The sequence below is a fragment of the Apis laboriosa genome, unplaced genomic scaffold (assembly GCF_014066325.1).
Source record: "Apis laboriosa isolate Shangri-la unplaced genomic scaffold, ASM1406632v1 scaffold12_cov154, whole genome shotgun sequence".
NCBI classification, from domain to species: domain Eukaryota; kingdom Metazoa; phylum Arthropoda; class Insecta; order Hymenoptera; family Apidae; genus Apis; species Apis laboriosa.
The window spans coordinates 4,180,357-4,250,284 of record NW_025221207.1 but is presented as its reverse complement, the minus strand read 5'-3'; the positions used below and the strand labels follow the sequence as shown (position 1 = coordinate 4,250,284).

Here is a 69,928-nt window from a genome sequence, read left to right as displayed (position 1 = left end):
AAAAAAAAAAAAAAAAAAGAAAAAAGAAAAAAAATAACGATCCACCGTGTCCACTGTATTATCTCATGAAAGGATAATACATAATCGCGACACAGGTGGGTACCACTAAGTACGCCCGTTTTGGGCGAATCCCCTCCTTCCTTCCTCCCCCAATTTTCTTCCCTCTCCCCCATCTTTTACACGCCTTTTTTTTCACTAATTTCTATCCCGATAAACTATTTCTTGTTGTTGTAACATAAACGATTACCCGGTAAAAATTAAGTGACTCCTCCACGTTTCGTAATCCACGATTCATCCCCGATTATCATTGCGCATGTTGGAACGTTTGCCCGGTCGATTTTCGCGTCTTTCGATCGTCACGCTTTATTTCATTTTTTTTTTAATTCTCTACTTAGAGAGTTTCTTCTTCTTCTTTTTTTTTTTACACACGAAGATTGATTTTTCTCTTCTTTTTTTTTTTTAATGGAAAATAATCGTGCGTCAACGTATAGACACCGATTAACCATCACCACCATAAAGTATATTATGGCACGTACTAACACTTAATATTCTACTAACGTAATGATAACGATATGAGTACGATAATGCTGTTAGTATTATTACTATATTTCCCCATGATATCAGTAATATTACTGCAATGTTGTTAACGATCCACTAACCGTAATGTTATAAAACGTTTTAACGTGCTAGTGTCGGTATTAAATCGGTATTATATACCGTTGTACTGTCATCAGCGCGTTATCGATGCACGTAAACGTGTCATTACGTTTACACGCGATGTGTATATATATATATGTATACATTTATATGTATACATATATATATATATATTTTTTGTTTTTTCTCTTTTCGAAGCGACGATCGAAAGATGGAACGATCGACGCGCTCGAGATCTCGTTTGGAGGTACGTCCTGCGAGTTTCGAGCGTGCAAACGTTATGGTACCGACGTTATTGTTGTTCGAGGACGGAATAACAACGAGGAAGAAGCGAGTCAGCGGAGATTTCGTTGGAGAAAAGGGAAGAAACTACTCTTTCCTCTCTATTCTCACGATTGCTTACCAGCGCCGGTCGCCAAAGCCTCGAGCTGCATCCGATCCGCGATAGATGGACGATCCAGCGCGCGGAACTATTCGTTGCTGCTTGACTCGTCCCGCCATTTTCATCTTCTTTTCCCTTTTTTTTTTATTTTTTCCTTTATTTTTCGAAGAAGATCGTGTGGAGAGAATCAGAGAGATCCTTGAATACTTTGGTATATATTTTTATAGAAATCCAAATGGAGGAAATTGTAGAGTATAGATAATATATCGTTTGTGTAAGGTTCTTGAGAATATTTATTTATTTAGTCAGATTATCTTTGTGTGTATTTATAATTTTTCGTGGATTATTCTAAATTAATTTTTATTAATTTAAAATTTTTCTCTTTTTAGAAAAAATATTTATGTCTGGTGCTGTAATATTTATAATATTCATAAAGCAATACTATTTTATATGAAAACAAACTTTACTATTTATACATAAAAAGAGAATGATCGTCTATTTTATATATATTAAATATTTTTAAAATTATATATACATATATATATATACATCAACAGATAGATATTTTTGATACTAAACGTATACAAAATATTCTTCTAAATAACTTTAGGTATTCAAAATCATTTAAAAGTGCCTTCTTTGATATTAGTAAATCCGACAATCGTCCGGTGCTCGATTTAAAAACCCCGCCAATCTGATATGCGCCCTTTTGAGGATGCGTACAACATTGCGCGGCGAGCGGAGCGGAAAATTTTGCTCGCGCGGCGTGAAACGATCGACGCACGATCGATTCGTCCTAGGATAAGCGATCAGGCTCTTCCTTTTCTCGATAGGAAAGGCAATAAAGTCTCTTCGAAAAAGGAAAAGAAAAAAAGAAAGGAAAAGAAAAAGGTAAAAAGTTTAAAAAAAGAAAAAGGAAAAAAAAAGGAACGTAAGATAGAAAAATGGCAATCGTGGATGGCTCGAGGCTGGAACATTTACGTGGCTGGTTCTGGTGATTTTGGTCCCATATATCTATGATATATTAAACGTTGTATGTTCCATGAACGATCTAGCATGTAAGTTTCACTTTAGATGATATAAGTATAATGGCGGCTCACGTGAGCCGTCCATTAAGTTACTCGAAGAGATTCCCCTGTATTTTTTCCTCTCCTCCATTCTCTTCCCCTTTTTTTTTTTTTTTTCTAACCTTTTCTTTCATACGATGATTTAATGAATTTCATTAATCATCGAGCTAATCATTCGTTAACCTTACTTTTTTTTATTAAGATTTATTTAAACATTCTTTGAAATACTTATGGAATTCGTGACGATCATCGAACTTCGATCATATTCATCCGTTCAATAAAATAAAATTCAATAAAATCCGTTCTTCTCTATTTTTCTTATTTTTAGGAAAGAATCGTATCGACGTTCCACTTAAAAGTTGGAATAACAAATATTATACCACGTATAAAAATTATATAAATTTATAATAGCTAAATATCCATTTTATTATTTTTTATAAATAAAATTTTAATTTTAAATAAGTCGATAGAATTTAAATAAGAATTTTAAATAGTACAAAAATCATAGAAGCTAAATAAGTCAATTAAGTATTGCACAATTCTTCTTTGCAGCAATTCTAAAGTTTAAAAAAAAGAAACAATTTATTCGTATTCAATATTTATTACTTTCTTATTATTTAAATCGAAGATCGTGTGAACGAATTCGAATTCCTCTCGATATAACGTTTATTTAATGCCGTTAATTATTCTATAATTATTTAAGAATCCACTAATAGTGGTCTACTAACATCCCAATCCTTTCGATACTCACCGATATCGGTTGTACATAAAAAAAAAAAAAAATACTCTCGACGTGTAATCATTTTGTACGTTCGTTTTATTATTATTATTAATTATTAATTATTAATTATTATTATTATTATTATTATTATTATATTATATTATATTATATTTTTTTTAATAATTATTTATTTAACTGAGTTCTCGTTCGAGTAATCGTATTAATATATTTTATATACGTACGTTACATTGTTAGAAAGTTGTTCTACGTAAGACGTCGAGGTCGTCGTGGCAGTGGCATGCCGTGGGACTGGTTTCAATTTCGCGATTCGGCTCTGTCTCCGTGTAGCATGTTAAATTGAACGATAAAGAAGCAACGAGAGTTAATATTGTTTCGATTTAATACAACGAAAGAAGAAAAAAAAAACATTTTCTTTTTTTTTTTTTGTTTTGCTAAGATCATCGCCTGATCGAAGGAAAAGGGACCATTTTCCTTCTTTATTGGATGTGCAATTATCGCCAAATATCGGAATCTTGAGAGAATATTCTCGAAATATGTAGATCGTTAAGCCAAAGAACATGACGACGAGCTCGATTATGTTCTCGAAATCGGATAGAAAGGGAAAAAGAGAGAGAGAGAGAGAGGGAGAGAATGAGAGAGAGAGAAAGAGTGAGATACGTATCTTCGTTTTAAATTGCGCGCGCTTGCAATTCGAAAATGAAAGCGGGGCTCGTCGAAATGGAGACCCTCGTTCTAGTATAAATAATTACACGGACGGAGCAATTTTTATTCGTACACGAGTATGATATATTATTTATATCGTGAATTTTCCAGAAAGCATAACATTGAGTTTTAATCGGCTCGAATTACGAGAATTGCAAGTACGATTGAAATTGTAATTATATCCGTTCATAAAAGTTAAAATACTCATCGTCCACGTTTCAATCATTTGTTTCAAAATTTCAGTTACCAATAAATTAAAAGCAAAAGCAATATTATAGTTTCTTTTATTTAAGAAATTCTTTTCTTCCGATATCTTTTATCTAAATATTGTCGATACAAGTATATTTATACTTTTTATGTGTACATGTATTTTTCTTCTTTTCAAAATTAATGATAATTGGGCAATCTTAAAAGCTAGAATATTATGCTTCCAATTACATTTTATTCAAACAATATCTGTTTTTTAATAAAAACTTCAAATAATTTATGTACTATTCTTCCCTTTAAATTCGCAGAATGTGCCGACAAAGTTTATCTGGAGAAAACCTGCAAATAAAATAAATTCCATATCAAATATAGTAAATTTCAATAAATGACTAGAATTAACATCAAGAATATTCGGCTCTTAATGAAAACTTATCAACTTTTTCCCCGACCACATTCCTACATTCGATCCCAACAATTTTATAATTTGTCTTAAACGAATTTTTCTGAATTTCTGAATAAAAAAAAACAGGATAAACAGGTAACATTTTAATCACCTCGATATTCCCAATCGTTTCGAGAACACTTATGATCTCTCTTTAAGTAAATAAAGAATGTTTCTCCTCTTTAAACAGAGCTTTGCCCAAATTGAAATATAAGTTCGGCCACGGTTTCGATTTCGAAAAAACAGGGATATAATAACGTCCACTTGTCGTGCTTGCCTTGTAAAAAAAAAAAAAATATCGCGAATGAAACGAACGAAATCGTGCCACCAATCTGCTTTTATTTAATAATAGTTTCCATAAACTCGGTTTTTATTAAAATCTTAAAGGTGACGAGCACAGCAAGAACTTGGTTTCTTATCAGAATTATCTTCTGAAAATACCTGTCCCACATGGTTCGAAGATAATCCCCCCCTCTCTCGAACGAAGACAGAAAAAGAGAGAAAGAGAAAAAGATAAAGTTAAATAAAAATAAATATTCGATTGGTCGAAGAGGGGAAAGGATAATGTTAAGAAAAAAAGAATAAATAAATAAATATTCCTCGGCTCGTGTAAAAATCGATCGTAACCGTAAACCACGCAGGATTATCAGATTCAGTTTGGCAATTTGCGTGATTTCGAACGACTTACGAGATTTATCTCCACCCCCTTTTAGCGAAAGAACAGAATGCAAATTATATTCGAGCCGAGAAATCGAACCGTTCAAATGAAAGATAGTCAGTTTGCGGTTTGCACGCTGGTTTTCAAGGATTTCTGTAGAGAGATGGTCCTTGTAAATGAAAGGTTTATTGGAGTAGTCGGTATGTTTTAAGTTGACGTTTGTTATGATGTAAAAACGATAAAGGCGCGGTGGTAATCGTTCAACCTGAAAGATTTGCATACCGTTTTTTGCTTTTATTCCACCACGATTTTAAAATAAACCCTCGGATCGTGTACGGTGTACTTTGTCTCGTTTAAGAGGATAATCTTGTCCGTTCGAGATTCGATTCAGTTTTTAGTCATCTTTCGCGCGAGATTTTCTTACTTTCGAGATGGCAGAATATTTTTCTTCAAAATTCTCTCACTTCGATATTCTAAATTTGATCCTCTCCTGCAATCGATGTATGTTTACAAATATTTGATCCACATACTTGATCCATCGAATCAATTTTATTATTAAACAAACTTTTCATAGGTAATAATTTCTTTAAATTAATTTATATGTTGAAAATTTCCAATCTTGTACATAAATGTTACTTATCTATAAATTGGAAAAAAAATTATTGGAAAATTGAATTTTGACTATTAAAAATCTTCTGTTCTATAATTACATTAATTAATCCAAATAGTTTTTACAATCTTTCCTCGTGTTCTGGATTTTCTTTCATAGATTTATATATGATCAAGAAATCTTAGATAAAGTACCTCACCGAATCTATCCATACTAAGAACTGCTTTATCCGTTTCTCAGAAAAAAAAAATGTTTTTACACCACTTTTCCATCGAGCCCCATCGAATATCCTCTCTTATTTCATAATCTCCGCCAACACGTTGCCCTGATTAACCATCGAACCCACAACTCACCGAACAACAACAATTCGATGTTTTCGATCTTCATAGTTTCTTAAACACGTCCCATAACACGTCGATCCTCTCGTGACGCTCGCAAATCGATCGTTCCGGGCGAAGAAATCTCATAGAAGGCTTTACAGAAATCGTGCACCGGTTGGCCAACACGGTCGTTCCCTCGCGGAATTTACGATAACCCACTGTGCGGTAAACTTTGTTGCTTTAATGGTAGTCGCCACTTCCGTCAAGCAATAAGATATACCGAGATCCAAAGTACGTACACGCTGTACGTTCGTGGTCCAGACACATTTACACATATTATACGAACGACCATTCGACAAGTTGTTCTTGTACAGGGTGTTAATATATTCAGCGGTTTGGAAGATCCATTCTAGAGAGCAAATTAAAGGATAAAAAAAAATATTGATCGAAGATGATATTTATTAAATTATATTAATTTATGATAGATGTTAAAGTATGTATTAGATAAATTATAATTAAAAAGTAAAATAATAAATATTATGCAATAATATTTATTTCGAAAAATTCGAGATTACTTCGCTGTAGTTTGAAAAGAAATCGATTTTCTATAGAACTTAAATTAACTTCAACCTTAAGTTCTTCTTCAAAAAAATCTTTGTGTTACCGGAACAAAAAAATTATTTTAATATAAGAATGAATATAAGATAAATATGAAAGAAATGTGGAAGAAATACGAACATAATAAGAGTACGATTTATTAAAAAAATTGAAAAGTTCGTAATGATATTCATTAAGAGATAAAAGGTAAAATTGTAGCGGGAAAGAGAATGGAATATCCGAGAATAATAATAGAAAAATGGCGGGCATCATAATGGCCGGTTATTACGTTGCAAATAATCTATTGTCACTGGCGACATAGCAAAGTGGGAAAAAATGGTTGAATTATTTCTTGAGATTAGAGTAAAGAATGCAGGTAGTCGTTTGCGGTCGGGGCGAGAGCAAACCGCTTTTCAGTCGCAGCTGCACAGCATGAGATTTCGTTGAGATCGACGATACCGTGACTAACATTTGAAATGAATATATAGGAAGATAACAATGACGATAATACAATTGCCAGGGCATATTTATCCAATGGTATGGCAATTAAATAATTCTCTTTATCTTAAAATCGAGTCTGAATTCTTTTAATTTGATGATAAGTTGAAAATAATGAGATAGAATTGAGTATTGCAAAGAAAAAGAAAGAGAAAATTAAAATTTTTGATAATTTAAAATGTTTTATCTCTCATGTGTTCATCGTATAAAGGAAAAAATAAAAGTAAAGGAAGACGAGGAAAGAGAATAAATTAAAAATAAATGAATCAACGAATTCAATGAAGCGCATAATTTTAGTCTTTTTTAGCATAACAGTAAAAGGTTTTTTTCAACGCAAATTTAACGATTCTAGTTATTATTAATCTCGAAGATCGTAAAAATATTCTAGTAAGAACGATCGAAATTTCAAGTCCTACTTATTTTCATAGCTAAAAACCAATAAAAGAAGCGAAAGCAATCCACGATTGTGGGCGAGTGAAAGTCTTGAAATTATGCGAGTCTAATGGATGATAAATTCAAATGACTCATCTCGATTAAATTTCCATTGAAAAAGGATATCGGTATTGAAGTCGAGTTTACATCTCGAAAAAATTTTATATCAGCTACAGAAAAAAAGTAAAAGCGTGTATTAAAAATTATTATACACGTATATAATGATTCTTTATAAATGTAACTTCTTGAATATTATTTCTTGAGAAATAAAATAAATCGCTTACCCCAGATTCTTCGAAACTAGAATATTACTAAAACATTACGATCTTTAAATAGAAAATTAATTTTTTGAAATTTTTTTGAAATCATAATATAGTAGAAAATAAAAAAAAAAGATGAAATCTTGGAATATATAAGTTTTCGGAAAAAAAATTAATCGAAGATTAGATAGAAGATAATTTTCGAGTAAATTTATTCAAGAATTTACACTTATTTCGATATATTTACAATGGAAATCGGCATTTGTTCTCGAATCAATTAAACATGAATTCAATGGATTCCCCGTTAAAATAGTATTCTAAAAAGAACGGTAACAAATAAGGGAATAATGTGTCGCTTTAATGGCACCACAGTCTAACAATTTCAGTGTTTTAATTAGCCTTTGCTACATCGGAGCAATTACGCCGATTAACGGGAAGATACACAACTGGAGCGAGAATTTTTATACCAACGATCAGGATTTATGGCCTAATGGAATTTTTTTTTTAAAGTGGAGAAATATAAACAGGTATTTATCATTTGTAATAAAATATATGATAAATATGATTGATATTTTCATGTATTAAAGTAAAATCTGTTTTTATTAAAATAGAAAAAAGAATTACTGATATGTGATTGTAACATGTTAATTAAAAAATATTATCCAAGCATTAGCATATTTTTAAACACCAAATACATAATTCCATTTTTAAAAAACACATTAACGAATGTTTTATTCTATAATATATCGAGTAATTATGATTCTTAAATACATGCTAAGTAAATATAGATGTTTGAAGTCAGACATAGTAACATGATGATTAATAAAATTCTTTTCTATCCTAATAGAATAGAGTTAACACATTCAACAACTAATTCTCTAAATTCACTTCTATATAGTATCTTCTTTACTTTAATTAAAATAATTAGTTAATATTTTGTTATTCTTTTTTTCTAACAACCAAAACGAATCCGAATCCCTCAACGACTCACGATAAAAGTGCATTAATTCATCCAACTTAAATTTCTAGCTTGTATAATTTTCATATTTTCATTCACGTCTCGAGAAACAAAATAAATAAAACTCGTACAACAAATAAGAGCAATCGAATCGGTTTAATCCAAAGGTTGAAAAAAATCGGTGATGATCCACTTCAAAGCCAAGCATTCCAATTTACACGTAGCGTAGAATCGACGCGCGGAACAACGAACTCGGCCGAACAAACGAAGAGGAAGAGGCCGGGCTAAGAAGCGAGCGCTGCAACGGGCGAGCAAGAGCAAAAGGGTTGGAACTCTCGGCTAGTATGGCGAGAATCTCTCCGCCATAAAGATTCGTATCGCTCTGGAAACGTCGAGCTGCTCCTCTTCTCCCTGCATCCCTCCTCTCCCTTTCACCCGTCCATCTTCCTCGTCCCTCTTCCTCGATCATCCCCGCGCGAGGAGCGAAGGGGGCGGGCACGAGGGCAGTGGGCGTCCCTTTTCGAGATTTACGACGATTTAATCGTACAATTAATCTAACACCTTGTTGCAACAACACCTCGTACCGCGTATCTCCGTTACCTCCGCCGACTCTTCACGATTCCAGGGGGAAAAATCGCGGCCGTCTGCTTCAGGAAGGAAGAAAGGCAGGAAGAAAAGGGTAGAGAGAGGAGTGGAACGGATCGAAGAAGAGGAGCTGTGGCTCTTCTTCTTTCCTTTCTTTCTTTCTTTCTTTCTTTCTTTCTTTCTTTATTTATTTCGATCTATCGTGGTCGAATCGCTGGCAGAAAAGGTGTACCGCGGCGTTAAAGGCTGAGTAACTGGCCAAAGCGATCGGAGCAAGGGTGTACGGAGATGAAGAGAGGAAATAGACGTGCGGTGGTCGGGAGGGGGAGGGAGGAAAAGAGATAGAGAAGGATTTTTGCGGCTATGGATGGCGCAGTGGTGCGCAAAATTCATTTTTAATGGCGGTGAAGATGAGATTCAAGTTCAAGTTTTCCCGTTTCTTTTTTTTTTTTTTTTTTTTTTTTTTTGTTATTTAATTTGTTACCATTCTTTGGAAATGAGTGAGTAAAGAATTCTATTTATCCTTGAAATTATATTTAATTAATTTATTTAAATTATATTAAGTATAATTACGATTTCATAGGTTTCGATTATTAAATATTAAGGTAAGGAAATAATATCTAAAGAAAAGGATTGCTCGTTTATTAAAGCGGCAGTTTACAGTTTCAATATATTTTTTGTATATTTGAGAATTATCCAAGGTGATCGAGTTAATTTGAGAGATAACAAACATCGATTAACATTCATCATGAATTCCAGAACCATTGAAATACGAAATTAATAGTTCGATATATCTTTGATATAAAAAATTAATTAAATTAAGATATAATGTGTAACTCATGCTGCGTAAACATTTCCAAATATCTTTATTCTATCACTTCCAATTAAAAAATATTATTAAGTGATTTCATTTAAATAAATGATGAAAGATGTGAAAATCTCAAACCTTAAATCTATTAGAAATTAAACTAAGATTATCATATATTATTAAAAAAAAAATCACCACGAAAATCTACAAATATTGAAAATTATCTTCCAAATTCAAAGAAGTAAATATCGAAAGATTAATACAGATCGCAAATGATTGCGCATCACTGATCCTAATACCAGCTATTTTTTACAAGTGTGTAGGCACGTATAGTTACGTGGAATAAATGAATCTTCCAGTTATTTTATCAGCCCGCCATTGTTTTGCGATCTGAGAGAGGTCCCGTGGCCGACACTCTTAAGCAGATGTAATTTAAACGTGGATGTGTTTCGCTTCGGATCGGGAAAAATCGGTATCGTGCCTGTTTTAACGCTCCCTCGAGATAACGAGTCGATACGAGGAGCGAACACTAAAAATGATTAGGCACAGATATCATTCGAGGTATAATGTGTACTCTCGATACACGTTGATACGCGTCCACGATAAATTAACGTGGTATTTTTTTTTTACTTTATCACAAAAAGAAAACATGAAAATTGAATTTTCTTCCAATGAGAGAATTGTTCATAACAATTCAAACGAATTATAATTATAATTACCAAGAAACAAATTATAAAGTTTATCATACAATTGTACTTCAAGCAAGAAAAAATTAATTCTCATTTATAAAATTTAATTCACCTTGTTACTTACTATTGTAATAAGAAAATTTATCAATACAATTTATAAATACAAATACAAATATCAACGATTTAAACAATAAAACATAAAATTCGACGAAAGGAAACGTTCGTAATCGTAAACAACCCAACCAAGTTATTAACACCCAATAACAATCATCGAATCCTCCTTTAATCCCGATATTAACAAATAAAATACATCCAAATAACTTAATCTCTGTGCAATATCAAATCCTTCCTTCCGGATCGACTACTCCCGCTGCTAGAAGCCGACCGCTGAAGCCGAACGGTTGAAAAGCGAACCGTATACCCGATAATGGGACAGAGCCGTGGACAGAGGCACAAGTAGTGTCGAGTAACGGATACGAATCGGCGAAAATTCCAGCCACGTATAACCGTGGAACCGAGCATAGGTGCACCTGCGGGCCCTCTTTTGCGCCTCCTCGAAGGGGGGCCGCGCGAGTAGGAGCCGTCCACGGCGTTGTTCCCCGCCGATATAGAGACTGCCGGTGTGCACGGAGACACCCCCGCAAACGAGCGGATCGCGCGTGTGTCCGTACGACCAAGGACAACAACATTCTCCGCAAAACTAATTGCCAGGTAAGTATATACGAGCGACGAGCCCGGTCGAGCGCGGCCGAACACGCGCCGATACACCTTCACGGGGCTTGGGAGACTTACTAAACGAGAGGAGCGTGGACGAACAATGAGATGCTCGGCAAGATAGGAGGCGAGAGGGAAAACGAGGAAAAGGTATTCGGTGGATAGTCTTTCGAGAGGAGAATAGTTGGTTTTGAAAAAAAAAATAAAAATAAAAGAATTGATGAGAGCTGAAGGATGGATTTGACGAAGGTGATTGACGAAGATTTTGGAGGGAGGATCGGGAGGGAGGGCGGAAAGGATATTGGGAAGATAGGAAGGGGGAAGGTAAATTTGTTGTTGGCAAAAGGGAATGTGAACCAAGAAAAATGTTGATTGGGAAAAGGTTAGTAGGGAAATATGGAAATAGAAGGAGGTAAAAGGAGGTGTGTCTTATGAGGGTGAATATTTTTGGGAAGTTGAATGATTATAGAGATTATATATATATATGTAAGAAAGGTGGTCGAAAATAAGAAAAGGAGTTTTCGGAAGAGACGAACGAGAGGAGAAATCGAACGTCAAAAGCGAAATATTGATACAAGAGGTAAGAAAAAAATGATAAGAGTGGTAAAAATTAATAAGGAGAAAAAGTGAGAGGTGAATTATGGGACCACCACGAAAGACGAATGAAAGAAAGAGCGGTGTAACGATGTTTAAGGGGCAAAGACAAAATGGAAAAAGATAATTACGAAATTAAATATATCGTAAAAAAGAAAAATGGAACGGATAGAAAAATATGGCGAGAAGTATAAAATAATAATACACAAAATTATAAATGTGCAGCAAAGAAAAGTGATATCGCGAAGAAAAATGAATAAAATTGCGAACAATTATCCAAGTGCAAAATCCAAATAAATAATACAATATGTATTCTTTTTAAAATATTACCAATTTTTGCTCGCGTGTATTACGTATTAAACTTTAAAAAAAAAGAAAAAGAAAAGGATTCAAGAAAGAAAATTAATAATAAAACAACTTGCTCGTTTATATTTTTCGAAGAAACGAGCTACCTATCTGATTAATTAAAGTTAAGAAAGTTTTCAACAACTCGTATCATTAACAAATAAGATAAGATAAAAAGAAGAGGAAGCACGGATCAGGTAAATGTGTACGGAAAAACTGAGAGAGAAAGATAGAAGAAGCGAGCAGAGGGACAGAGACGGAGGGAACAAAGAGCGAACGAAACAAGGTGGGGAGGAAAGAGAGAGGCATAGGAGAAGTATGTATATATCTGTATGGCATAGAATTTATTGCTGAGGACCGGGCTGGACCCCGTTGGGGAGTAACAGAGAGAAAGAGACATACTCGTACGAGAGCGCATAATTTATGCTCTCATTATGCGACAACCAAGATTCATTACGGCCAACAAGCATTGTCGCGCCGATTCGGAGATCGATCATGGCTTGGTAAGTAAATGCACGGACGATCATCGGATATCGCTATTATTTTTTTATTATTATTTATTTTGAAGTAATCTGATCGCATAAATAAACAAAAGTAAGAATATTACAATTTGAAATAGGAAACGTATAAAAAAAAGAAAAATGATTTATTAAAATTTCATCGAAATGATTAAAAATAATTTAAAATATCGATAAGATTAACAAAATTATATCATTTCTAAGGAAAAATTACACTTTGTCACTTTGTGTTGTTGATTATTCTATATCTTTAAGAAAAAATATAGAATAATGGATTTGAAAAATTGTTAAAAGTAAAAGATTTGGTATTAATTGGCTGTTAAATTGATGTGAAGAATGAGTTAATATATTTTGATTGTTTGAATGATGGATAAGTTAAAAAATTGTTGAGTTGCATAACGATACATAACGAAGGAAAAAATTGAAGTTGAATACAATTTGCACGTTTGTACAGCCTTTAAAGTTAACCGGTGAAAGAGAAAGGACCTCCGTGTAACTCCGACCCCACAATTATCGCCTTTCTTTGGATTATCCATCGGCCTTGAGACGTGTTGCGCTCTTTACAAACGCGTACACGCGCAATTTACTTGACTGTTGAAACGGTGGTTAATAAATTATAATCTTACGAGCAACATTGTGAGATGAGTCGAAATATTAATCTTTATAATTATAACATTTGTATATCCATTTTTTTTCGTAGCTTTATTATGTGAAATAAATTTGGCAACTCATAATTTACAGTGTGTAATTTTGAAATACTGGCTTCAAATAAGTTTGAAAATAATTTAAAAAAAAAAAAGTCATCGTGCTGGACCACCTATCGTGACCATTCTAATTATTTTCGTTATTAATGAACCAATTAAAATATTTTTTTGCCGCAGATGATACAATTTTAAAGGAGATCTCTTTTAAACAAGTTTTCAAGGTTTGATTTCAACTTTTTTTCTCCTATCAACTAATTAACAGACTCATAAGGATAAATTCTTAAAAACATTTCTTTTTTTATCTAATAACAACATATCATTCTTCCTGCAGATAAAGACAAAAATTCCATCGAGATAATATCAACGTCTCTCTCATCATTCCTAAAAAAAAAAAAAAAAAGAAAAAAGTTCTCAACGATTGAACGATCTTTCCAATACTTTCATTTTCCATACTACTTTCTCGTAAACATTAACAAAAAAATTCAAAAACTTGGAGCACTCGATCCCATCGCATTACGTCGCGACATAAACTCCATCCTCCCCTTCAGAAGATCCTTGATCAATCCTCAACAACATTTAATCGATCTTCCCAATACTTTTTACCCGCGCACTCTCAACGATACCCGATCCATCGAAACCACGATTTTCACTTATGTCGCTCGCAAATACACGCGTGTGCCTGATTTATCCGCGACAATGTCCCCCACTGGTGAAAAGAAGAGATATATTCGATTTATCCAGGGACAGAGAGGTTCTCCTGCGAGGAACATTCAATTATCGAACTCGAGAACGATCCCTCCGTGTCCCGTGCGTTTTATCTCGATGTACGACCTCGGAAATCCGGCCGCCGCCATTTTAATATCGTTCCTTCTCCCGCTCGTAAATCGATCTCGCGAGAAATACGCGTGTTACTCGCGTTTAATTCGTGCTCGAATCCAAAAGGGGGAGGGGAGAAAAGGGATTCAAGATGGTGCAAAGAAGAAGGGGGGAAAAGAAAAAAAAAAGAACGGTTCAATTTGTGAGTTCGACCTTGCGGTTCGAAACGACGGTGTTCGAGGATCATGTTCAACGATCCTCTGGTCTCGTTTTGTTCGGTTCATCGTGAATAATTGTCCCGCTAGTCGACGGTGCTTATTAATCCACCGACGCTGCCTTTGAACAGGTTTTTGCATTACAACTCTGTAGCCGGCCAGATTGCGGTAACGGGATTAAAAATTATTCACAGAGAGATTGTTCGTTCGGTAGAATGTGTAATTATAATGCGAAATCGTTTTCGAAAGAGAGAGAGAGAGAGAGAGAGGATGGAAATGGTTGGTTCTTGGTTGGTTGGCCGCCCCGTTTTCATGTTTCGAGAGGGGTTTTCCTTTTAAGTTTCGATAAACCGATTTATAAATCTCCCCACGGTAGAGAGAGATTATCTCTCCGGTGCAATGTACATTTTACATGTTACAAGATAAACTAAGAAATAAGGAGCAGCATTTATCTTGTTGAACTTTTCAGAAATGAGTAAATTGGATAAGTGAATTTTCTTTCAGAAATTTTGTACGATTCAAAATTAAAATAGTTATTATATATTTCACTGATATTTTTCAATCCTATTCTAAATATATATTATTTAAAATAAATAACTTTGTAAAAAAAGAAAAATAATTATTTTATTATCAGATTCGTGAAACTTGAAGAATCTGACTGATTATAATAAATATTATTCGAATGTTTGGAAAAAAATTGTTCGAAGCGAGTAATTTCCCACGAAAATGATAAACATGGAAATATCAATGGCGGCCACCAACATTGCTAAAACATTGATTGAGCAATTATTGAAGAATTAACGTGGATTATCGACTACAAGGTATTAAATATTGTTGACTCGTTTCATAATGTAACGAAACGGGTTTTTGCTTTCGAAACGATTATCGATAATCGTAATTATTGGCCAGATGGTTGATAGAACGACAGATAGAAGGGGAGGGAGGGGCGTGTTAAATCGTGCGTTCGTTCATATTTATTCAAGACAGAAGGTAACCTCGCGCGTTTGATAGCTGCCGATTGCAAAGCCATCCGAGACGATTAATCTCCTTCATCTTTATCCGTCTCGCGATCCTCTGTATCTCATCTTTCCATCGAAAGAAGGTTACTCCCCCTTCCACTTATCTTTTTAACCCTTTAACCTTCTGGTTAATTCTCTACTCGCGTATAGATATCGCAACTTTCTTCTCTCTTCCCCCCCCTTATTTTTCGCGATAATAACAACTTCGCTGGATTTTTATGCAAAATTAAAAAAGAACTAAGAAGAAATGAATAAAGTGAAATTTTCTTTATTCCTCCAATATCGTAGATGTATTATTATATTTTGTATTATTATATTTTGAATATTTTGAGCATATCGTTGCGCACACTTTGCAGATATAATCGAAATTGATTCATAAAATTATTTACAAACGCTTATAATTTTTTGTGTAATGAAATTTTGAATTATCTGTTGTAGCGAGTACATACATCATCGAATAACAACAATTCATTACGTATTCAATTGATAATTATCAATTCATAAGGGTACATCGTTTCGATTAATTAAAATTTTAATTAAAAACTCGGAGAAAAGTATTCTCTTGGTTAATAGTAAAACACATTAGCAAGCAATTAATCTTCCCGATTCGAGACACGAGGTCGTTCATCTTAACCTAAGAGCGTCGCAACATTAATTTCAAACGACACTTGTACCATGATAAATTCTAAAAAAAAAAGAAAAATTCGAGGTATTCACAAGTATATTTTCGCGGACAATTCTCAGTCTTCTTCTTCCGCGGCAACTTGTGCGAATAGTTTCATAGTTTATTCAGTGTTTTCGTATTTTTCCTTTTGCACCTTATTACCCGGCCATAGACACGTTCACCGGTCTTTCACGTTGCCTTCTTTCACGTTGCCTTTTCTAACAACCTTGTCCCGCAAGAATGTAATCGGTTCCAAGGATGCGGCGGAACCGAAGAGGAAAGGGGTCGATAGGTTAAAGGGGTTAAGAAAGATAGAGCTAATTGCTCGCGGCGTAATATTTCATAGGTGTGTGCACAAGTGACGTGCGGGATAAATAAAAATGGCCAAGTTTATACTTGGAGCCGTTTAATTAAAGGCTCGATGGGATGTTAATTCAATCTCGTTCCTCTTTGATCGGCGCTTTAATCGTTATCGTATTGGCTTTTCAACGGTTCTAATAAAGTAGAATTATTTATATATATATGTTCGATGATCTATTCATTTATTTCGATATATCGAAAAATTTAAGGAAAAGGATTAAGTTTGATTAAGATATTGTGAATGGAGAATGTTTTTGTGCAAAAATGTGAATAATATAATATAGTTGTGGAGTTAATTTAGGATTAATTTTTAGAGAAAATTTCCTCCGTGAAATTCTCGCGAAAAAAATATAAATTTATTTTAGAACGAAAATAGTTTTATGAATTGTTATGCTTTTATGTTCTGAGTATACTTATATTAGTTAAAAAATTTTGTAGATTAATAACAATTACAGAATCCTAGAGTAACATCTTTAAAATTTGTCAAGTATTTATTTAAGGGAAAAAAAAATTGCATTACAATTTTCGAAAATTAATAAAATCAATTGATCTTTCAAATTTTCAATATTACGTCGATTGATTTAAAGGAAATATACCTGTATGCATATAATAACAAATTAAACACACGCGATGCAAATTGTTTCGAATATTAAAAGAGGGATAAATAGATACATTAAGAAAAAAAATAACACGTTTTTCCATTTGAAGGTCTGAAAAAAATCGTTTCCTTATCGCGAAAACGAGATTTACAACTATAATACCTGGTTTCTCGAGGCACCTTTTACACAAATTAGCAAAAGCATCGAATTAGAAATGCAGATCGACCGGCTACTGTAATCGATACGCCATCTTTAAAAATAATATTAGCATAAAAGTTGACGTTCACAGCATTTCAAATGTAACTCGCATAATTATGAATCGATGCGACTATTGCGTAGAATATAAAAAAGAGGAGAAATGTCGGTAGATTGTTTCATTAGATTAATAATTTATCAATAAGATGTAATTTAATATAATAAAATATTTGTTTTATATTATATGAATTTTTATATCTATATAAATATATATACGTGTGTGTGTGTATGAAATTGTACAAGTTGAAATAATTCGATATATCGAATTTCAATATATATTTCCTGTGAAAAAGTTAGGGAATAACGATCAACTAAAGGAATCTAATTATAATAATTAACCTTATCTTACGATGGAAATAACTCAAGATATTATCGAATCGTTGAATCACTTTGCGATCGAAAGATGCTCAAGAAAGATATAAAGATTGAGAATTTTATTAAAAAAATATTTCATCCACAACGATCGTAATACAATTGTGGAGGATCAATGTTAGATGTTAGTACGATTTCTTATTTTTCATATTTTGAAAATTTTAACAAGTTACTCGATTAGACTCGAATGTGAATATTCTTGCCTTAAATACCGTGTATATTTCTTATCTACTTTTTCATCTTGCGTTTATAAAAATCAAGGTTATGTCCTTATTATACCAATTATTGCAACAGAAAGTATAGGACGAGCAAAAATAAACGCGATACGATTAAAAATCCTTAATGAGGTAATAAATACCGATGAAATGAAAACAGAGAGAAAAAAAAATAAATCTAGATTCGTTAAAATTTCCTTACCTGTTTTCGAGACGAACGATCGTTTACCGATTTTTTTGCTATTTTTTTTTTTTTTTTTTCCATTTCTAAATCGATCCCGTTCCAAATTGAATCTTTTAACGATGAGAAATGAATATAAAATACGAGCCCGTATTCGAAATAAAGAATATATGCTTCCTTCTCGAGGAAAGGAAACGTGCTTTATCTTTTACTTTATTCAAATCGTTGCCTCGAGTAAATTGCGTACCGTGAGGCAATTAGTTCCTACATTTTTATTCGACTTAACCTTCGACCTCCTCCTTTTCCAATTCATGGAATATATATATAGTTAGAGGGAAGAATTGAAACGAAACATATATCGATAGTAAACGAGGATGTTTATTGTTAATTATTCAATAGACTAGTTCTTAATGATTCGTATATTTTTCGGATACAAAATATATTTTTTCGTATATAATAGATCACTGATTTTATGATTCATTTATTAAGAGATTAATCGAATATAGATCCAATTTTACTACACACTTTGTGTATATACTATTTCTTCTTCTAGTTTTAATCTTAATCGAGCATTCAGTCAAAATTAGATATCAATAATTTCGTTCTTAATAATTTCTGCTACCTCTATTTTCATTATCCAATAACTTGCATCATTTTAAAAATCCAAATTCTATTATAATTCTGAATTATATTCATCTATAAAACACACATCTCAAACTTCGTAATCATTTCAAACATAAATTTGCATTTTTATAGAGACTCAAACGAACCTAAAAAATCCATAAAAGATCTCAAGCATAGAGACTCTCCAAATAAAAATCCAAATCGAACGTAACCAATTAGTTTCCATTACCATTTTCAAAAGAAAAAAGAAAAAAAAAAGATCTAAACGCAAAGAAACTTCAATCGAAAGATCCAAAAGAAATCCAAACCGAACGAATCCACCCCAAACTCAACTTCGTATTCACCCCTCCTTCTTCCCCCACCCCCAAGAAACTTCTTAATGAAAATCATCCCGTTAACCCTGGTTGATGGTCGCGATGAACGAGCGGTGAAAAAAAAGGGGCAGAGACCTTGAAGGGTGCAAATCGTGGAGTACATTCGAGAGAAAGAGGGAGGGGAGAAGGGGAGAGAAGCTCTATCGCGGAAACTATCAGGTCGTCGTCCAACGACGCCTGTAATCTAGGGCCGTAACCACTTGCTCTCTTGGATAAGACTGTTGAAGGGAGGTAGGGAGGGGGAGGAGGATAAAAAACCGGCAGAAAATGAAATACGGATTACAGTGGTTGGCCGAGCCACGATAATGACGGGTAATGACGATCCACGGCCTGTACCCTTCGCTACCACGTCCCTGTCCGGATCAGATTTTGCCATTTTTTCGCGCCCGCCCCCGCTCTCCCCTCCCCTCCCCCTCCTCCGTTCTGTCGTCGATGGACGAGCAATTTTCGTTTACGGAGTTACCCACCCCTTTTGTCGTCGTTCGAGCCTCATCGTTCCGATATAAGGTTACCATTTGTCCTCGTCATCGACTTAACGCGCGTTTTCGCGCTGAATCCTACCACCCCCTCGTTTAGCGATACAACTTGTTTCTTAATTTTTTTCTTTTCTTTTCTTTTCTTTTCTTTTCTTTTCTTTTCTTTCAACACGATAGATCTTCGAGAGAGATGCGTGAAATATGAGATATCTACGTAGATGTATTCTTCTTAATTGAGCTTGTTGTGTTCTTCCGTTGAGAAACGTTGAGAATTCAAAGAGAAAATTTGCGATATATTTCATATTCGGGAAAGAAAGTTTTTTCGACTATTTTTGTTTTATGTTCAAATTTGAAAAAAAATAAACACTTATCGATAAATGTAAAATTTTTTTTAAAATTAATTTTCTCTCAATAATTTTATAAGGAAAATGTTTCATCACCTTCCAAAAAAAAAAAAAAATTCCCACCTCGATTCCCCTCCACTCTGTTCGTACAACGAATTCGCAGAATTTTCTGTGAACGAGATAAGGGGAGAAAAAGAGGGGGAAGGGGGGATTCGATCAAAGAGATTCTGTCGGTGGCGGCGCGAGCCATCGGGCGACGTGCGAATGCGAACATAAATCCAAATTAGCGGCAACATAACGCAATCGTGCACCGATAGAGGTACTACGATTCAGAGGGGGGGAGGATCTTCTCTCTATCTAGAGGCCGGTGTTCGCACGCGCGAATGACAGTAAATCGTATGGCCGCCGGTATCGGAGAATTCGATCAAACGCTCGTTTCGCGGATGCCAATGGTTGTTGTTCCAAGTGGCGTGAAAACCGATCTACCGCGATCTTCTCGATAGATCTTCCTCTTCCGCCGATTTCTTCCTGGTTCTGATATTAGGTAGAACGACAGTTATCTGAAATATTAGAAAATCACTATTAGCATTTATTTTGTTGAGATTGACAAATTTTTATGTTATAAGGATATTTATTTATATTGAATACATTATAATCTTTTTTTTTTTAAAGTATTCTGTTTAATATCGAACGCTTTGTGTAGTATAAAATTGTAATATATCATATATTTTACGTAGTTTCGAAAGATGGAATAGAGAAAATTTATATTTATTTATATTATTTAAATTAGTTATAAGAAAATATGAAAATAAGAATTAAATGTCTAGTTGATGGTATATTTTTCTAAATGTTTTATTTAGTAATAGAAAACAGGTTAAAAATATATATATGATATATGTACATAAATATATGAAAATAGATATATATATATAGAATATATTGAATAAATTCTTAAAACTTCCCCAATCAATTCGATTAGAAGTAAAGAAGGCAATAAAGTTAATTCAGATAGTATCGATTCCGTCTCTTGAACGCATGAATTTGTAGAGTGAATGTAGACAAGGAAAGTAAATGATGAGAGAAGGACAGAGATAGTGTAAAAATATTGAAATCAGCGCCATCTTCAGAGTGCCGCAAATGAAACTCACGAAAAAAGGACAGAAGATAGTAAGAAAAGGATAGAGATAGAGTAAAAATCGAACTGCTGGCGCCATCTCTCGAGTATTTCGTAAACTTTTCTTCAAAGTTCTCTTAACACTCAAAAGATGGCGCTAAACTTCGATTCCTACTCTACTTTATCCTTCTTTTACTTCTACTTTATCCTATCTTTCGAAAAAGTGTCTTTGGTGTCCGAGAGATGGCGCTGACGGTCAATTCTTATTCTCTATCCTTTTCTCATTATCTTCTATCCTTTTTATTTGTGTTTAATTTGCGGCACTCTGAAGATGGCGCTGATTTCAACATTTTTACACTATCTCTGTCCTTCTCGCATAGTTTCTCCTTGTCTAGCACATTCTACTTAATTCTAGCGCGCGATATAAATCGAAAAATATTTTTATTATTTTTTTTTTTCGAAAACAATGTATCTTAAAATTTAATAGAGTCAACAAAAACTTAATATCATATAATTTTAATGAAAAATAAACAAAATATTAATTCAAAAATTAATTTTATAATTTATCAATATTTATATAATTATATATATATATTCATAAACGTTTTTAAAAATGTATCAACATTTAAATACATGGGAAATGTTCTCTCACAGATTTCTACAGGTTCCAAGACTTAGATAACTTTGTTATAATACATTAAACTTCGATATCTTCTTCAGGAGCAGGTAAAATCACTGTCGTTACGGTAACTGGTTTCGTTTTCGACTTCTTACAGACCAAAATCTCCATTCTTCCCGATATTCTACCGTTCAAAATCGCGTTAACGATAAATGGAATCGGAACACCGCTCGGTAAAAGAGGTACGTCCATCATACGTGGTTTCACTTCTATGTTCTCACTCCTGCAAACGATGTACAGATCCGTGTCGGAGAATTCGTCGGATATATTCGTCAGCAAAATGCGAATTTGATAATGCGGTCCCAATCCTAAAACTGTAGCTTCCACGGTAAGAGAGTGCGATCCAGCGTCTTGACTGTCGTTCAAAGATTCGACTACCTTCTTGGCTACCATTAATCTCAATCGAAGCAGACCTTGCTGAAAAGTAGTGTGTATCTTCTTCGCTTCTGATCTTTCGCGTATCGTTTGCTCGACAAACAGTCGCGTTTTCTTCGGTATCAGAAATTTAGAACCGTCGTTGATCGATAGATCGGACATTGGATTGTGAATACTGAAATCGGCGGTGCGTTTCAAAATCTTCACGCAGAGGCCACCTCCTACGGTGACCATCGCCATTGTTCGTTCTTCTTGACCCATTTTACCGTACTATTTTAAAGAAAAAGAAAAAAAAAAAAGAAGAATACAATTCATCAATCATTAGTATTTAGCTTAAAAAATAATTTTTCTCCTAGATGTATGAGGTATACCTTCATAGCTGAAACTGGTTCCATAATCTTCAACGTGTCTACGTGATGCTTTCCATCGTATACACGGATACCATATCCAGCTGTACTCACAGCAAGCAAAGAGAGTCCAATTTGAGGAACTGGTAAGCTTATCGAATCCAAAATTGCTCCCGGAACGCGAACGTGCCAAAGTTTAATTCCCTGTTTATGGATTAATTCATCGGCTATGATTTATATTCGAAATAAAAAAAAAATACTTCGTATACCTTTCTGGAGAAACCGATCAAAGTGCCATCCATCGTGGTAACCGCGATGCCCTCGTTATTAAGGGCTGAAATGGCTACAGCAGGTGACGATAATTTTTCCCAAAGTTTGACAGAACTTCCCCTCCTTATCATGCCAATTCTACCATCCCTTCCGATAATTAATACTCTTCCATCACCTGTCCACAAACCTATACACGCAAAAGCAACTGGTGGCCATTGCAATAAATGTTTATCCATAATGGAGAACGTTCTAAAACAAATAGACATTTCGTAATTTACTTAATTATTTTTTAATTATACAAAAAAAAATATATAATTGAATAAAAATGAATGAAATACCGAGGATCCAATATAAGTATTTCTCCAAATTCCGTACCCAGCACGAGACAACTACTTGCCGGATCGTTCCACGAATCTCTTCGAATCACAGAAATCGCAGTTAAGGCGTTACTTTTAACGAGTGGAATCCTTCTGTACTGTTCTGCGAAACTAGCTCTCAAATTCTTATCCATGCATAAGAATTTCAACGTTCTCGGTGAAATAAATCCAGCTCCAAGTTCGTTTAACAAAAGATCCAATTCGTCGGCTAATGTGAGCACGTTCAATTCCTCGTCCAATCCAGCCTTGTGCCAAATCTATCAATAGATTTTTTCCTTCAATTTTGTAAATCGAAAAAGTATTTGTCTTTAAATTTAGAGAAAGAAGAATTTTCTGTACCTCTCGTTCTTTTGGATGTGCCTCGATGTGCGGCAAACAGTATTTAAAATAAGGTCTCATATTTTTAAAGATGTAGACGCTAGGGCCAACACCCACTGCCACTACGGAGGATCGAGGTTCTCCATTTTGCGTGTAAAAACCGACCACCCCACAAGGTAGATCTACCATGTTGTGCTCGGTTATCTGATCGCCTCCTTTGTAAACTCGTATCTGAAAATGATTTGTATAAACGTGTGTAATATTAATTAGAGATTATATTTTGTAGAACGTATATATTTGGGAAAGATGTACGATATCAATGATCTTTTTTAATTATTAAAAATTGTATCTCACTTTAGGCGAATTGACGTCGAGAGCTCCCAAATCAGCACAGACAAGCCTGGCATCTCCATCGCCGCTTACATCGAGCATATCTAATCCATTTGGTAAAGTGTGCAATTTGGCAGCTGGTTCCCAAAGAGCCTCTAACCAGCGACTCGTACCTAAGCTGCTAATATTGTGTTCACCTCTGAAAATTATAGATAATAAAAATTAGATTTATAAAACGTTTCAAAATCTATATATTTTGCATTTTAAAATCGAATGATTAGATTAATTTTAAACAATAAAGAAATTGAAGGAGAAATTAATTTTTTTTCTTACCGTAAGCCATGCATATTCATAGTTTTTCTTTAAGTCGAAATATTATTTTCAATATTAGAATTCATCGTTGAATTCTCTTTTTAAAAGATGTCATCACAAGGATGTTGAGATTTTTAAAATAATTCCTTTTTGAAACAAAAGCAAATGAGTATTGCGATTGTCGAATAGAAGAAAGATTAATCATATTTAACAAATTTACTTAGAGAAAACGATTCAACGATGTGGCCCCTGCTTTGTTGTGAACATTTGTATCCATAGAAATATTCACGTGTACATAATATCAATGATCGCGCGCAACTCGTTATATTTACTACAATGTTACGTTACAATACGTAAAATATAATTATTTTTACATATTAATTTTATAATATTTATAAAATGTCGTACAATTTTAATGAATTATATATAAGAAACGAATAAATCTGAATTCGATATATTTTTTTATTAACATATGATAATTTTTTTACGACTATTTTTTTTTCATAGAACAATATTTATAATCACTATTCATTGTTATTCTCATGTGTTTCGTTTCCTCCAGAAATTAAGTTCAACTTGACCTATTCGTAATAATAAACATACGAATCACAGTTGTAAAGTATTTAGTCAATTTCGAAATAAAGCATTGGATGATTTTTAAGTTATTATTAAAAGTAATGAGAGAGTAAAAATTGTTTTTTTTTTAAATTTTGTGAAAAATATAATCAATTCTATATTTGTTTCATAACAAAATTGATAAGATTCTGGAATCTTAGATAATGCACGCACCCACAAAATTGATGAATATAAAATATGGACAAGCTATAACACCGGTAACATACTCCAAGAATACTATGAAAGTACCACCTCGAAAATTGTGGCAGAAGGAGAATGTCAAACCGGAATGTCAAGATGATGATTGGCACAAGAATAAAAATTCGAAAAAAGATGAGAAATGGGATGCAATCCAATCACCGCAATTTGTCGATTTTTCAAATTTACCCGATATTGGAGATTCGTTTTTTAGTAAGTAATGAACGATATCTTTAAAGAATAGAAGTTTAAAAATTTTCAAAATTTTTCTATTTCGTTTTATTCAATTTTGATTAATAAAATTGATCGATTCTTTGATCATGTATAGATAGAGTAACTGTAGTTGTAAGTACACCAAATCCAAATCTTGCAAACGAAAAACTTCCGAATATAGTTACAGAAGACGATTCATTGATCACGTAAGAATTACAACTGTGAATTTCCAAACATAATATATTTTTTTATCTTCTTTTTCTATCCAATAATAAGAAAAACGATATCATTTAATTCTTTCGTAGATCTTTAAAAAATTTCTCTTTGTCTGAAACACAAAATGAAACAGTATACGAAAACCCATTATATGTTAATCAAAAGGAGAAAGAAAAAGAAGAATACGTAGTACATGATGTTAGCATTAACCAAGTATATGAAAACCCATTATATGTCAATCAACAAGAGAAAGAAAAAGAAGAAAAAGAAGAATACGTAGTACATAATGTTAGCATTAAACAGGTGTGTAATGTTGATAATGTATAAATAATATTATTTAAATTGATTAAATTGAGATTAACATTTTAGGAATCTAACGTTAAAACTGAGATTTGTAATAAAGTACAAAAATCGCAGAATGTTAAGATACATCCATTTTCTTTTGATTTACGATCAAAAAATATGCAGAAACAAAAAGAAGAACAAAAACAAAAACACATTAAAAAGGTATACAAATTTTTGTTATAAATATATTAAGATATTAAAAAATTGTGATTTTTTTCATTACTTTTAGATATCGGAAGAAGAGAAAAAAATAAAAATATTTCATGCAAATCCCATTCCAAAGTTTATAAAAAATCGAATTAAAATTGAACCAATAAGTAACAACAAAAACGAAAAAAATCAAAAAGTTAATGTTCTCAATAAGCAAATTAAAAAGAATACCGAGGTATATAATTAAACAAATTTTATTTGAAATCAATTATATGTATGTTTTAATTAATTATTAATTTTAATACTTATTATATAATATTATTAATTAATTCATATATTATACATTATATAAATAATAAATATATTTTTATTAAATAATTTAATGAAATATTTTTAATTTTATTAAATAATCTAGCTTTGGAAAAAACCGCCGTTTACACCATGTTTATCAAAGAAGAAGTTAGAACCACCAAAAATAGGACCTTTACACTCAGAAATTCGAGCAATAGAAAGAAAACGCTTTGATGAGATTATAAAAGAAAAACAAAGACAAAAAGACTTACAGAAACAAATGGTAAAGTGTTCTATAATATTATTATTCGTTAATAATATATTCTATTTTCAAGATTATAATGCATATAATAATAAAATGGAAATAATAGGAAATTGCTGCTAAAAAGAAACAAGAGGAAGAAGAAATCGCACAGCTACGAAAACAAATTGTTCATAAAGCTCAACCGATTCGAAGATATAAAATAGAATTACCTAAAGTCGAAAAACGACCATTAACTGATCCTATAAGTCCAATATTATTGAAACGTCGTCGTCGTGTATAAATACTTAAAATATAATTAAGAAGCATTATACTTTAGTAATCGAATCTTTTAAATCAATGTTTTTTTTTTCACGCCCTGTTTCGCAGGTAGATACATTTATAAAGTAACTTAAATTAATAAATATATTAAATTAAATTTAAATTTTCAGTTTAATCATATTAATATGTATGTTTTAATATATTTACACATATAGATACACATCCATATACTTTTTGATTCTCTATAAATTTTGTCAATAAAGGCAATTTCATCGAAATATATTTTTAATCTTTGAAAGTAACGTTTTATAAAACAATAATTTTTCAAAATATATTCGTATCTGTAGATACTAAATGATCGTTATTTAAAATAGTTTACTAAATATTTTTATCGAGAATATGTGATTATTGTGAAAGTTAGTCATTTTTTATAGTATTCTCACATATTTAACATAGTTTATGCTGAATAATATTTGTTTTAACAAAGATGCGCATTAACATGAAATATATAACATACATTACTATAATATATTATAACACACATACACACACACACACACACACACACACACACACACACACACACACACACAGATATATTAAAGATTGCCAATGCATTCTAGATTATATTAATATTCTTAATATATGATAGTTATAAATATTTAAATAATTGATAAACACATATTACAGTAATTATAAAAATGGATTTTCTTTAACAGCATAAATATATAACTTTTTCAAAGCATGATATAGTATTACATAAATTGTTGATTTGTACCTTTTTCTTTTTATAACGAAATGTGTGTAAAAAATAAGTTTTTATTTGTTGTATTATGTACAATAATATTTAATATTTCAAACTTGATAAAAATAAAAACTTGATATAATGTTCATACATATAAAAACTATCTTAAATATCAGAAATTAATGAATAATGAACATTTATTTAAATAAAACTAAAACTTTTTAAATAAAATATTTAAAAAACAATTAAAATTTTAAGAAAAAAAAATTATTTTAAACTTTCTTTGCATATTCAATATCATCTATGAAAATTATATAAATTTGTCAGTCTTTTTTTTATAACTAGTTTATAAATATAAATAATTTTGAAATAAAATCATGTATAATAACACATTCCGTTATTTTTTCTTAAATTTAATTGCAAACATACACACATACATCTTTCTATAAAGTTGAAAGCATTATTTAATAAAACAACTAATTCAATATTCTCTTATTTCTAAATATATAACAAATTCATTCACTCTATTAAATTTATTATAATATTTCATTTAGAAATTAAACAGTCTCTGTATGTAATCTTTGAATTATCAATTTGATAAACTTATTCAAATAATATATTTAATTTTTCTTAATAATATATAATAAATATAAAGTTATATAATACAATTATTAATAAAGCATATTAAATTATATATATCAATTTATTTTAAATTAAATTAGAAATAATTAAATTTATTAATATTCGCATATAAAAAAATTTATATTTACATAAAACGAAATTACAAATATATTTTATACAAATTTTAATAAAAAAAAAAAATTAAAATGCATTCATAGATATGTAAATGCAAGTCTATAGTATAACATTTTATCAATATTATCAGTTACCTTAGATATATAAACATAAAATACAGTTTCAATTTATTAAAAATTGAGATTTAAAATAAATCATAAAATATAAAACAGCCTGCGATATATTTGGCATTTAAAGCCTGATTTATATCACAATGGATATAATATAATATATGCATATATTTGCGTAACTGATATAGGAAGCCCAATGAATTAATAATAGATATAAATAATTATCTTAAAACTATTTTGAACACAGCCAATGACACATTAGTGACACATGATCATAGATTATATGTGACATAAGTTACACATGAATAATAAATTCATTGTTAAAAATTTGAAAGAGTTTATGGAATATCATAATTAGAATTTTTTCTTTTTTTTTTAAATATATACCCATCTTATTATTTAACCTTTATCTTATTGAAGTAATGCTGATGATGGAGATGGAGGTAATGATGGTGATGGCGGTGGTCTAGTAAAAGTTTCTATTTCATTACAATGAAATTGACATACTGTACTAGATGTACTTAAAGTAGATTCTGACCACATTCCTCTTCCTTTAATCTTTCTTCTAGCTCTATTATTATCTGTACTTGAATCAGGCACATTTCCAGACTTGTTTTTACGAAGATAATTCCATAATAAATTTAATCTGTAATAATTTCAACATCCAATTAATGAAAAAAAAAAAAATTAAAATACTTACAATAATATATTTACCTAGGATATTGAAATTGAGCAAAATGAGATGATGGACCTATAACTGCTAATATTGGACACAAAAAAAATGTAGCATATATCCAACTTATTCCCATTACAAGTAATAAAAATATACCAATTTGAATATATGCTAATACACATGAAGGTAGCATGAGAGCACCAGCAGCACCAGTTGTAAGACAAGCCATTAAAGTTGGACCACCCATTTGTGTAAGAGCTGTTTTTACTCTATCCTCTCTCTCTTTAGAAGTACATGCTCTATAACTTACTACATAGTGTAAACTAAAATCTACAGTTAAACCTAAAAATAATATATATATTATATATGTATATATTAATAATTAATATTTAATATATAAATAAATAAATAAATAAATAAATATATTAAAATTATTAATTATATCAAAAAATACCTATTGCTGTAGATATTGTAATACTTTCTAAAACATTTAATTTCCACCCAAGAAGAATCAAACCAGCAATTGTTACTATAATTGCTGCACCAATTGTTATAATTGCATATAAACTGATAAGAGGATTAAATGTCACAAAAGCCAATACTATGAGAGCTAGAATCAATGAAACTCCCATTGCCCAAAGAGTACCTTCATACAATGTTCGTTGTAATTCATAAAATTCTAATCTACTAACAAACCAACCACCACGCATTCCTAATGGAGCATTTTTTAATTGATTTTGCATCCATGTTTCAACCTACAAAATATTATTTTAGATTTCATTAATTATATTATAATTATTTACAACACAACAAAAAATACAATGTATTTCATATATATATGCACATATATATACACACATATATACACACATACATACCTGATGAAAAAATTGATCCATATTTGAAAAAGAAAGACTGTAATTATATATGCTATCATATTCAACAATTAAAGCTTTAATTTTAAGTGTTGGCATTATTATTGAATTTGTTTCATTTGATATTTGTAATTGTGTTGAATTCGGTTCTCTTAAAAATTTTAAACCAGCAAAAACACCATTGCGAACCCATAAATATGAAGGAGTACGATATAATCCTGCATTAGCTTCAGCTGCACATCGTTGTAAAGTGGTTGAATTATATGGAAATTTACTTTCTTCACAACATGGCATATAATTAATATGTGGATCAATGGGGTCTTCACAACGTCTTTGCATCCATTTACGTAATGATTCAATAAAACAATTAGGAAGTAAAGGTCCTAATGTATTACGATAAAAAGGTTGTGCTCGTAAATCATGGCAAAATTTTTCAAGCCATAATTGTGATTCTGGATGAGATACATCAAAAGATTCATCCCATTCTGGTGTACCAATTAAACCAGGATCTAAATAATTACCGTTATCGATTGGTTTAACGCCCCATACAAATCTTAGTGGCAACATATCTCCATTATCAATCTGTAATTGTTAATTATTTTAAAATCTTTCAAAAAGACATATCTTAAGAAATATTATATTTTTTTTACATACTGTTTCATGTTTCTCAAACCAAAATTTTCGAGCATATATCAAGTCATATTTTTCAAATGGATGAGAACTATCAAATAATTGGAAATCAGCAGTATCTGGCAATTGTAAACCAGGATATTGAAAAACAATAATACAACATATTATTGCTACAATACCCAAACTGAATAACCAGCACCATCGAAAATTAATAACTATCTTTATAAGAAAAGAATTAAAACCTATCGTTATTTTATCTCCAAATAATCGTAAAGGTCTAACAATTTTTCGTGTTATAAAATTCGCGGGAGATAAAATACCAAGTTTAAATCGTTCTGATACTACGACACATGCTGGTAACCAAGTAATCATTAAAAAAAAGTTTGCAATAACAGTCATTCCTGAAAATAAACTAAAGATTTGTATTAGTAATATTCAAATTTATTTATTTTTCTTTAAATATTTTAATATTAGTCAAATAGTTATTTTTAAATATATATACCTGAAGCAATTTATAGCAGTAACATTACTAACAACTGATGCAAAAAATGCTACTGCAGTAGTTAAAGATGTAACAAACATAGATGGAACAGCATGTTTCATTGTTTCTTGTACCAGTCTGACCAATCCATTATTTGATATTTTTTGTTCTTTACCTCTTTCCCAAATTTTGCAATATATAAATGCATCATCTGCACCTATTCCTTAAAAAAAATAAAATTGCATGTTAAATGATTTGATTTTTTAAAATTGAAAATTTAATTATCATATATACTTTCTTACCTACAGCAACAACAATTGCCAAGAGATTCATAAATGGAAAGAATTTGATATGCAAAAATAAAGTATAAAATGCATATGAAATGCCAAGACTAAAAATTACTGCAATAATGGTTGTGATAGTTAATAAAAAAGAACCAGTATATGCCCATATACAAATTGTTACAAAGGTAAAACCAGTAAGTAATAAAATAGAATCTGACACTAACAGTCGATCAAACAATATACTTTTTAAACCCAAATGCATTCCCTTTACACAAAATTTTCCATAAGATAAATCAACATCATTTAATCCTTTATAAAAATCTAAAGTAGCTGAGCTTGCAGCAATTGGTAAAAATAACATTGCATATTTTAATGTCGAATTTAACTTATTTTGAGGATCTTGCTCCTGAAAAAAATATAAATAATTATTCTTGATATTCATAATAAATTATATTGTACAGAATATACAGAAATATATAGAAATTAATTCTCTTACTCGATCCAAAATAAAATCAGTATCCAATAAGTAATGCAACAAATGATATGCTGCATTATGCATATAGCATTCAATTGGAACATGTTTTTGACAATTTAAATCTTCTGCACAATTTGATGTTAAACGACGATTTTGATAATAATAAATACATCTTTTTAAAAGAGTTTCAACACGACTGAGATCATTTTCTGTTACACCCAAACAAGAACTTCGATTAGATAGAAGTGCAACATAATTTGCTGGAGACCAACTTCTACAACATTTTTGCCTTGAATTGTTATATTCTATTGACATTTGACATAAAGAAGAAAAATGTGAATTTGATCTAAGCTCTGTATCAATATAACATTGTGCTAATACACCTTCCATTGACCATAAATTTGAATCTTTAGAGTTTCTGCCAATAACAACACGTGCATAAGCAGAAGATGGCAAATTACAAAAAAAATTTTCATTATCAATATAATCTTGACTTTTATAATCCTTTGTCATATCTAATTTATTTTTGTTTTTTAACTCTATTAATTCTTCCCATTTATCTTTAATTTCAATTTTATCTATTTCTTCTTTATTAATTTGTTTTTGATATTTCTTTCCTCCTTTTTTCTTATTTTTAGGTTTTTTTTCAATCCAACTATAATTTTGTATAATAGAATTCTGTAAATTCTAAAATATATTAGATTATAATATTAGATTATTAATAATCGATATTGATAATCTGATACTTATAATAAAATTATTATTATAAATTAAGTATATAAATTAATATTATAATATTACAATATTAATAATTTTTAATAAAAATACCTGTTGATTTAATTGTTGCACATAATGATAATATTCTAAAGGATTATCAACTAATTGTCCTCTTGGTTTATTTGATTCTAATAAATTTTGCCAAGCAATAAGTCTTTGTGCTAATATTGTACCTCTTGCTTCAAATCCCTTTAACATTATAAAAAAATATAAATTAGAGAAAATATTATTATTAATATTAATAAATATTATAGAGTAACTATAAAGAAAATATTATTTTATATATATTATTTTTATATTTTAATTATATATACTTACTAACTGAGGATCTGAGAAGTCTGGAAATTTTTTAATAGCTAAGGGAACAATTAAACATGTTGAAGAAAAAATAAGTATTATCATTAGAATGGTATAAGGATGATGAGCTATTACTCGAGAAAACCACCACATTTCCATTTTGAAAATTATATTATAATTTAAGTCATATTTAATATAAAAAACTAAAGCACAATATTATCTTAATTTGTACTTAAATCACACGATATCATAGCTTTATTTTTTTAAACAACTTTTAAATTGGAAAAATCAATCACAATAAACATTAAATTTAGCATAGTAATTAGCAAAAATAAGTTTTTAATGCGTATTTTTAAATACAAATCGCTGAATAAAATAAGTAGTACATATAAATAATTTTTATTAATAAAACTTTATAAATATTTATACACTTTTTTTATTAATATCTTCATTATATTTGTAATATTTTTGCATAATTATTTTATCTATTATATTAAAAGTTATACTACAAATATAAATTTCAAGAGAATAAAATTATAATCACTATTTATATATAAATATTTCAAAATGTATAAGTGAATGTAATTTTATATAAAACATTAAAATATGATAGTTCAATTTAAAAAGCAACATGGACTTCCCACTTAAAAGGATGGCACGTGTTTACATCACAGTAACAAATGGAATGATCCATGAACTTCAGTCTATGAAGAATGTATATATACATATTATATATTTCTATATATAAAATTTTTTAAGAAATAAAAAATAAGAAAGAAAAAAAAAAATTTTTTTTAATATTATATTTAAATAATAAAATTCCAATTTTTTAAGATTAAATTATTTAAGATTGATATAAGATAATAAAAAAACAATAAAATTTTGTATTTCTATATATGATATGTATTTGTATAAATAATATAAAATTTATTTAATTATAAAATATTTAAAAAATTTTATTATATATTTATGAATAATATTAAGTTATTTTTTTAGTTTGATAGTGTTTTTATATTTTTATTTTGGTATTTCTCGAAATTACACGTGATGATAGCTCATTCGTGTTTTGCCGAATTTAATGTTATAGACTACATGCAATGACAGATAATATATACATATATATACTCTTATAAATATCACACACGTGTCTTTTTCAATTATCAAAAAAATTGAATATTTTATTTTATAAATTAATTAAATATCATTTAACATGTTGATTAAATATAATGTAAGTATAAATTAAATTCTCTAATTTTATTTTTTTGGATATTATTTTTAATATAATTATCTATTAATGATATTTTTATTGTAGATGAAAATTTTAACAATATTTTCTCTTTTATTTATACATATTTTTGTCGAAACAAAAGAAATTGATAATAAGCTTTTAAAATGTTTAGGTAAGCAAAATCATAAGTGTTAATTAATTAATTAAATAATTAATATTAAATTATTATAAATTATAATTATTTATTTTAAGTATAACAAACTATTATAATAAATTAATATTTACAATATATAGTTTGTAGATCAACAATGAAAGAAATTGAAGGAGAATTAGCAAAAATTGATCCTGCAAGAGAAATTGAAATAGGTAATTACAGATTAGATGCACAAGGAAATATTATTCATAAAAAGGTAATAAGAGATAATTTTTTTTTTCTTTAATTTTATATTATAATCAAAACATGCTTCAAATAAATATTTAAATAATTTAAAGATTCCTCTTGCACAATCTGAAGTATATGTATCAGATATTTTGGATAATATTTGTGAAAAAATGTCAGACTATGTAAGAGCAACATATAAATCAAATGGTGAATTAACAATCTTAAATTTAATAAGTCCATCTGGTGCTATGAATCCTGAAATGAGTAAAGTTGATATTATTCAAGATGATGATTTAAATAAAAGTTTAAAATATTATGTAAGTATTTTGATTTTATTTAGAAATGTAATAAATGATTTAAAATATTATATAAATTAATATTTTTTATTTTTTATTTTAGTGTGAAGGAATAGTAGAAGAATTTGAAGACTCTATAATTTCATTATTTATTCATAAAAAAAATGATATTAATGAACAGTTATGCACAAATATTGCAAATTTATGCAATTCTACAAATATTAATCAGGATAATATTGAAAAAAATGACATAAATGAAGAAAATGATGAACTATAATAATTGTATAGGAAAAAATGATACATTTGTATCTGCATATATATATATATATATATTTTTGATATTCAAAAGATTAAAAATTAAATATATTATTTTAATCTAATAAAATGGATAATGTAATATGTTTAAGAAAGAAATAAAGTACAAAAAAATATTTAAATAAATATTAATAAATTTGAAATATAAGTTCATTTTTCTAAAAAAATAATTTAATTTTGTTTGATATTAAATTAAAAATAAATATAAACATATACACTGATATATAATAATATAAAATTATAATAAAGAAATATATTCATGTACATAATTAAATTAAATAAATATTACTATAACCTAATTTAATAAAAAAATGAATATAATTCATTAATAAAAAATGTAATATTTATTTAATAATTTCAAAAAATTATTATTATTTTGTTTTGATAACTTATTACTAGAGAGCGCTCTAATCGATAAAGGATACAGTTATAATATATATAGTTGGTGTTTCTAAGGAATCATTCTATGATCTACGGTCTTTATTCCCAGGTTTCTGTGCGCGCTTGTTTCGTCTTCGTTCGCCGCCATCATTACGAAGACGAAAGAGGTTGGTTTTATTCATTTTCGCGTGGCCGTGTCATTACTCGAAAATCAGCACAAATGAAGATGGTTGATAAAATAGACATGAGTCTTGATGATATTATCAAGCAAAATAAAGGAAGTAGACCACGTGGCGGCACTGGCAGACGGGGAAGAGGTGCCGGTAATTCACCTCGTAGAGGAGCACGCAGAACGCAAAGAGTTGGTGGCGTCATGCGGGGACGCAATCGTGGTGGCATTACAAGAAATTCTCTTCCATACACAAGGGTAAGAAATTATTTCTTTTTCTTGTTGCTATTTACATTATATTTACTTTGTCACGTGTATCATATATCAAAAACTATCATATTATTTTTATCTTATGTACGAAATAGTTTAATCTGTAGATAGATTAACGATCATATTTTAAAATCAAACAATATTTTATGAAATAAGAATATGATTGATATAATTTTTGTTCTATTATATTGATACTTTATTTATTGTAAGAGATTATTCAGTTTAAATTCTTGAAAAAATTATTGAACTATGCGTTTTTATAATAGAATCGTTTAATGATTTTAAGGACGTTCATGTGTATTACTTTTTCATACATTTGATTGTTTATCTTTTTGAATATTAATATAAAAACATAGAATATTTTAACTTACTAGATCAAAAATAATGCAAAATTTTTAATAAATAGTATGTAAAATATTTTTTGTTAATTTAAATTTTAGTTTATCAAAATGCACATGAAACTAATATTGTGTATTTGAATATTTATATTATAAGAAATATATCTTTTTATATAATCTCATTTATAGGGTGATGTAAACAGTGCATGGAAACACGACATGTTTGATGGAGTAAAAAAGGTTGGCCGAAGTGCAATAGGTAGCGCAGGAACAACCAAGCTTCTTGTATCAAATCTTGACTTTGGAGTATCAGATTCAGATATTCAGGTATCTTATATAAAATTGTTAAATTTTTTTTATTAATATATTATCTCAATATTAATTAAATTAATATAAATATAAATATATTAAATTAATATAAATATAAATTTCAATTTAAAGTTTACAAGAAATATAAATTTTGTATTTTTAAAAATTTAAATTTTAAAAAAAAATGAAATTAAAATTTCATTGTATAATTTAATTTAGTAATTAAATATTGTATAATTATTTAATATTATTTATGTAATATATATTTTAATTATTAAATATAATATAAATATTTTTATAATAATGTTGTATATTTGTGTGTTTCTTTAGGAATTATTTAGTGAATTTGGCCCCTTAAAGTCAGCAGCAGTGCATTACGATAGGTCAGGTCGATCATTAGGCTCTGCAGATGTTATATTTGAAAGAAGAGCAGATGCTATTAAAGCAATGAAACAATATAATGGCGTACCCTTAGATGGTGTGTAGTTAAATTTATGTCTGGACTATAAGTTTTGCTTTGAATGTCTCTTTTTAATTATGAAATTCCGCCTATATTTAGGGTTTCAGTATCACTTATTAATCTGGTCTCCAGTTTATACCTAGCAACATACAGTTTGAGCATTTTCTCTTTTATCCTTCCATAAATACTCCAACATGGGATGACATTAAAGAAAAACAAATTTCAAAGAAGTTATTGTGAATTATGATTTGCACAACTATTCACATCTATTATTGCAATATGTGGTATACATCGGCAGGTCGTGAAATGAACATACAAGTTGCTACCTCTGAAATACCAGTCACATCTATCCGTGGAGGCCCGAGACTTAGCGGCAGTAATTATACACAGAGACCTCAGTCCCGCTTTAGGGGTAACCGTGGAGCAGGATCCATCAGAGGTATGTAGTTAATTTATATTAAAAAAGATAAATAATTTATCAAAAAATATTAATAGATTTTTTTCTTCTTTTTATAGGTCGTGGAACTGGCCGACGTGGTGGCAGAGGGGGCAGTCGACAAGCGACAAAAACTCCTACCGCCGAAGAATTAGATGCAGAACTGGAAGCTTATGTGAAAGAAGTAAAGTAACAACGTCACAAACCTTCACATTTTTAACATTTTGTTTTGATCTGACTTAACACGATACAATGTGTTTCCCTAATTTTCATGAGAATATATAAAAATAAGTATAACTATATCATTAGAAAAATGTTATAAAAAATTTCTCTTATAAATGGCTCTTTTATTTTTGACGGTTTCTTTGAAAATTGGCATACAATTTTTACAGACATTTAAGAAAAATGATTTGTAGGAGTTCATAGATTTTTTTATGATACCGTAACAAAAACAAAAAAAGATAATAAAAAGTTAATGATGTAAAGACTGTATGGATTTGTATGTACTATCGTGCGTGTGTGGTTATCAGATGAAAAATACAGTAAAATTCATCTTTAAAAGTTGTTGTTTATCAAACTACAGAAGTGCTTCTAGCCCTCAATCTAATTAGTTTTTATGAATAATTAATTATTAAATATTTAGAAACCCATCTTTGAACATAGTTTATACATTGAACACCTTATAACATGTGTATGTGTATTACTATGTTTAGTAGCATCAGATTTATGTAAATTTTAATGAATTGTTTTTTATTATGAATAATATAAAGTACCACTATGTGTAGCTAATAGCTTCTAGTGGAATAAGGCTGTGACATCGTTATCCTCTAGTCATCTACTAATAAAACATTTTACTGTGCAGTAATGGACTTGTAAGACAATGTACATGGTTTTATTCATGCAGCGTATGAATGGCAATGCAGTGGTACAAGACTGAAGCAAAGAAAGTTTGACAAGTTATTATCTAATAAAGAACAATGTTCTTGAGAATGAAATAATTTTTATTTCCCATCTAATCAAAGATTTATATTTTATCTTTCTTAAAGACAATTTTCATTTTAAATATATAAAATTATATTGACTATATTTAATATGCAAACTTGATAATTATGGATATTAAAAAAAAAACAAATTTTTTTTGAAGAACATTTTTTATTTAATTTAAATAGTCACACGAGGTATCATTTTGTACATATGTAAAAATATTCACTAATAGATACCATGAGTGGTATATGTTATTTTCCACTCTTGATTGTAAAGTAGATCACTACAAAGTTGTACTTGTTTGTATCTTAGGAAGTCATTTTTAATGCTTCTAGAATTATTAATTTTCTAAATACTTAATAATAAGATCAGTCGAGTTTAGATAATAAATTTTTACTATGCAATAATTGTGTACAATATGAGGCAACGTTACCACGCCAGTGTTTTAAATTATAAAAGATAGATAAATTATGTTGATTTTTTTTTTTATAATCTTTTAAGTGTTCTCTTCTTATCTTTTAATATTTTTTTCTTTTCTGCTGATAGTTTTTTATCTCCTGCATGCTTTTTAGGCAAAGGTCCTCCAACTTCAGAGGATGTACAACTTTCCAAACCTGCTTTGCTACCTTTTCCACCTCCCTAAATCATAAATTTGCTTTCTATTATCTATCATTGTGTATATAAAATTCAATTTGATACATATATTATTAATATATATATATAATACATACATATATATACATATACATATATATATATATATACCTGTGCATGTATTTCTGTCATCATTTTTGCTCGCTCTGAATAATCATCATACCTTTCTAAAAGTAATTTACCAGCTTCTTCATTTAAAGCAGATTCTGCATTTGGCACTATTAAGAGACATTTTACAGTCTGTAAATGAAGTAATTAGATGTGCTATTTATATTAATCAATTAATTAAATAATTTATATCAGTTATATTAATTACAATCAGATATTTTTATTTATAAATAGCTTACTAATAATATATGTTTAATTCCGAGATCTGATTTCCAATCCTTTTTTAAAGTATTGACACAAATTTCTCCATTTTTTGCAACATTTGGATGAAAAATTTTTGTAAGGAAAAATGCCTTTGGTGGTCCTTGAGGAAAGTCTTTTCCAAGAGCTAATTTTACTCTGAAGAAACCGCCAGCATATGGCGTTCCCGCTGGTATTAGAAGAATTTAAATTTTTAACTTATAAATATTATGATAAACATAAACCTTAATAGATGAAACAATAATTATATATGTATAGAAATTATGTAAATTAAATAATATTAAATAAAAACTTGTAACAACAATTAGGTAAAATATTAAAAATTATATCATAAGAAAAATATTATCTTTGTTGATATTGCATGTAAGTACAATTTTAATTAATTATGTAAATAATATTCTCTTTGATATAAATTAATAAAGACAAATTTTATGCCTGTATATGTATATGTACATACATAAATATAGACATTTATATATACATATAAAATCTGACATTTGAATAGGTTATAATTCAAAAATTATACAACTTCTTAATAGACAGTCCGTAATAATTAATTGAAATTTTATAAAAAGAATAATTGTGAAAGCTTTAATCTTACAGGGTCCTTCTATGATAGCTTGAATGTCAGTAACATCTTCTTCATTTAAGATTACACGAATACCCTCGGGTGGTTGTGCAGCTAATTCACTCATTTCTTTAGCTACACGTCGAATAATTTGTGGAGATAGATTTTCAACATTTGATATCTAAAAAAATAAATTAGATAGATAATTTATTACTAAATGATAAATATATTCAGAAAAATCTATTTCCTTAACCAGAACATAAACAAGAAGTACCGCTGTTAAAAGATTGCGAACTAAAATTAATATATATTATTAAGTACTTACAGAACTTACAGCAGCCATATTTAGCAAATTTTGAATAAAATTTCAACTAAACGCGTTTAAGACGCGATTGTTTAAGGTATACTGTTAGAAAATCTTTAACGTCACAACATCAGCACAGTATCGCCTACAATAACCAACATTTTGAACTGATAGCCAATCGCGTGCGAGTTACAATAATCTCGAAACTAGAAGTCGATTCTTCATCATTTCGTGTGTTTTCAAGCAAAAAGTATCCGGCATCTCGGACTTTTATTAAAGACACATCACATAATTAAATTAAAGAATAAGTAAATATTTGAATGAAATGGAATATAAATTTGGATATTGTGTTTGCATTGTACTGTAACTTGGACGTATTTTTAAATTCTTGTCTTGATATATTGCTTCTTCCGAGCGAATTTGAATATTTTATTTAATAGCTAGAATGGCTGATAGTGCAGCAATAGAAAGGGTACGATTTTTATATGTTTTTTTAAAATACAGAATATTTAAAATATAATTAATATATTTTACTTAACAATTAATTAAACAGGTTCTTACATATCAAATCATATAATCCTACTGGTAGAAAAATCAATGACAGTGACACTCATTTTTGTTCTGAAATAATATACTCTAATTGCAGGAAAAGCATATGAAACAATTAAAACGTAGAATGGAATGTTGGCGTGAAGTGATACTTCCATTAAATTCTATTTTATTATGGGAACGATCTTGGTATCCTGGTCTTATACTTGGAATTACAACCACAATATTTTTGTGAGTGAAAATATTAAAAATTTATATATTTTTTATTATAGATTATTATAAATTTTTATAAATTAAATTTATTATAAATTATTTATTTTATATATTATATATTTTATAATATTATAATACAATATTATAAAAAATATATTATTCATATTTATAATCTAGGTTTTTAAATTTTTTATTTTTCTTTTAGAAATTTTTAATATATTGTAATATATAAAATAATGATTAATATTAAAATAATGAAAATTAATATTAATTTTAAAATAAAATTTATATACTGTGGCAGTTAGTAATTATTTTTATATGTTATATGTAATATTTATTTTTTATAGTTTGATATGGATGTTGGAACCTGCAATACTTACAATAATATCTGTCTCTCTTCTTATATTGGCTTTGGTTGATTATCTTGTACCACCTGTATCATCTTTGCTAAGTCCTGTTAACAAATGGACTGGCCAGAAAGAGAAAAAATTAAATGAAATTTGCCAAAATTTATCTATCATAATTTTACAGTTACAAAGTCTATGGAAATTAATGTTAAAGACAAGAAATGATCGTCCTAATGTTGTAAGTTAAATTATGAATTTAATATTTAAATAATAAATATTAGGTAAAATATTTACAAAGAAAATATAAACTGTTATAAATTTGTCAAATTATTTTTATATGCTGCAGTATTATGCAGGAATAATAACTTGTCTCATTATTTGTATATGGATTGGAAGCACAATTAATAATTTGCTGTTGTTTTATATAACAGGTAATAGTTTTTTAAATAATTTATTTGATTATTTTTTATAAAATGAATATATAAATAATTTTCTTATTTTATTGGAATGTTACAGTGAATATTCTTTTACTTACACCAGGATTCAGATATAAAGGACGAGCAATGTCAGTTATATCATATGTGCGCGATTCTTTATCTCATGATAAACAATCATAATCATCATTTTGTATGTGTTTTTCTTCATTCTCTGTGAGACTTATCTACAATAAATTAATTCGTAATTTATTAATTCATAAATAGGGAAAACTAGCTTTTCAGCTTTTTAAAAGTACAATTATTGTTATATAAATTATGCTTTCATTTTCTTTCATCATTTTATGTAATATTTATTATTGCATGCACTTCATTTTATATGCATTTTTATACTCCAAATGTACTTAACATTATTCTTCATTCATTAATAACAAATTTCATCTTTCATCAGAATTCATTTTCATAAAAGAAGTAATTATGTAAGTAATATAGTTAACATGTTTATCTAAAGAAATTTAATTTAATATTGGCGTTAATTTTATTTTTTCATGATGATCATATTTAAAGTATTTGAAAATGGCGGGTTTGTCAAATCAAATATTCAATGGCGCTGATGACATAGAATATATTTTATGCATTTATTGTGTATAAACTTGGTCAATTTTGCTTGAAGTATGTTATGAGTATTATAAAACAAAGTTCGAAATTACGTTGCAATATCATAATTATGAATATAAAAGATTATGTCATTAGTCTTTAGATATTAGAGTTTAGAACTTTGCACATTAATTTGTTGGGTTAAGTTTCATATGTGTGTGTAATAATATTAATAATTTATATTTTAATTGTTTATATGTGCTTATAAATAAAAACGTTACAGTGCGGAACTTGTAAATCTCTTTTAAATAAAAAATTATATTCTTTAAGTATAATTTTACGCTATTTGAAAGTGCGTTATGGATATAATAATAAAATTAAATGAACAAACAATAGGCAGAGACAGAATTATTAGGTATACAATTTATTTATTTTTTAAATGTCTTTAAATATATAAGTTGTTTTTTATTGTCTTTCATTAACATAATATTAAATTTTTCTATTTTACATAACCTGTATTCTATTACTTAATATTATACTTCACGAATATTGTAATTTATTTTTCTTATTATGATGTACTCAAAAATATTTTTAATAAAATTTTATATAAAATTACATAATTAAATATTACATATTAATTTTTTTTTAATATATAAAAATATATATTAATTATATTTAAAATTAGAAATGTTTCTAATCATTTGTATAATTAACTAAATAAATACAAAATTAATATTGTATAATTATTTTTACAGATTATTACAATATGGAAGCAGAGCTTATTGGTATTATGCTCAGAAAAGTCATAGTACACAAAATTCTGCAGAAATTTTAAGAAGTTTAGAATATACATTTAGTTCTTTCAGAAAATGTATTTTATTTGTTTTAAATTATAATATTATAATATTAAATAATATTATTGATATTTATTATTTTAATATAATTGTTATTGTTATTAATATATTATTTTTATTTTTTTATAGTGTTACGCCTTGGAAGATGTTTGGACAGTTTATATTCTGCTTTAAAAATGATGAAATATCCAGAGGTAACCATAAGAGTCACTTTGACTCTATCAAAAATTGCCAATGCTCTGTTTTTATTAGCAGATCATATAATTTGGATTGGTCGTGTAGGATTACTTAGAGTTAATATAAAAAAATGGAGTAAAATAGCTAATAAGTATTGGTTAATGAATATTATTATGAATCTTACAAGAGATATTTATGAAATCATAAAAATTTTTGAAAATGAAGGAAAAGATGTATTAATGAGAACACCAAAATTCTCATCTAATTTATGGAGACAATATGAATTATTATATCATCTAAAGAATCATAAAAATATTGTAATAGATACAATTAAAAATGGCTGTGATATGTTTATTCCATTGACAGCATTAGGTTTTACGAAATTAAATCCTGGAACAATTGGCATACTTGGTATGATATCTTCAATTGTCAGTATTTATACATTAATTTATCCATTGTATAAGTTGACACCAGCTTAAAAATAATTTATATAATATATATATTTTTTATGTATATGATGCTTATATAATTACAAAATATTTTATATTATTAAATTAAAAAAATAATATATCATTAAAATTGAATTAATATTTTTATATGGACTTTTATATTTTTTTTATGCATTTTGGTATTTATACAATTATGTATTTTAATATATTATACAATATATTATACAATACTGTGATATTTAAATAACAATATTGTGATCTATTTTCTGTAAATTTTTTAAATAATGAAATAATGAAATAATGATTATTTTTTAAAAATATAAATATAGTATAATATATAATATTAAAAATTCAATTTTATTTTATAAGAAAGAAATAGAATAATATAGAGGATATATTTATATGTATATTTAACTTCATATCATAATTAGGAAAATATATTTATTTATTAATAAAACATTTTTTTTATATTATAACTACTTTTAATAAACTACTTCTTATAAAAGTTTTTGTATTTATTTATATAAAAAAATTTTAACCATTATTTTCTATTAATATGGGTACAGATCCTTCTCGAATAATTAATTCATACTTGTGAGTATAATACATTAACAAAATACCCCATTTTCCACAAATCATAGACCAAACAGCTGATATTACTGTACTTTCATCAATAGGTTTAATTGCTGTAAAAAATATAACAATTTTAATATTAGAAAAATATATTATTATTTATTATTATTTTTATTAAAAATTATTATTTATTTTTAATAATTATTTTATACTATTTGATTAGAAAATTTATAAAATAAAAATACATATGTAAAATAAGCAAATAAAGTTTTCATTTTAAGAAATTAAATAATATACTTACGTATTTTATAATAAAATGTAAGAAAGAGATACCAAATTAGTGCTGTAATTCCTGCCACTGCATTTATAAAACCAACAATATTTAGATTTCTTAATGTAATTTGAGAATGCCATCTTTCTAAACGTTCTTTTCCTTTAACCCAATGCAAATGAAAACAAACTGCAGCTAATATACCTATGTAATATATAAAAATGCAATTTTAATATTAAGTTTTTATTAAATTCAAATTAATTTAATAAAAACATTTTTTATTGTATAAATCGTATATATTTAGCATTGACAAAGAGTTTTTATAGTAATAATATTTACCACATATAATATGTTTAAAATGAACAAAATAGAAAATAATAATGTATTTATTAAAAAATATTAAAAAAAAAATTGCATAACTTTTAAGAAAACAAAGTTTTATAGGTAAAATATAATGGTCAAATAATGTACATAAAACGGATAATTTTTATTTGTTACAAGAAATAATACTTATTAATGTAATTATAAGTATTATTTATTTCTTATATTATAAAATTTTACCAATTTATAATTAATTTGTATTAATATGTATTATAAAATATTATTAGATAATTTATATAATAAAAGTTTATCATTTAAAATTAAAAAAATGCTAACCTGATAAGATCGACCAGAATCCAACGTCGACATTGTAATATACAATAAAAAATACGATAAATGCTGATATAGCAATAATTACGCCGATAAAACTTATGATTAAATGTATTAAAACATCTCGTAACATCTTTAGATTTTTATATTTACTGCGTAGTATATTTACAAATTAATTATGCCATGACACAAGGAAAATCAGTTTATTTGTGTAGATACCATATGGAACATATATAAAGACATACATACAATTATATATTAAAAATTATATTGTACATTACGATAATTTTAAAATAACGATGAATGAAATATACAAAAATATTATTTTGAAATTTAGTTATTTAATAATTGAATGTTTTAAAAAAATAAATAAATAAAATTGCTTCTGCCTTATTGCATAATTGTAACAATGAGAAATCATTTTTGAAATCTTAATCTAAAAAAAATTACATAATGCAAATTATACATATTATTTAATCTTTAGATTTTTAAATATTTTTATATTTATATTTTTACATGTAAAAAAGAATGCAAAAATATACATAAAATATATGTAGTAACGTTGTATGAATAATGCAAATGTTAAACACATATTTAAAATTATTTTTAGATTCTCATTTATGGAAATCGTAAGAAATATTTTTATTATATATTTAATTTACAATAATTTAATTATCGCTGATATTATATATATTAAATTATATGAATGTATACGAATAAGTATATATGAATAAATAAAAAAAATTAAATTATTTAATTTTCATTTGAACTCGTACAAAGTTTTTTATCATTTTTTGATTCTTCTATTTTTTTATTTCTTTTTTCATATTGTTCCATTATCACCGTTGCTCCCGTACGATTAAACGTGTATTGATACATCGAAAGATTTGCATGTAAAAATTGTGGTCTTATGTAACCAAGCACTAAATGCATTTATATAAAAAAATATTAAAGTTTATTATTTTTCATTAACTATTAAGTAAAATTTGAAATTTTTGAAAATTATATATAAAATATCTATCTTCCACTCACTTCTTTTTGCTGTTACTGGAGGTGCAAGGACTTTTTCCGTATGAGGTTTGAAATATAAATCATGAATATATGCCAATAATTCACTTTGCAAGTCTTTTTCCTCAATTCCTATTTCATCTCGAGAAATCCCTATACTTCATTAATTTTTTAGAAAGAAATTAGAATTAATTTTTTAAAGAAATTATTTGTTCTATTTTTTTTATGTAACATAGCTTACAAGGATTTTTATAGTTGATTTGATAAACAGATTGCAAATTATTGAGAATATGTTTATAAACCAATTGTTTAGCAGTTTCATCCAATTCTTTAGGAATCGATGCTATACGAGGATCGATTTCTCCTTCTTCTATACGATTCGTGAAATAATCTTCATGATATATTCTAAAAATATAAAATTCGGATATTAAAATTTCGTGATTTATAATGTCATTTATATATATATATTTTTTAATTTTATTACATTTTAGCTGGTTCTATTTTCTTTTTTCTATAACTACGATCATATTCCGTAGGAAAAAATTCACAAAAATTAGTCATTGTCTCAAATACTTTTTAATACGATTAAAAAGAAAAAAAATGAGATATATTTTAAACTAGTATATAATTTGACCAATTTATATTTAATTGATTATCATAAATAATTGATTAATCATAAATAAATAAATGACAGATAATCATATGTTTTTTTTATGTCGTATTTTTTTTATGTATACATATATTTTTCACATTTTAGAATATTCACTACATAGAAATTAAAAATACCTAACCTATTTTAGAAATTTAAAATATCTACCATATTTTGTGTGTTTTTGAATATGTGTAATATATGAAACAAGACTTTAATATTAATTTTTAGTTTATATATTTTTTTATTATAGAATTTACATTATACATTTCTAATAGATAGGAATACATGCATATCCCGTTTCAAATTTAACAGAAATAGAATAAAAATACGAGAATCATCACTGGTTTTCAGAGTGACATAAATGAAACTAATTTAGATAAAGAGAACATATAATAGAAAAGAATAAAAAATAGAAGAATTGACCGTTAACGCCATCTTACATATAACAAAGACACTTTTTCATAAATAGGATAAGATAGAATAAGAATTGAAGATCAGCGCCATCTCTCTAACACAAAAGACACTTTTTCAAAAGATAGGATAAAGTAGAGGTAAAGTAGAGTAGGAATCGAAGTTCAGCGCCATCTCTTGAGTGTTAAGAGAACTTTGAAGAAAAGTTTACGAAATACTCGAGAGATGGCGCCAGCAGTACGATTTTTACTCTATCTCTATCCTTTTCTTACTATCTTCTGTCCTTTTTTCGTGAGTTTCATTTGCGGCACTCTGAAGATGGCGCTGATTTCAATATTTTTACACTATCTCTGTCCTTCTCTCATCATTTACTCTCCTTGTCTATATTTACGCATTCAAATGGCTCTGTTATATGATATATGTTATATCTTTATTATTTTCTAATTTAACCTATTGATTAAAAATTTTAATAAAATTTATGTTTTATATATTTTGTTAATTTTTTATTTAATATCTATTTCATATATATATATATATATTTTATTATATATTTATATTTTTATGTGTCATAGAATATATTAAATGTAAATTTCTTTTCTATGCATATATCTACATATATTTAAATATATAAATTAGTTTTTCTATATTTGATGCTTTATATAATTATATATTATATATATATATATATATATAATTATATTTTATTTATATAGAATATATTTTTGTTTTTTTTTTTAATTTATATATAATATACGATATATATATTTTTTCTTTTTTTCTTCAGTTTCTGGAATATAACATCTTAAAAATATAATTAAGTGAAAATAAATAATAATGAATAATAAAAAAGTAAATAAATAAAACAGTATATTATTTTTAATAATTAGAATTAAATGAAAAAAATGGAAAAATGTTAAATATCAATTAATAACCATTTCTTGTTTGGATTTATTTTTTTCAATAGTTTTTTTAATTCTAAAGATACTCACTTTTGCATACTTACGTCTTATGATAAGGGTTACTATCTTCTAATCTTTTTTCAATAATTCTCTTAGTCCTTAGGATTCAGCGTCTAATATAATTTTGTATCTGGAATATCTCGTTTATTTTTCATAATATTAAAAAATTGCTTCAAGCAATCATTGAATAATTTCAACGAATCTACATTTTAATGCTATTATTTTTTTTCTAGGAGGACACGAGAAAAAAAGAACTTGTGGAACTTTTATTTCTTTAAATATTTTTTAAAGCATAAATCGATATTATCTCTATCATTTTTCTATAAAAAAAAAAAAAAAAAAATATCAGACATTTCAGAGATAATTAAATATCTCCTAAACTAATTATTTTATCTATGAATTGAATTAGCAGATTTTTTTATATAAAATTTAACGTAATGCATCAAATTCTTCGTCAAATCATTTCTTATGCATTAAAAAAAAAAAAAAGTATGGATTAAAAAAGATTAGGATATTAGGAGAATATATTTCGGACAAAAGATGATATACGAAATTTTTTCAATCGAATCAATCGCAAAATATTTATATAGTTAATTCTGTAAATGGACAGTTTCGACATTTGTATAAGAGAGACATTTTTTTCTTCATAATGAAATAACTTTATAATTTGCAATCTCCTAATCTTCTTCTCGACGAAGGTTGCGGTTCTGCATATTGTTGTTGATTTTTCATGTTGCTTAGACCCATTTTACTAAATGTATCCATATATTCCGAACGACCGGTGAAAGGTGTGTCCCATACAGAGAATAATTCCGGAACTAATAAATACATTTTCACCTTATTTTTCACATGGATGAGGATACATAAAAGAAAACGAAAGTATGTTCGAAAGTATATCTGATACCTTGGCAAAAAGTGATCGTTTTGGCTGGCTGGATATGTGGTCTCTCGATGGCTGTATATCGAAATCTCGTTGGATCTCTGTAACCCTCTTTTATCTCGGTAATTTCCTCCGGAAACGGTGAACAGTAAGCCGAATCGACCGCAGCTTTCAGCTGTCTGTACTCTTTAATGGGCAATCCTGAAATTCAATTCATTTCATCGAATTGAATTATCTGAACTGAACTCGTATCCCTTCATACGATCATCCTTACCCCTTTTCGCGTAATCTGTTTTATAAACACTCTTCATCGTCTCATCTATCGAATTGCAGGTATAGTCTAGCATAGCTGACGTGAGATTAACCATTTCACGATTCACTTTTTGCAATTGATCCAAAAAGAGTCGTTCCTTGTCGGCAAGGTATTTGTATCTGATGATATGATGATAATGATGATGATCAATTTTTTTTTTTTTTTTTAAGATTAACTTTTCTTCGTGTAACAACAAGAGTATCGAGATGTGTATATCGATTTTTTTTCTTTTCTTTCTATATAAATTATGAGATTGTTCTTTGAACATCGTACTGTATCTCTACCTGCTTTTGTCGATTTTCTGCCCATGTTCGTCGCAAGCACAGTCTTCAGGGTCGATTCTAGGCATATATAATCGAATTCCCGTGTTCATCGGCGGTTGGGCCGGTTTTACAACAAGGGGTACCGGATACGGCCAATTAAAATCCTGATGGGTGGTGGTGATGAAATTTTCCAATGCGCTGGTCATCGTGTAACCGGTAATTTTGCCACGAGTCGGAGAAAATAACCAGAATTTACATAGGCCTCTGTCGGGAGAAAATTTGTTCGAATGTGTACAATACGCAATTACATTTTACATTTTTTTTAAAAAGAAATTAAGAGGAAACTAAGGAAAAAAGAGATAACAAAATTTCCTCTCTTCTCTCTCTTCTCGAAATTAATATTCTTTCTTATTTAAGAAAAAAAAAAAAAAAAAAAAAGACAGGAAAAAAATATTCGCAATAAGAGTTAACCTCTCGCGAGAATTGAATTATTTTTAAATTATCATCGGAGAAATTTGAAATTTTTGATCTCGATTCAAATTCTTACCAAAAATTTATCCTCGAAATATAAACGTTAAACGTTACATGACATCGGGGATCGAGCCGATTCGTTGGTGGTGGTCGCACTACGAAATTTCACTACCTTCCGGAACAACCAAAATATCGTCTCTTTGATCAGCATGATCGTGGCTGCGACAGCTCTATAAAGCGCATAGTGGAGTATAGCGTTTAAAAACGTGATACCTATGTGTGCGATTACGGAATCGGTAGTTAGCCTTAAATCGTTCATCCTGCAATTTAGAGAATTATTTTTGACCTTTGATCATCGAATAAATTGCCCGGTTAACTGAAATTTATCGAAACTGATTCCATGATTCTAACGCTCTGATGTTTAACGCAAATGGTTGTTCAATGGTTTTGTTGAATTCGTTTATTGATACTCTTAGATAATTTCATATCGTTTAAAGAACATTATTATACATATATATGTATGTATATATATATATATATATATATATATACAAGCACTTTGTATGATTTAAAAAAAAAAAAAAAAAAAAGGAAATAAATTTTCGTTTCTAATAAGAAGTAGCCGAAGTGTCGCTGAATTTTCGTTGGGGAGATACTCTCGATACGTGCTCGATAATCTCTGATTCCGGCTCCTCCACCTTTTTCTCGTTCTCCACCTCGAATTCTTGATCACCGGCGGGAGGAATTTTCGGATGAGATCGGGGATTCAATCGTTTCTTCGATTTCATGCGATATCTATCCTTCGCTTGTTCCAACGAGGGAAACAGGTGCTCCTGCGGATTCAACGAGATCAACTTGAGAAGCTTCTCCTCCTGGGATAGAGTGCAATTCCTCCTTTGGACGCGGCCCTTCGTCGTCGTGAAAATTGGCCTCGTCGTCTCCTGGATACAGCCGCAATCCAACCGCGTGATCGTCGTCATTGTGCCGCACGGTTCCAGATTCTGATCAATTTGGAAAAATGAATTTCGTTTCTTCCAGTTTTTAATTGTTAAGAAATTCTCTTCGCCCGAACGAAGATCGTTGGAAGGAAAGCCTGATAAGTTATTCACCGAAAACTTGCCAAGCTTTTTTCTTTAATATTTATCGGAAACGAACGACTGACAAAGATATGGAATCGATTGAATACTTTATCGCGAAATGTTTTTAATATACATATTATATATTAGATACGTGTTTCAGTCGATCTGCCGAAGACGGATGGAAGCTGGAACTTTGCAATCTTCCGGCGGATCTAACGGACGGGGATGTAATTTTCGGGCCGAAATAATATTCCCCTATCAATCGTTTGATCTCTTGGGTGTAGTATCTCTCGCTTATGTCCCGTTTCATCTGCAGCTCCTTCAGCTTTTGCAATTTTTGCATCGCGCTCAGCGCCTCTGGCATCCGATACTCCGAGTAATCGTTGAATCGTTGATATTTCTCGTGAAGAGCGGTATTATGTTTCGGCAAGGGTTTGGCGTAAGTCGTTTCTTCTGGATAACGATGAAACTGTACGTTCGGAATATATTAAATGATTTTTTTTTTAAATAAATCACAAGTATACGTTATATCATCGTATTCGAAGATTATGTGTGATGTAAGTTCGTAAATTTTGTAATTTCTGATAATTATTATTCGTAGCTATGATCGAATAGTATATAATTTTAAATAGCTTCCGATATCATAGAATCCAAAGATATTCTTATAAGGCAAGGAATTGAGGATATCTTTCTAGAGAAACAAATACAAAAGTTAGTGCAACGAAAATGTTAATCGAGGCTTATTCGTTATACATGGATTTTTGTGTTAAAATCAAATTTTTAATGAACGTGTCTGAAGAAACAGACGCTTTCTTCTTTGTCATTTGAACTTTGAATATTTTGTATTATATACCAGTCTAATATCAATTTAGTTACGATTTAAGTTCACGTTTAATTTCGATTAATTATATATTACGACGAACGAAGCCTCGATCGAAATTTCTTACAACTTTCGTATTCGTTCTCGTCTCGAAAAGTTGTCCAACGAATATTACCTCTCTACGTTGTATATTTGAAAACAAAGAGAAGAGAAAAACCACTTGCGCTTCTAAAAATTATCACTTTTGGCACTTACTTCCCTACATCACAATTCGACTCGCACACACACGCGCGCACACGTTTAAGTAACGATGCTAAAATAAACGATGTTTATTCATACGTTATTCTTATTAGTGGCAGTTTCCTCCAACTCGGTGACAGTCTCGACGGAAGATCTCTCTTCAGGAAATTGGATATCGCGCTCGTTGGTATACTCCTGCTCGTAGTTATTCGTACTCTTAGCGTAACGTACCGAATTGGGATACATTTCTTTATTCCAATTATTCTCCGTCAGAGTTGCCGTGTGAGACGATTTTTCTCGACGATCGTCCATCGGTCTTCGATTCCACCTTTAAATTTTACGGAACTGATGATAGAAGTGCGTTTCGTATATGTAATTCGTATAAACGAAAAAAAGGTGAACGAATCGGATTGGATTTAAATCTTGTTGCGTTTTCTTTTTTTTTTTAGGTTATCATGACAGGGACTTACTCGTCGGTTAATTTGCCACGGGTATGATTTGGAGACAAGGTTGTCATTATAGATTTCAATCCGTGGAACGCATCGTCGATAGAAATTTTATAATATTTTATGCATTTTTACGCAGAATTTGAATCGCGCTATATATCCCTCTAAATCTTACGTAATTTCTCTATCTTCCATGCTGCGAATTATATATTTATTGCTTATCGGGCAACTTCAAGCTTCTTCAAACTATTTTCAAATATATGTATATTTCGAACCGATAACTTCAATAACGTTTCTTTACGATAATTACTATTTTGAATGGAAATTTAACGAAGCTTCAAGTTCGTAGGTATTTTTTTTTAAATTTTATTTCCTCGCAATTTGGGAAAGAAAAAAATAAATGATACATAAATTATTTGAATGAACGTGGTGATTTATTAGTCGTGATACAATTAATTTAATTTTTATAAGACGGCCATCGCCCACGTCGGTCCAACCGAACTTTTGCCGTGAATTTTGTGTTTCATAATCATTTGGCCTAATCTGTTGATCGTCTCTTGATATTCCGACCGCCAGGGAGGTAATCGCGTTTCCTGTTCATCCTCGATCGCTTTCTTCGGTTTCTTCTTCTTTTTTTCTACCTCATTTTTCACCTTGATCTTGGGTCGTCGAGCGTACGGTCGACAATCTATGTCCTTCTCTTCCTCCTTGGGTACCTTGCACGGCCCTACTGCCGCTTCTTCCATCATTCTAGCCGCTGCAATGTTTAACACGATATATTAAAACATTAATTTTTTTCGACAGCATAGATCTACTTTAATAAATAATACGTTAATTCATTAATTTCAAGAATATGTATACACTGGAAAAGATATCTTAAAAGATATATCGTTATATTTTTGAAATAAAAATTTCATAAAAATGCAAAGAAAATTGTATTCTCGTTTCAGATTTTTTTCTATCTTATTAAGAAAAAAAAAAAAAAGATCAAATCTCGATTATTTTTCAGAAAATTAATATTATTTTACCTCTCTCGGAATAATCTAACTGATAAGTGGTCTTTAACCGATCTTGATCGACTCGCCTGATCACTTCGTCTATGGGCGTTGTCTGCAGAATTCCATACAGATTAGGATATTTTTCCTCTAACTGAAACGATCGTTTCAATTTCAACGTAGCAATTGCAACAACATTTTACTTTTTTACTTTTCCGCTTTTTTTTTTTTTCTTTACCTTTCTCATGAACACGGCCGGCTGGTCGAATTTCGTGATATCGGTTTCCGGTTGCGGCCCAGTCTTTGCGGGGAACAGCTTCGGATCGAGAAGCCGTCCCATGGGACCCGTGCGGCTCCAATCGTAATCATCGCCGCAATAAGTGAGGGGTTTTATCTCACGGGGAATATCTCGGCATTTGCAGGCACCGTATTCATCCAACTCGGTCGGTTTCCGTTTAATCCTCGTCGCGGGCCACGGGTAATCCTTTTTGTACGTTGTAAGATATTGGTCCATCTTTTTTTTTTTTTTTTTTTATCTTTTCGCGCAGGTTTTTATTTATTGATATCGTGTTTGCAGATTTATCTTTCGTTTTTTATCTTTTTCCTCGTTCTAACGAAATTTCGACGAGAAGTATATATTTTTATCATTCAGCGATTCATCCATTGCTAAATGATTAAACTGGTATCGTTCTTCTCTCTTCTTCGCTACTTCTTCGAATCATTTTCTATCCACGATTTGAACGTTTTCCTTCTGGTGTAATAATCTGATTTTTTATCGATCCATTTTCTATATTGAATAATAATTTCATACTAGAATTTATCTCGAAGAATTGTGAGAACGTTGAACGATCCAATTTATATTTCCACGTTTCATCAATCACATTTTCAAAGTTTCTTTTTTGGAATTTTTATTTTAATATCTATTGTATTTTATTTCTTTTATATATTTTTCGTTTTACATACTACTTCTTTTACGTGTCTATTTCATTTTAAAGGAATTGTTGACTGATCGAAGGTTTGCAGGAAGCAAACCTTGAAAAGAATTTTGGTTAAACTTGGAATTAGGAATTGTGACGGTGTCTGGCATAACTTTGACGACGTTCACACGTTTTCATTGTCTCGTCGTAATTTATCGATAATTTCGAGTTCGATAATTTCAGTTTGGTTTCGGAGATGATTTCGAAACAAACGGCCATGTTGGGTGTCGTATAACTCCCCCCCTCTCTGAAAGGAACAATAAAATCGTGATGCGTATGATCATAATTTGGAAACGTCCGTTGTGCAAATAAACTTGGCCCAATAAATAATCGTGGACCGATACTGTTCACTCGTTACGTACGAACAAAGGTGGCACGCAAGATGGCACCGCCCGTATATGATTATTGTGTTTGGCCTGGCTCCATTTTCAATAGAAGTTATTATTATTATTATTTTCCAGAGAAACACGTTTTTTTAAAAAACTGGCAAAAATCAAATATCGAATTAAGAAAGAAAGGAAGGAAGAAACATTACGAATTACGAATATATTATCTTCTTTTTGGTATATCGTTTCAACGAGATACAGATTTTCATTCTAACTTTCATTTTTGCTGATCTTTTTTTTACGAGATTCCATTTCTTGCGCGCCATCGATCTTCTTCTCGCTCCTGTCCTTTTCTCCCCCCTTCTTTTCCACGATTATTGGCCCGATTCCAACACCAACAGATAGTTCGACGAGGAGGCTAGACTGCAATCGACAGTACAAGACGTGTTAGCTTTATTTCAAGATACGAAAGTTCGGCCACTCCGCTTCCGGAATCCTCGCTGTCTCTTCGTGCCACGAGACACGAGGGTATTCCATTCGAATCTCACCAGGCCGCCTTAAGCTTTCCTCCGATCGAAGGAAACCTTCTCCTATAAATTATCGCAACGAATTTCCCGCGAATCGATATTAAAGGTTGAACTTCAGTTTCTTTCTTCAGTACGATCGAAATAGAAATCTTGTTTCACTATTATTTTGTAATTTTTCTACGAATTATCTAAGGAAATTTAATTTATTCTGAACTTGAAATACAATTAAATTTCATCGGGTCAAAAAATTAATTTTCTTCAGGGAATCATTTGTGTTCGACATTTGTGTGTGAGATTAGAATAAGAAATTTAATATAATTTGTTAAAAAATCATTAAAATCATTACCATCTTTTCATCTTTTATCAAACAAATAATTTAAGAAGTTTTGATCAAGCTTAGGATAAGATAAGGAAAATTGATGAAACAATTAAATGAACGAACAATAAAAGAAAAATATCATAAGTAAAAAAGCTACTGACAAATCTATTCAAAATCAATTTTACTTGAGAAATTCATGAGAGGAGAGATGGAAACACAAATTTCGATGACGTTACGGGATGTCGAACGCCACGAGGACGTAGGGAATAATCGGTGGAAATGGATCATCTTCGGCGGTGTCTTCGTTTGTTCTTTGACCAGGCCGTGGTATCGTCCCGTAGGAAGGAAAGCTCGGAAACGGACTGTACTGATCGTTGCTCTAAAGATATCGCTGCGTCCACGCTGCCAGGAATAGAAACGTGACGTGGTTGTTCGTCGACGAGCGAATACTAACTCTTCGGTTCGTCGTACACCGACAATCAGCCAATGGGATACGAGTTCGAGGCCACCGATTTCTAACGATATACCACCCCGTGGCTCTGATTTTATCCCAGACAAACTTCCTCCTTCTCCACCATGATCCGAGATTTATACGAAATCTTCTTAAAGTTGATCGTTAATTATCTCATCCATTTCGAGGCGTGTGATTTTTGAAATTTACAAGATCGATCGAAGAGGATCGTATTATTGGAATAAAGTGGATGGTATTTTTGTTTCAGAGGAAGTTTTATAGTCTCCTAGTTCACTACTTATTCCTCTTTTCGATCGATTAATCATCCCGTTTCCTTGAATTTCACGATTGTGAAAACATTTGAAGATCGATCTCACTCGAGATATTTACTTTCAGAAGAAAGTGATTTCGTTTGTACAATTCTCTTTTTTTAATTAAAAAAGGATTTTTTAATTCGGATTGAGAGTTAAGCTTGTTTAAAATAATGGATTTCAAGAGAATTCGTTGCAGTTATAGATTAAATGAAAATAAATCGTTTGACACACACATGCATCCCCAACATTACCATCCAATTAAATTGAATTCACTTATTATTTAAATATTGATACATTCATTTCAAAATCTCTTATTTCCTTATAATTTCTTTTAATAGTCTATCCAACTATATAATACGACGAATTATTTCAAGGAAACATTCTTCAACATTCTCCAACCCCCAAAGAGATAAAGTTCTTTTAAAAAGCAGTAGAGGGTGATCAGCCACTATGACAATAAAATTTATCACCAAACTGTATATTTCTTCGTTCCTGGTCTCTTAAAATTGCTCCTGTTCGCGAGCTCGAAGAAAAGACGAAATCGAAGAGAGGCGAGGAGGAGGGAGGGTGTGAAAAAATAATAGGGGGATGACACCGGTGCGTACAGAGCCGATAAAAATCGTTGACAACAGCCGTGCCGTAAATTTCTTGGGGAGGAGAGAGAGGGAAGGGGGAGAGGAGGAGGAGAAAGAATTATTGCTGCCGGATAAAGGCAAGGAAACAACGACGATCCTGACCAAAAGTGCATGCAGCGCACGTGGAGACAACCCCAAGTCGCGGGGAGATGTGGCGTTACTGACATTAACTTACGCTACTTTTGCTCTTCGTTCTTCTCTTCTCCGAGCGTGACTCAACGAAAGGGTAAAAAAAGAAAAAAGAAGAAGAAGGAAAAAAAAAATAAAAAGGAAAAAAAAAAGTTCGATGGACCAAGATGGAAACACGGTGACAAAGGAAACTGCGAGCTGCGACTTAATCCGTGTATTGTTTCCCGTTTGAGATTTTTAAACCCCCTCGTCTTTCTCTTTGATGATCTCTTTGATCTTTGTCGATTGTTGTTGAATTAGAGAAACGTATGGATAAATTCAAGATTTATTACGTGATGTTTGTCGTAGAAAGATCTGACAGATTTTTAATTCAATTAAGAGCAGTATAAGTTTGAACTTGTATTATTATTATCACTAATTTGTAAGAATAAAGGAATTATAGAAAAAAATTAAATTAATTCACGCAGAAAATTTCTCTTTAGAGAAAGGGTTCTATCCATCTCTTAAGTTATCTATAAAAGTTCTTTTACTTTTGAACGATGTACTATGATAAAAATTATAAAGTGTTAAGTGTTTGGAAAAGAAGAATCAGAGAGATATTAAAAGACTTCTTTTTGGATTAATGATTGGATTTACTTACATAACGCAGGGATGATTCACGGTGGATCGAGGGAATACAGTGGTACGATAGGAGGGTCGTATTCCAAGTATGAGGGCGTCGTTAATCAGACGTGACGCATCTTCCAGAAATCCGTGCAATTGGAAAACTAAAATCGTATAGGAACAAGACGAATAGCGGTCTGGCCGAGTGTCGCCTACTCATCTCTCAAGCAGGAAGCGGACGAACTCCGTCAAAATAGCTGCGAACCCATTACCATTCATTAGCACGAATTTCTATTCCTTTCTAGAAAACCCTTTCCATTAATTCTAATATTATCAACTCTAAAAGATCTCGTAACTGAACGAAAAAAAAATCTAAAAAAAAAAAACATAGATAATCATAATTAAAATTCCATTGAATTATTTTTATTTTTCAGAAAGTATCTTTTGGAAAATCTTTTCCAGAAGATCTAATATTGCGAGCTCTAATTTTACTTAAACTTCCAATAAAATATCCTTTCCGTTTATTATTGCAAACTTTTGCATATTATCTTGCAATTGTGAGAAGGACAAATTTTAAGAAACTAATCAAATTGTAATTTCGATTAAAATTAATCGAATTGTAATTATTCGTGAAAATTGAAACGACGAAGAAGTTATAAAATAACGAAATAAAAATAGATGAGTCTGCCTATAATTATAGAAGATGAATCGATAAGAAACTAATTCTATTCGATTCTATCCGATTCTAGGAAATTTATTTACTATAAAAAACGTCGTTTCCAATAATTTCTCTCGGGACCTAAATTCTACCCTCCTATTTTACCCTCTTTTATTTTTATCATTTCCTAAACGCACACACCTTTTACCTTTTAACAGAAATCAAAAAGCTCGTACAAAAACCATTCTAATTTATCCATAATTGCACGATGACACGATGAACGAAAAGTATCTGAGCATTTATCCGAACTATTAATCAAAATCCTACCTGCTATATATTTCTTTCCGTTTCATCGTCCACGTTCTTTTCGATCGGAAAACTTCACCAGGATTTCTCGCCCCGGAAACAAATTGCGCGATCCCTGCGTTAAATTAAAAATCACTGGAGTTTTACAAGGGGGGGGCAGCAGGAGAGGCACACAGCCGCGTCTCATTAAATTTATACACACGGCGTTTCGCATTCTTGCTCGGCTTACGTAGCGTCCAATTAAACGTTTGATATAGGGTGGGCCCCTGTGTTTTGACTTTTCGACCGACATCGCGCGACACTCGCGCCACCGGCAAAAATAATCCGCTCGAGTTCGAAGGGGGATTCACCGGGGAAGAGAATTCGCGAGATGAGGTCCACGGAACTGGATTCTTCGTCGTGCAGAAAAGGGGGAGAATTAAGGGGAGAGGAGATAAGTCTGGACGCCAAGGCCGCCCCCTTTTTCTTTTTTTCTTTTTCCTCGCCAGAGGAAAGTCTTGACAAAGTCGTTACGCGTCCTTCTTCCTTGATAGTTTTATCACTGGCTGCGATTAAGCCGCTCTGAGACGTCTCCTACTTATCATTCCAGTTCGCCAGTCTCGTTTTACGTTTACCCGTTGAATTTTAAGCGATTAATTTAGGTTGGAAAGTGTTGTGCGTGTTGTGTTTGGATGAGTTTATGGGGATGGATCAAGCTTGTTTTACTTCGGCGAAGATAATAATGTGACGGTGATGGTGTTTTGTTTCTCTTTTTTAATTTATTGCCGGAACAAGAATATCCTTGCCGCGAAGTTAAGAATTTATGAAAAGGGATTAATTATATAGTTGAATTACGTTTTTCTTTGCCAGGGAAAAGGAGGAAGGAAATTTGTAGATAAATTGATGTTATTTTAATATTACTTCTAATTATTAAATCGATAAAGAAGTTGATTAATTTTTTTTCTTGAATTTTAACCCCTGATTAAAGTTAGGATTCATTCTTGAAGATATGTATATTCTTCGTATTAAGTTCTCATTTTTATATCATTATATTATTGTATTCTTACATTACGTTACATTATATTATATTACCCTTTATGAGAGAGATTAAGAAAATTTCTAGCCATTTAATAAGACGTATTTTATAATTGTAAAATAAACCACTTAATCTTAAGATCTCGAATTACCAACTTCCCGCATTTCTCTTCTTTCCTCGTTTCGCACAAGTCGCTTATTATTGTTACTTAGGACAAGAATTACGCTTGTTTGTCTCAGTAAAACATTTGCGCCGATGTTTGCGAATTTGTTGGAGGATTTAAAAGCGACACCCGTTTAATACTGTTGATTTAGAGGAGGGAATCGAGGATGAGGCGATCCGATGCGCAAAATTTTTGGCGTAAAGTACGGTGGATCATTAGAGATCCTCTCCTCTGGACGTAAAGTGACTGTTTTGCATCGTTACAGGCGTTCGTCCTGTCAAATTAATTCGTCGCGATTCCTCTTTTTTTCGACTCTGTTTCTTTCGTGTTTTTAGCATCGCTCAAGATCCACGAGATTCACGCGCATAAATGTCAGATTCTCTTAAACGCTTTCCCCTTCGATTCAATTTTTCCCGTGGATAATGACCCTCGAAGCGCATTTTTTCTTTCCAATCAATGAAGATAGTGTTATATTTTATCGCGGCTACTTTGTGTCTTGTTCTTCTTCTTTTTTATTTTTATTGTAATTTTATTTATGAACTTTTAGAGAACTTTTAACTTTCTTAAAGATCAAAGAGAAGAAAGGGAACAAGAAGGATATTTGGATTAGACAAGGATTAGAATTTATAACAATTTGCATGAAATATTTTTTACATTTTTCTTTTTTTATCTGTTTTCTTTTTTTTTAATTTTGAAATTGTGCTATTCAGTTTTTGGATACTGATTTTCCAGTTATCGTTAGTTTTAGATTAACTCGTCGGAACGTTTTTGTGGAAAGCAGTGTTAGATATTCTTGGCACGTACTGTCCTTATTGAGTCAACGAACTGAAATGATTCCTAGAATATTACGTTGGACTTGTTGATAGATAATCGTCAAAATCGTATTTGAAGTAATACAAGTCCAAAACATATATTTACAATTTCCTTCTACTAAATTTTCAATTTACATTCCAAAATATAATTCGTATATAATAACGCACAACTTTTATTATTTACATAACTGTATTTAGAATCTATTGTTAGAATTTCCAAAATATCCCCAAGCATGTATTCCGAGTAAACGACGAATTTAATTTTCCAGAACAAGATTCTCGTTTCGTAGGCTTACAATTATAACTCGTATTACTTTCTCTTCCTAAGATCTATTTAACGTGTCTCTTGGTATCCAAAATATAGTATCCCAAGGATACCTTCCGAGTAGGCAAAAAAAAGAAAAGAACTTCATTCGTTCCAGGACGAATTCTCGAATTCTGTTTTCCGTCGTGCACGCCATTAGCACGAACGTTCACCGTTTCGAGAAGATATTCTCGAGTTTCGTCCGGTTTCCCGCGACTAGAAGAGAACTGATTCAGATTCTTTGTTCGGGGAAGCGGTCGGTTAGGTGCGAATATACCGATATAAACCTGTTCAAAATCCCTGGAACACCGGTTCGACGTGTCCGTTTGTCGGAATTTTTGGATTTTCGAGGAAATCTTTCAACCTCCATCATAGAGTCGTACGACGGATATATCGGTTTCGTTTCGAACCGAGCCCACCTCTGGTGAACGAACCATGATAAAGGAATTAAACTTCGAGAGGGTTTAGGGTTGTTGCACCACGAGAGAGAACAATGAATCGCGCGGAGACACGTTTTAGAGAAAACGTGAGAGGGATCAATCTTTCGAACGTGTCTCGTTCGAATTGTTGAACGATGGCGGCGTTCTTAATTTTAGAAGCGAGATTCCGTGAATTTCGATGTCTTTGAAGATGTAACTCAACTCAATTTGTCCGTTTTATAAAGTGTGGATGTTGAAGTATCCCGTAAACTTGGATATTAATTCGTTCGATTCTAAGTATTTGTATGTACAAATATTTTGTATTTTGGTATTTCGTCAATATTTTTCTTATTTCAGGAAAATAAATTTCGGAAAGATTTCTTCTCGTTTCTTGGAACAAGTCAGCTTCTTTTTCTTCTTTGATTATTGAATTAATTCAACTTCATTTTATGAATCTTATGTCTGTGATATTATCACCATTCTTTGTGCAAATCTCTGTAAGAACAAAGACGGAGATTTTTAGAAGTTTTAAGGAATTTTTCTTCTCGTTTCTTCTAGGAAAGGAGAAATCGTTACGTTTTCAAACATGATGATTATAAATAGAATCTTAGTGACTTCTTTTTTTTTATTTAATAATTCCTTATAACATTAAACGTCCGTCACGTACATACAAAATCCAGTCCATCTGTCCTCTTTCGATTCATCAAAATACTCCTTACTCCTTTCATCCTTGCTCTTCAAAAATTATCAACAAATCAACAAATTAACCATCCACGACAACTTCCCCGATTAACCTCGATCCGTTTCCTCGCGAAGCCGTGCGATTTTTCAATTTAATTAGGCGTGCGTCTGTCGACAAATCGACCAAGATCGCGTTACACCGAAATTCTACTGCCAAAATTCTCGTTAACTATCCGCCACTCGACTCGACACTCTTCCCTTTTCTTCTTCCCCGTCTCCCGAAAAGAGAAGAAGAAGAAAAGGAAGAAGAAGAAAAATAAAAAAAAGAAACGATCGATTTTGATCAAAGCGTATTAGACACGCGTTTCGTTATTTATATTACCAGCAATGATATATTTTCTGATTCGATCCTTCGCCGACATGTTCACGGTTCGCGCTTCGTGTTATGTCGTGCATAACAACGTCTGCCAAGAAGACAGGCTAACCAGTGGTGCCAGTTTACACGAGATAACGCGTAGCGGGCGTACCAACGATTATAGAACGCTATTTCTATATTCTCATTATAATTAGACTGTTTCTAAATATGGACGTTTAAATGCGAGTAAAACGTGTAAATGCGATAAGTGAAATTTACTTGTTTATGGTTAATGATAGTTGGAGATTGATGATGGGAACGTGACGTGTGGATGGATGTGAGCAGAAGAATTTCTCTTTTTATTCGAAAAATATCGAAAAGATGAGGAAATAGAATTTAGAGAATAAAATTTATTCTTTGGTCTGAAGATTATGTAAAGTATCTGGTTTCTTGAATATAATAGTTGTGCATATACGATGATATATTGGTAATAATAGAGTGTAATAGTACGATGATATAATATTATGGAGTAATATAAAGTAGTAAAATATATTTATAATTCATAGTTGAATTCGATGATTAGGTTTGAAGAATTGATATCGAGAAATTGTTTTTTGTACAATTTTTAAAAAGATATCGATCAATTGCGATCAAATTTACTTTTACAAGATATATAATTTTGTGTTGAGTCGTGGTGCATTGGAAGATAGGAATGATTTTCTATCTATTTTTATACGTTACGTTATACGATAGAACGTATAGAATGATAAGAATCTCGAAGGCTTATATATCGTTTTCATCGATAAACAAATATTTATTATTAATCATTACGCGTCTTGAAATTATTCATAATACTTGTTGCATTTTAATAGCGCCATTTACACTTCTCTGATATTTTTAAGTAATAAAAATAATTATGTCTGATGAATATAACGAATGATTTAAAAATTAAATACATTTACATTAAATTACATGAAATGGGATGATCTTTCACGAAAGGGATCAATGTTTCTAAAGTTTCCAAAGGAAAGGAAAAATAGTTTTGTTGGTCGCAACATTACGATAATAAAACTATCCCGAAAATCGGTCTCAGTTTGTAGAATCAAGCGGCCATCGTCACGTTGACAATCATCACGTTTCGTCGCGTGAATTCGAGGCCTGCCAAGAAATTCGATGACACAGTATCGGTACTGGGATTCGAACAGTGACTCGTTACCGAGCAACATGTAGGTCGTTAATTTTATTTCCAATCAACTACCGCGTTGGTCGAAACAATTGATTCAGAACGATCAATAAAACAATTGTATATTGCACAAAAAGAAAACACGCTTTCTGCCTACTGCGTACGTTTCGAGTATATACTAGGTGACACATAGTTTTTATGTACGATACCGTGATTGACTCATTGAGGTAGAACGATTTTTTTAACTTCTTTCATCTCGAAATTAAAGAAAATGTTGATGTGAATTTTTATTAGCGGTAGAGATAGAATTTTTGAAAGAAAATTATTTGTCACTGTTCAGCATGGATAATGAAAAATCGATTATCTGTAAATATTTTAAGATAGGTATTAAATATTTATTATTTTTGTATATCGTTATTGGAGTTTTTCGTTTTAAAAACTTTTTAATAAAAATCTTGGAAAAGAACAGCGTGAATCATGATTGTTTCTAACTTAGTTACTATCTAACAAACGATTAACACACACATTAGAATTCCACGTATTCAAAAATGCTTATTCATCAAAATTATCTATAAGTAACTATTGTATAACAATATAACGTAGTATGCAAAAAATAACGTTCGACCTTCGAATTAAATCGCTGATAGGGAAAAAAATTCTTTCATAAAAAGAGAATTAGTAATTTCAATTTTAAAAAAAATAATTATTTGATCCTAGATTTCAGAGTAACGTCATTAAAATAATATTTACAAATTATTACGAGAAGAAACTATTTATAATATTTAGTAAAGAAAATAAATCTCTGTTTAATTTAATTTACTATTCTTTTACATCACATCATAATCATAATTTATTACGAATATTTAATTAAAATTATAAAAGGAACGAGTGATAGATCAGATATTAATCACGAAAATAACATCCAATAAGATCAATCATCTTCCGGCTTCACTCTTCAAACAAAACGACAAGCATTAAGAATACTATAAATATATAAAATCCCAATCCTACGAAAATTCATCGAAACATAAAACATGAAATAATTCTTCGCCTATAATTGAAAACCTCTCCACGATCAATCTTCCGATCATCGCGTTTCTCGAAATCTCACGAAATCCCCCTTCACCACCATTTAACACGTCACCCCTTTTCTCCCCCCTTCCCCCCATATACGTTCCAGTTAGGAACCCAGTTTCCGTGGAAATTGTCAGACAGTTCTCGTTTGACACTCGGTCTGCCAAGAAACACCGATCACACGACACCGGCGCGGCTCGCCTCGGCTGGTTTACGTTTGGGCGTGTGGCGGCCGCAGGTCGCTCGAGTTGGAAGGACAGCGGTTTTAAAATAAGCTCGCGCTCGAGTCTGAGCGCTGTGCCAATGCCTATCGGAGCGAGCAGTCGGTGCGCGCTCTCCCTTTCAGCAGTCGTTGATCGTGCACCGTCCTCGCAACAACCGTGCTACTGCCACTTGTCCTCATCGTCGCGCTATACGACGGTTCTCGAGTCGGTCGGTCTTCGTTGCTCGACGGTACGATAGGAGCGTAGAGGAGGCGTTAATAGTCGCGATTAATTACACGCCGGTGCATATGTACGATTACACGATTGTCTCTCTCTCTCTCTCTCTCTCTTTTTCTCTATACAGTTTTATTTCTATCGCTTACTCGTGCGATTCAATTAATTGATTGATTAATATAGTCGAGGTTGGTTAGCGTGTTACAGTTACGATATATATATATATAGGGTATCGTAGAGAGTGTATATACCGTAAGAGGGAGGAGGGGAGGGAAGATCGGAATACAGTTGGATGGATTGAATTCGATCGAGCATTGTGTTTGTGTGCCAGGTGACACGTGGTGCCGGTCGGCCGGTGGTGATGTATTATTGGCTTCCACGCGGATGATTTATTACAGAGTTCACGGATACGCGGTGTGTATATACGCGTATATCGCGTAGTTCACGTTTGACACCTCGGCCGTCCTCCTCACGGCTGTGCCCGGTGTGCGTGCGATATAAGGTTACGGAGAAGGTGATTTTCCTTGAAGGGATACTCCCGTGTCAACTGCGTACAACAGCGGGAATCGTGGAAAAATAACGAGTAATCGAACGGTATGTTATGAATTTGTTTGGAAACGTTTGGGTTTTGGTAATTTGATCGGATGGTCAAAGTATTCGGATAGCCTGTTGGATATATTTTTACGATGGAAAATTGTGGCGAATCGACGAAGAAAGGGAAAGTAGCTCGAAGTTTATTTATTTTTTTGAGGAAATTAGCGGAGAACAAGCACATGCGAGAGTGTTTATGTAAGTTTTTTTCAATTGAGAAAGTGAAATAAGTAGAAATATAATTGTATGCGAAGGAGATTTGATTTATTTATTAGTTTTCTATTATTTTACATGGAAAACTATTCTATTTTTAATTGTATTTTATTATAATAAAATTTCACAACTTGGAATTCTTTTTTGCTCTAGAAATTATTGCCTTAAGTGGGAAGAAACGTATTATGGCAGTAAGTATGGTTGTGGAATAAACGAGATACAAAAAAAAAAAACTGAAATTGATACGCATGTGCTTGTTCACTTACTACAGTTCACGATGATATAGCACAATAATGTGAAAATATGTTAGGAAATTAATACGAAATACTCGGGTGACCGAAGTTACTTTTATTGTAAACTGTATAGTTATACTTTTATTGTAATCTGTTTAGTTTTGAAGATAATTAAATGATAAAACTAATAAAGATGCGACTATGATCGTTTTTTTACGAGCGTGTTAAGATTTGTTGATCGTTCTACTCGAAAGAGGCTGTGGTAAAACTTAATTTGATCCGAAGTTTGTTTATTCAAAATTTTATTAAACGCTCGAAATAAATGAATCGCTACTAATGATTTTATTTTATGAATACGAACTTGAAAAGAAGAAAATTTCAGTACAGCATGGTAGAAGAAGAATCGACATCGAATTATAAATTATTTGTATTCTTGTTCGTAAGTCGCCAGACATTCGCTAATTTTAAAACGTAATAGTTATTAATTTCTTCAGGGACGAATTTATCGAGGTCAGGAGAGGATATGTTTATTGTCGTGTCATTTATCTTATTTTTCAATTCATCGTTATCAAATATTGAACGAGATATTATTATACGCGTGTATTGGAAAATATTTTGGAAAGTTCGAGAAAAGTAATATACGCGTATTTATGTAAATATTGTACTTTGTATTATATCTTCGTATCTTTTCGCAAAACAGTCTTGAATTAAACGAAAAATAAACGTGCATACACACGTATATCTTTCGAAAGATTAAAATAGATTCAGGTATAATAAAATGTTTAAAACATACTATAGTTTCTCTTATAATAAAGATGACTAATAAACGTCAACTTTATGTTGTAACCATAAAATTTATTTATTCATATTTCAAACTAAATAAATATCTGTTGACTATGAATATTAGAGTATATATAATACATTGTAGGTATGGCCGAACTTAATAATTTTTCAATAATTTCTTTTTTTATTTTATCAAATTGATCTATCGATCAATCAGAGAACAAATATATTTCAAACAGATCTCCCCATTTTTTTTACCATATGCGAATTCGTAATTCACTTCTCTTCAAATACTATAAGTTGTCCTTTTTTCAGTTGTGTTTCTTTCATTTCACTTTCATGGAAAGTATTCACCAATTTCGAATTCAACATTTTAATGTAATTTTCTCCGAAAACAAAGAACGCTAATATATATTTGAGAGTAAAACTTTCAAAAGTTTTACTCTAGGGAGAAAGTTACTCTATTTTTCACAACTCGAGTTTTTCATTATTCTCAATATTTCTCTATCTTTCTCTATCTCTACCGAAAAAGTAGCTTTCGGGAAGTTTATCATATTCACACTTCTCGATCCATTTTTCCACCCCTTGCATTCCTCATTCCTAAATCAATTCGAGCAGCCAAAGAAGCAATCGAAAATTACCATTGTATATACATTCCCCCATCATCATCACGACAAACACCTTTTACGCTCAACACACGTTCTCCTTTCAAAACCGTAACGTTTCAATTATATCGTCATCGCCACCACGAGCTTTACTCGCGCGACATTTATCCCTCAAAGCCAGGTTAAATGGAATTTCAACCCTGAACGTTCAACGTGCTCCAAGAAACCATTTTCTCGTTCCTGGTATCGTTGTTTCAAGACAATGTAGTCGAAACGAAACATTGAGATGGGGATAAGGAGGAAAGCGAGACGACAGATTGACAAAAGGGCGAGGAGGAAGGGCGATCCTCGCGAGAGGAGGAAAGCTTCTCGTTGTGCATTAACTCGTTGGGCGATATTAGAGTTTGTACACAAAGGCATGGCCGGTGCAAATGGGCGATCAAAGGGGCAATGTTTCCAGTAGCACTTCATTAAACGGCGCAAGCGTGTTTTTCTTCAAACTTGTCCACTCCCTCCGCTTTGTCTCGACGAATATATCGTCGCTTTGAGAAACGACGCACAAGACCGAGTCGAAAACACGAGTCTCTCTCTCTCTTTCTTTTTTCTTTTTTCGGAAAATCGGAAAGAAACATTCGAGTTTCTGAAGTTTGAGAACGTTAATAAAAGCTCGTTTAGATGAGGTTGAATTTATCTCGAGTCGGATGGATTCAAGTCAATTGAAGTCGTTCTCATTTATGCGAACTCAGCAGCGAGAAGTTAAGCAATTAGGATATTTGAAACGAAGGAAGGAAGAAGGTTGTGTTGGTCTTATTCAATTCTTTTCCTCAGCTTGCTTATTATTTATTGTTGCACGCGATTCTTCCATGTTTGGAGTTAGGAAAGAAATTTAATATTTCCCTTGAAATATTTGAAAGAATATTTCAGAACGAATAATTTAGATTTACACTTGAATTTCAATGATTTGAAACGTTATATGAATCTATTATTATACGTTTCATTTCATTTCCAAATATTTATTCTTCTTTCACTTCAAGTCAACCAACACGTTGTTCTTTCTTGATTCAAATTTATCAACAAAGATAATAATTCTCATAAAACACTGTCATAAAACACTTCAAGTATCTTTCTTCACTTCGTACAACATCTTCGAGGATAATTTGGAAAATAAATTTTTCCAAATTGTGGATAAGCAACGATTTGATTTATTGATCGTTGCGCAAACTCGTATCGTATTTTGCCAGAACTCCCACCTATTTTTTCGTCAATGGTTATTCTAAAAGTGGCAACGATTTCGTGTTTAAAAGGATTCGTTGATCGTTAGCGGGATGTTAGCCTTGGTCAATTTCACAGAGCAGCGTGTGTCCGCCTGTTTGTATATTGTTCTATTCTTGCCGAGTCTGCGCGTGCTATTTTACGATTCTCGTATACTCTTTTACGAATCTTTTTACAAATTATAATCATTTTCTATCTATATTTTCCATCTTTCATTCATCCACGTTTATTCTTCTTCTAGGTGGCAAAAAACTTAACTGAAAAACTCATTGTAAATTTTCTTCTTCGCAAAAAAATTGCTCGAAAGTTTCTTTTTCAAATTCTATTCCTTGAATCGTTCTTTTTCTTTTTTTTTTGATTCAGTTCTCAAGGAAAAAAGAAAAACAAGAAAAATATTAACCATTCAATTCTTCTACCTTGAAAGTAAACGGGAAAAAATGACCCACATTTCTTTCACAAATATATATATATACATATATATTATTAACAAAAAAAAAAACTAAAATAAAAAACTCGCTTAATTTTCTGTATAAAACGAATAACGTCTTGCATCCGTGATCGTAATAGATCCGCCTCGATTTAATACCATTCGGTTGATCGAAAGCCGTCTAAATCGCGTGCACATTGGAGTATCGCGTTTCAACCGTGT

General features: G+C 30.4%; 11 protein-coding genes across 12 annotated transcripts; 5 read left to right on the top strand and 6 right to left on the bottom strand.

Annotated features, from left to right (window-relative positions):
* The first annotated feature begins 12,701 nt into the window (after window positions 1-12,701).
* Window positions 12,702-26,866, top strand: LOC122720371 (targeting protein for Xklp2-like). The gene is made up of 8 exons (XM_043947037.1): window positions 12,702-12,770; window positions 24,902-25,151; window positions 25,267-25,357; window positions 25,457-25,670; window positions 25,737-25,874; window positions 25,942-26,097; window positions 26,278-26,436; window positions 26,525-26,866. The coding sequence occupies exons 1-8, from the start codon at window positions 12,702-12,704 to the stop codon at window positions 26,696-26,698; spliced, it is 1,251 nt and encodes a 416-aa protein (XP_043802972.1). The 3' UTR covers window positions 26,699-26,866.
* Window positions 21,801-33,031, bottom strand: LOC122720372 (protein dispatched-like). The gene is given in 16 exon segments (XM_043947038.1): window positions 21,801-22,441; window positions 22,543-22,722; window positions 22,788-23,037; window positions 23,127-23,422; window positions 23,505-23,714; window positions 23,838-24,010; window positions 28,692-28,933; window positions 29,002-29,302; window positions 29,415-29,715; window positions 29,839-30,417; window positions 30,490-30,877; window positions 30,968-31,169; window positions 31,249-31,636; window positions 31,727-32,392; window positions 32,534-32,671; window positions 32,801-33,031. Coding segments are annotated over 16 exon segments (5,079 nt in total). The 5' UTR covers window positions 32,939-33,031; the 3' UTR covers window positions 21,801-21,814.
* Window positions 33,032-33,861: 830 nt separating this feature from the next.
* Window positions 33,862-34,962, top strand: LOC122720529 (protein seele). Its single transcript, XM_043947296.1, has 5 exons — window positions 33,862-34,007; window positions 34,092-34,179; window positions 34,302-34,417; window positions 34,500-34,706; window positions 34,789-34,962. Exons 1-5 carry the CDS (start codon window positions 33,990-33,992, stop codon window positions 34,960-34,962), a joined length of 603 nt encoding a protein of 200 aa, XP_043803231.1. The 5' UTR covers window positions 33,862-33,989.
* Window positions 34,963-35,427: 465 nt separating this feature from the next.
* On the top strand, window positions 35,428-38,355 carry LOC122720479 (THO complex subunit 4-like). Its single transcript, XM_043947236.1, has 5 exons — window positions 35,428-35,808; window positions 36,348-36,485; window positions 36,798-36,945; window positions 37,226-37,366; window positions 37,444-38,355. Exons 1-5 carry the CDS (start codon window positions 35,467-35,469, stop codon window positions 37,554-37,556), a joined length of 882 nt encoding a protein of 293 aa, XP_043803171.1. The 5' UTR covers window positions 35,428-35,466; the 3' UTR covers window positions 37,557-38,355.
* A 140-nt stretch (window positions 38,356-38,495) lies between these two features.
* Window positions 38,496-40,416, bottom strand: LOC122720382 (ubiquitin-conjugating enzyme E2 S). Of its 2 annotated transcripts, none has more exons than XM_043947062.1 (5): window positions 40,264-40,416; window positions 39,972-40,119; window positions 39,349-39,539; window positions 39,165-39,241; window positions 38,496-38,986 (listed from the first exon to the last, which is right to left on the bottom strand). In XM_043947062.1, exons 1-5 carry the CDS (start codon window positions 40,279-40,281, stop codon window positions 38,866-38,868), a joined length of 555 nt encoding a protein of 184 aa, XP_043802997.1. In that variant the 5' UTR covers window positions 40,282-40,416; the 3' UTR covers window positions 38,496-38,865. The 2 variants fall into 2 exon arrangements, with proteins under 2 accessions (XP_043802997.1, XP_043802996.1); XM_043947061.1 differs by having other exon boundaries at window positions 39,113-39,241; window positions 40,264-40,415.
* Window positions 40,417-40,572: 156 nt separating this feature from the next.
* Window positions 40,573-42,006, top strand: LOC122720384 (ADP-ribosylation factor-like protein 6-interacting protein 1). The gene is made up of 5 exons (XM_043947063.1): window positions 40,573-40,714; window positions 40,889-41,022; window positions 41,352-41,589; window positions 41,698-41,782; window positions 41,868-42,006. The coding sequence occupies exons 1-5, from the start codon at window positions 40,688-40,690 to the stop codon at window positions 41,966-41,968; spliced, it is 585 nt and encodes a 194-aa protein (XP_043802998.1). The 5' UTR covers window positions 40,573-40,687; the 3' UTR covers window positions 41,969-42,006.
* A 448-nt stretch (window positions 42,007-42,454) lies between these two features.
* Window positions 42,455-43,996, top strand: LOC122720381 (peroxisomal membrane protein 11B). The gene is made up of 4 exons (XM_043947060.1): window positions 42,455-42,596; window positions 42,666-42,797; window positions 43,138-43,253; window positions 43,366-43,996. The coding sequence occupies exons 2-4, from the start codon at window positions 42,742-42,744 to the stop codon at window positions 43,890-43,892; spliced, it is 699 nt and encodes a 232-aa protein (XP_043802995.1). The 5' UTR covers window positions 42,455-42,596; window positions 42,666-42,741; the 3' UTR covers window positions 43,893-43,996.
* A 334-nt stretch (window positions 43,997-44,330) lies between these two features.
* LOC122720523 lies at window positions 44,331-46,998 on the bottom strand. The gene is made up of 5 exons (XM_043947289.1): window positions 46,850-46,998; window positions 46,607-46,770; window positions 46,390-46,518; window positions 44,737-44,910; window positions 44,331-44,548 (listed from the first exon to the last, which is right to left on the bottom strand). The coding sequence occupies exons 1-5, from the start codon at window positions 46,924-46,926 to the stop codon at window positions 44,397-44,399; spliced, it is 696 nt and encodes a 231-aa protein (XP_043803224.1). The 5' UTR covers window positions 46,927-46,998; the 3' UTR covers window positions 44,331-44,396.
* Window positions 46,999-49,047: 2,049 nt separating this feature from the next.
* On the bottom strand, window positions 49,048-50,049 carry LOC122720574. Its single transcript, XM_043947353.1, has 4 exons — window positions 49,865-50,049; window positions 49,542-49,699; window positions 49,292-49,468; window positions 49,048-49,205 (listed from the first exon to the last, which is right to left on the bottom strand). Exons 1-4 carry the CDS (start codon window positions 50,047-50,049, stop codon window positions 49,048-49,050), a joined length of 678 nt encoding a protein of 225 aa, XP_043803288.1.
* An 873-nt stretch (window positions 50,050-50,922) lies between these two features.
* LOC122720577 lies at window positions 50,923-52,970 on the bottom strand. The gene is made up of 4 exons (XM_043947359.1): window positions 52,924-52,970; window positions 52,556-52,781; window positions 51,545-51,871; window positions 50,923-51,315 (listed from the first exon to the last, which is right to left on the bottom strand). Exons 1-4 carry the CDS (start codon window positions 52,968-52,970, stop codon window positions 50,923-50,925), a joined length of 993 nt encoding a protein of 330 aa, XP_043803294.1.
* Window positions 52,971-53,363: 393 nt separating this feature from the next.
* Window positions 53,364-54,490, bottom strand: LOC122720615. Its single transcript, XM_043947411.1, has 3 exons — window positions 54,133-54,490; window positions 53,928-54,048; window positions 53,364-53,656 (listed from the first exon to the last, which is right to left on the bottom strand). Exons 1-3 carry the CDS (start codon window positions 54,406-54,408, stop codon window positions 53,364-53,366), a joined length of 690 nt encoding a protein of 229 aa, XP_043803346.1. The 5' UTR covers window positions 54,409-54,490.
* Between the last annotated feature and the right edge of the window lie 15,438 nt (window positions 54,491-69,928).

Excerpts from the sequence above, each read along its gene's own strand:
- LOC122720381 (XM_043947060.1), top strand. The coding sequence starts at position 42,742 with ATGGATATAATAATAAAATTAAATGAACAAACAATAGGCAGAGACAGA. Across the intron at positions 42,798-43,137 it reads GGCAGAGACAGAATTATTAG|ATTATTACAATATGGAAGCA; the intron begins GTATACAATTTA and ends TTATTTTTACAG. Across the intron at positions 43,254-43,365 it reads ATTTAGTTCTTTCAGAAAAT|TGTTACGCCTTGGAAGATGT; the intron begins GTATTTTATTTG and ends ATTTTTTTATAG.
- LOC122720577 (XM_043947359.1), bottom strand. The coding sequence starts at position 52,970 with ATGACAACCTTGTCTCCAAATCATACCCGTGGCAAATTAACCGACGA. Across the intron at positions 52,782-52,923 it reads CGTGGCAAATTAACCGACGA|GTGGAATCGAAGACCGATGG; the intron begins GTAAGTCCCTGT and ends TAAAATTTAAAG. Across the intron at positions 51,316-51,544 it reads CGGCAGATCGACTGAAACAC|AATCTGGAACCGTGCGGCAC; the intron begins GTATCTAATATA and ends CAAATTGATCAG.
- LOC122720574 (XM_043947353.1), bottom strand. The coding sequence starts at position 50,049 with ATGACCAGCGCATTGGAAAATTTCATCACCACCACCCATCAGGATTTT. Across the intron at positions 49,700-49,864 it reads CAGAAAATCGACAAAAGCAG|ATACAAATACCTTGCCGACA; the intron begins GTAGAGATACAG and ends TCATATCATCAG. Across the intron at positions 49,469-49,541 it reads AACAGATTACGCGAAAAGGG|GATTGCCCATTAAAGAGTAC; the intron begins GTAAGGATGATC and ends ATTGAATTTCAG.
- LOC122720523 (XM_043947289.1), bottom strand. The coding sequence starts at position 46,926 with ATGACTAATTTTTGTGAATTTTTTCCTACGGAATATGATCGTAGTTAT. Across the intron at positions 46,771-46,849 it reads AAAATAGAACCAGCTAAAAT|AATATATCATGAAGATTATT; the intron begins GTAATAAAATTA and ends TTATATTTTTAG. Across the intron at positions 46,519-46,606 it reads AATCAACTATAAAAATCCTT|GGATTTCTCGAGATGAAATA; the intron begins GTAAGCTATGTT and ends AATGAAGTATAG.
- LOC122720615 (XM_043947411.1), bottom strand. The coding sequence starts at position 54,408 with ATGGACCAATATCTTACAACGTACAAAAAGGATTACCCGTGGCCCGCG. Across the intron at positions 54,049-54,132 it reads CGGCCGTGTTCATGAGAAAG|TTAGAGGAAAAATATCCTAA; the intron begins GTAAAGAAAAAA and ends CGATCGTTTCAG. Across the intron at positions 53,657-53,927 it reads GTTAGATTATTCCGAGAGAG|CGGCTAGAATGATGGAAGAA; the intron begins GTAAAATAATAT and ends TAAACATTGCAG.
- LOC122720529 (XM_043947296.1), top strand. Across the intron at positions 34,180-34,301 it reads TAAGCTTTTAAAATGTTTAG|TTTGTAGATCAACAATGAAA; the intron begins GTAAGCAAAATC and ends TACAATATATAG. Across the intron at positions 34,707-34,788 it reads ATAAAAGTTTAAAATATTAT|TGTGAAGGAATAGTAGAAGA; the intron begins GTAAGTATTTTG and ends TTTTTATTTTAG.
- LOC122720479 (XM_043947236.1), top strand. The coding sequence starts at position 35,467 with ATGATCTACGGTCTTTATTCCCAGGTTTCTGTGCGCGCTTGTTTCGTC. Across the intron at positions 36,486-36,797 it reads TATCAGATTCAGATATTCAG|GAATTATTTAGTGAATTTGG; the intron begins GTATCTTATATA and ends GTGTTTCTTTAG. Across the intron at positions 36,946-37,225 it reads TAATGGCGTACCCTTAGATG|GTCGTGAAATGAACATACAA; the intron begins GTGTGTAGTTAA and ends ATACATCGGCAG.
- LOC122720384 (XM_043947063.1), top strand. The coding sequence starts at position 40,688 with ATGGCTGATAGTGCAGCAATAGAAAGG. Across the intron at positions 40,715-40,888 it reads ATAGTGCAGCAATAGAAAGG|GAAAAGCATATGAAACAATT; the intron begins GTACGATTTTTA and ends CTCTAATTGCAG. Across the intron at positions 41,783-41,867 it reads GCTGTTGTTTTATATAACAG|TGAATATTCTTTTACTTACA; the intron begins GTAATAGTTTTT and ends GGAATGTTACAG.
- LOC122720371 (XM_043947037.1), top strand. The coding sequence starts at position 12,702 with ATGCGACAACCAAGATTCATTACGGCCAACAAGCATTGTCGCGCCGAT. Across the intron at positions 25,875-25,941 it reads AACAAAAACACATTAAAAAG|ATATCGGAAGAAGAGAAAAA; the intron begins GTATACAAATTT and ends CATTACTTTTAG. Across the intron at positions 26,437-26,524 it reads AAGACTTACAGAAACAAATG|GAAATTGCTGCTAAAAAGAA; the intron begins GTAAAGTGTTCT and ends TGGAAATAATAG.
- LOC122720382 (XM_043947061.1), bottom strand. Across the intron at positions 39,540-39,971 it reads AGCTATCATAGAAGGACCCT|CGGGAACGCCATATGCTGGC; the intron begins GTAAGATTAAAG and ends TTCTAATACCAG. Across the intron at positions 38,987-39,112 it reads TGACAGAAATACATGCACAG|GGAGGTGGAAAAGGTAGCAA; the intron begins GTATATATATAT and ends TTTATGATTTAG.